This window comes from Oncorhynchus gorbuscha, linkage group LG26, assembly GCF_021184085.1.
Source record: "Oncorhynchus gorbuscha isolate QuinsamMale2020 ecotype Even-year linkage group LG26, OgorEven_v1.0, whole genome shotgun sequence".
NCBI lineage: Eukaryota > Metazoa > Chordata > Actinopteri > Salmoniformes > Salmonidae > Oncorhynchus > Oncorhynchus gorbuscha.
In genome coordinates this window covers 18358057-18430145 of record NC_060198.1, presented here as the reverse complement: position 1 = coordinate 18430145, position 72089 = coordinate 18358057, and the positions used below count along the sequence as shown (strand labels likewise).

The following is a 72089-nucleotide window of genomic DNA, read 5'->3' as shown; positions in this document are numbered from 1 at the left end:
AGAAGAGCAGTCTCAGTTGAATGACTAGTCTTGAAACCTGACTGATTTGGATCAAGAAGGTCATTCTGAGAGAGATAGCGGGAGAGCTGACCAAGGACGGCACGTTCAAGAGTTTTGGAGAGAAAAGAAAGAAGGGATACTGGTCTGTAGTTGTTGACATCGGAGGGATCGAGTGTAGGTTTTTTCAGAAGGGGTGCAACTCTCGCTCTCTTGAAGACGGAAGGGACGTAGCCAGCGGTCAGGGATAAGTTGATGAGCGAGGTGAGGTAAGGGAGAAGGTCTCCGGAAATGGTCTGGAGAAGAGAGGAGGGGATAGGGTCGAGCGGGCAGGTTGTTGGGCGGCCGGCCGTCACAAGACGCGAGATTTCATCTGGAGAGAGAAGGGAGAAAGAGGTCAGAGCACAGGGTAGGGCAGTGTGAGCAGAACCAGCGGTGTCGTTTGACTTAGCAAACGAGGATCGGATGTCGTCGACCTTCTTTTCAAAATGGTTGACGAAGTCATCTGCAGAGAGGAGGAGGGGGAGGGGAGGAGGATTCAGGAGGGAGGAGAAGGTGGCAAAGAGCTTCCTAGGGTTAGAGGCAGATGCTTGGAATTTAGAGTGGTAGAAAGTGGCTTTAGCAGCAGAGACAGAGGAGGAAAATGTAGAGAGGAGGACTCAACACCATGCTATTACAAGATGAGATATTTATCCAGTCACTAGCAGAGGAAGGGTAGATTTAGACTCAACACCATGCTATTACAAGATGACATATTTATCCAGTCACTAGCAGAGGAAGGGTAGATTTAGACTCAACACCATGCTATTACAAGATGAGATATTTATCCAGTCACTAGCAGAGGAAGGGTAGATTTAGACTCAACGCCATGCTATTACAAGATGAGATATGTATCCAGTCACTAGCAGATGGGCTCAACTGAAAGGATTTCCACAGTGTGGGAAACCTCTAAAGCATGTATTACGATGGGCTCTTGTGTATTAGAGGGGAAATAACACAGTGTGGGAACCACTATAACATGTATTATGGCTCTGGTGTATTAGAGGGGAAATAACACAGTGTGGGAACCTCTATAACATGTATTATGGTAGGCTCTGGTGTATTAGAGGGGAAATAACACAGTGTGGGAACCACTATAACATGTATTATGGCTCTGGTGTATTAGAGGGGAAATAACACAGTGTGGGAACCTCTATAACATGTATTATGGTAGGCTCTGGTGTATTAGAGGGGAAATAACACAGTGTGGGAACCTCTATAACATGTATTATGGTAGGCTCTGGTGTATTAGAGGGGAAATAACACAGTGTGGGAGCCTCTATAACATGTATTATGGCTCTGGTGTATTATTGGGAAAATGACATGCAGAAAAAAGAGAGAAGGTCTGAAGCAGTGAAAAGACTAGAAACAGAGATGTGGTCTGGAAAGGGATTTGGACATTTCACAGATCGCACATTTCAAAACTGCCTGCAAATTCACATTTCAGATGCAGGAAATGTAGAACAAAAAGGAAGAATATGCTCTGTTTAGACCTAGAACCAGTTTAATTAGGGAGGTGAGAAGACAGGCAGGCTACTAGCAAGACAACTAAAACTGCACAACACCTGGAACGTAACTCCAGCCATTGAGAAGGACACTAAGATGGTGACCTCCTTTAAAGAGATTGACAGCGTGTTTTAATGTTATTATGAAGATGTATATATATCCTCCTGTTCAGCCCCATATATATGGACACTTCTTTGTCTGGTATAGAATTACCTAGATTATCAGATAGCCAGGTAGAGGACCTGGACTGGACTATAACAGAAGAGGAGGTTAGACGCCATTTTATCTCTGAAAGCAGGGAAATCACCTGGTCTGGGCGGCCTTCCTGTAGAATATTATAAAAGTATATTGACATTCTTGTGCCTGTGTCATGACGGGTCGACAATGGAAGACTGGTTTGCCCAGCAGAGATCACCCTCGTCCCTTGTAGAATCTGTCTGGTCGTAGAACAGATACATTGTACCCTGTCGTTCTCAGGAGATTGTCTGTCCTTTCCTAGGCCACGTACGTTCACAGCTGCAGCTGATAACTCGACGTCTAGGATGTATGTATCACTTCTTCTTCAGTGAATAAGAGTTCAAAGTTCTTACCAAGTTGCCTCAACGCAGCTCGTACTGTATTCTGGCTGTTGTAGTCGAAATTCATCCTTCCAGCTTGGTGATCGTCACCGCCAGGGTTGAAATTAGCCCTTTTAAACGTATGGACACCTCATCTGGAACATGAGGTTGACTTCCATCAATGGGCTTTTGTAGTGGGGGAGAGAAGGACGTGTTTCATATTTCTCAATCAATGTCTGTTCACTTGGGAGTGGCCACTGATTGAGCCCAGTTTACTTATTGAAAACAATTCTCTCATTTAGAAGCTAAAATTACATTTCATATTTAAACATTTAAATTGCACAACTAGTGATAACTAGAATGTATAGACTTTCCAAGCTCATACATCACACTGATAGCCATCTGTTGACTGGAGTGGTTAACGCAGGTGAGTTTATTTTATTTTGACAAAAAGTGAATTTCTATATTTCTTTCATTAAATAATAACATAATAGTCAGACAACTGTAGATTTGTAATAAGTATGAATTTAAAACCTACTTCCACATTCTACAAACCCAACAGTTGTTTCTACTACAGGGAATATTAACCAATGCGGTGGGTCTTTCCACATTCTACCAACCCAACATATGTATCTACTATGAAGAAACGCTTTCAGGTTAATTACATTTTAATTCCCAAATAGCCGATACAGGTTTGGTCATTATCAGGTTTTGGAGTGTTGAAAGACGATGCACAACAATGGTTTCTTCCACGACTCCAATAAACACCATGGTCGAAATAACTGTAAAGTATGTCGCCATCGAAACAACTACCGCTACAATCGACCTGTTCGCAATACATGGGTATTGGGATCTGACCTCATTGATCTGTCAGTAAGCTATGTTTACATGGGTATTGGGATCTGACCTCATTGATCTGTCAGTAAGCTATGTTTACATGGGTATTGGGATCTAACCTCATTGATCTGCCAGTAAGCTATGTTTACATGGGTATTGGGATCTGACCTTATTGATCTGTCAGTAAGCTATGTTTGCATGGGTATTGGGATCTAACCTCATTGATCAGTCAGTAAGCTATGTTTACATGGGTATTGGGATCTGATCTCATTGATCAGTCAGTAAGCTATGGTTACATGGGTATTGGGATCTGACCTTATTGATCTGTCAGTAAGCTATGTTTGCATGGGTATTGGGATCTAACCTCATTGATCAGTCAGTAAGCTGTTTACATGGGTATTGGGATCTAACCTCATTGATCAGTCAGTAAGCTGTTTACATGGGTATTGGGATCTGATCTCATTGATCAGTCAGTAAGCTATGGTTACATGGGTATTGGGATCTCAGCTCTAGTATAATCCAGCAAAGCAGTCCTACCAGCTAGCAGTGTAATGAACCTTGTCTGATAGCCAATCAACCGTGTCCTGAGCCTGTCGCCTGCAGTCCGCGGAGAATATTTGGTATTTTTTTTCTCGTAAAGTTACACTGGGTACATGGGCCACATAAATAATTACCATCCAGCACATTGTCTAGGAAGGTACTGTTCCTAGTGGTGCTAGAATGGATTGTTAGGGCTGACAATCACATTGTTCCTAGGCCAACATTGTAAACAAGAATTTGTTCTGACAATTTAACTGACTTAACAATTTAAATAAAGGAAGAAAAAAATGGAATATGTTCCGTCATCCACTGCGTGTATAATTGAACTACAATGACCATAATGCATTGTGTGTCTACTTGTCTTGTCTGTTTACTTTACACCTGCTATGTAAAAGAGACAGACGAATGCACAATGTTCAATGCCATCTGTGATTCTTGGGACATCTCTACCCTAAACCCTGACCTTAACCCCTACCTTAACCATTTTAAATGTCAACTTCAACGGGCTAGGGATGTCCCAAGGATGTATCTCTACCTGAAAATGCGTGATCTAAGTGATTGATAGTTGGTATTCATCAGTCATAAAGACTTATTTACTTTAGTGAACTACTAAAATAGTGATCTTGTTAGACAGCATAGACAGCAGCTCTAAACGTTGAGTGACAGATTAATTCATCCTCCGATCCCTCCTCAACTTTCTCTCCTCTGAAGACCCAGTGAGTGTGGAGCTCAGTCAGAGAGCTGTTGAGAGACTGGTTAGGAAGAACACTCCTACAGTCAGAGAGGTGAGAGGTCACACTTGGTTTAGATGGTAAATATTTGTCCCCTTAGTTGTTCTTTGTTATTATGAAGGTCATTTGTGTCAAATGTATTTTTCCCCGACTCAAATTCCGAACACAATGCCCATCCTGGCAGATCTAAACCTAATGGAGCACATTGTGAATCACATTGTGATTTTTGTGCATCCAGACCTAATGCAGCTTGGAGTGATCAGATGACAGAAGTCACATTTAGGCGCCAGGTGTAACTGAGGCCATAGATGCTCTATATCCATTACTTTGAGTGTTTTATTTAATATGACTAAATGTGTTTCTTTCTGTGTTGCAGGGGCAGTCAAGAAATGGAACAGCAAGGCCACAGAACACGACATAAGCAGAGCTGTGAGAGACCACTTCAAGCCCCTGGTGGAGCTGGGGCTGGAAAAGTGGAATTGATTGTGTTTCATACTAAGATGGACCAATCTGTTGATTGGTCAGTCATTGGGATAATTTATTTCACAATATGTTCAAATCAAATCAAGCTTTAATTATACAGCACATTTCAGACATGGATGCAACACAATGGCTTCACAGGAAAAAAATATGAAAATAAACAGAAATATTTAGTACACAAACATAAGAGGATAAAAAACAGAACAACAACTGAAAGACTAATGAGCATTCTAAGGAAATGCCATTGATTAAAATATTAACTAACAATTGGATGCAATATCCAACCTAAAACATAAGCTTGTTTTTAAAGGAGGGGTTCTGAAAGACTATGAGGGTGTCCACTGAAAGTTGACTACTAACAACAACTGGGACATAAGACACCCACCATGAGACCCACTAAATCTGCCCAAGAAGAGGCAAACAAAAGAAAAACCCACAACAAACTTAAAGACAGGAAGCAAACCAAAAAGGTGGAGCAACTAAAGGTGTTGACTCTCCATCAGGTTGTACGTGCCTAAAAAAACACATGGAAATGGGAGATATCTTTCACCTCACAGGTTAGAGGAAAACCTGCAGAAGACCGTCAGCTGGAAGGAGAGTTTACAGTCTAACCAGACACCCAGGTATTTGTAGTTGTCCACATATTCTAAGTCAGAACCGTCCAGAGTAGTGATGCTAGTCGGGTGGGTGGGTGGGTGCAGGCAGCGATCTGTTGAAGAGCATGCATTTAGTTTTACTTGCGTTTAAGAGCAGTTGGAGGTCACAGAAGGAGTGTTGTATGGCATTGAAGCTCATTTGGAGGTTTGTTAGTTTGTTAGTTGGTGAAGCAGGTGAGTCAGTCATTTGAGAAACCAAGGCTGTTGAGTCTGCCGATAAGAATACGGTGATTGACAGAGTCGAGAGCCTTGGCCAGGTCGATGAAGACGGCTGCATAGTACTGTCTTTTATCGATGGCTGTTATGATATCATTTAGTACTTTCAGCGTAGTCGAGGTGCACCCGTGACCAGCTCGGAAACCGGATTGCACAGTGGAGAAGGGGTTCGAAATGGTCAGTGATCTGTTTGTTAACTTGTCTTTCGAAGACATTAGTAAGGCAGGGCAGGATGGATATAGGTCTGTAACAGTTTGGGTCTAGAGTGTCACCCCCCTTTGAAGAGGGGGATGACCGCGGCAGCTTTCCAATCTTTAGGAATCTCAGACGATACGAAAGTGAGGGTGAACAGACTAGTAATAGGGGTTGCCACAATGGAGGCAAATAATTTTTGAAAGACAGGGTCCAGATTGTCTAGCCCAGCTGATTTGTACGGGTCCAGCTTTTGCAGCTCTTTCAGAACATCTGTGATCTGCGACCAGCCGTAGAGAAATGCTTCTTGAAATTCTCCATTATCGTGGAGTAGCCTCAGTGTAGTGGGCAGCTGGGATGAGGTGCTCTTATTCTCCATGGACTGTTACGGAACGTTTGGACATCTCGTCAGGTTTTAGTGAAGGCGCTTCGTGACTTTGGAATTGTTTACCAAACGTGCTAACCAAAGTAGCTAATTGGACATAAATAACGGACATTATCGAACAAATCAAGCATTTATTGTGGACCTGGGATTCAGGAGAGTGAATTCTGATGAAGAACATCAAAGGTAAGGGAATATTTATCATGTAATTTCTGGTTTCTGTTGACTCCAACACGGGGGCTAATTTGGCTATTGTTCTGAGCTCAGTCTCAGATTATTGCATTGGTTTGCTTTATCCGTAAAGTTTTTTTGGAAATCTGACACAGCGGTTGCATTAAGGAGAGGTATATCTATAATTCCATGTGTATAAATTGTATTATCATCTACATTTATGATGAGTATTTCTGTTGAAACGATGTGGCTATGCAAAATCACTTGATGTTTTTGGAACTAGTGAATCTGATAAACCAATGTAAACTTTTTATATAAATATGAACTTTATCAAACAAAACATGCATGTATTGTGTAACATGGAAGTCCTATGAGTGTCATCTGATGAAGATAAAATTAATCACTAACCTTGAATTATCTTGATTTCTGCTTTTTGTGAATGCTATATTTCACTGGAAAATGGCTGTGCTTATTGTGGTTTGGTGGAGACCTAACATAATCGTTTGTAGTGCTTTCGCTGAAAAGCCTATTTGAAATCGGACACAAGATTACCTTTAAAATTATATAAGACACGTGTTTGTTTTAGAAATTGTAATTATGATATTTCTGTAGTTTGAATTTGGCGCCCTCAATTTTCACTGGTAGTTGTCATATCGATCCCGGTATTGGGATTGCAGCCATAACAAGGTACGACATTCGTGAAAATCTATATTTACACTGGGAGCAGAAAATTATTTTCTCTTGTGTGTATTCTCTCATGCCTTTTCAGGTTAGTTAACATGGTAAAACTCATTCCACATTGGGAACAGTGATTAGGCTTTTCTCCTGTGTGTAGTCTCTTGTGCCTTTTCAGGTTAGCTAACACAGCAAAACTCTTTCCACACTGGGAGCATTGGAAAGGCTTTTCTCCAGTGTGTGTCCTCTCATGCAGTTTTAGGTTCTCTATCCAGCAAAAACTATTTTCACAGTGGGAGCAGTGGTGTTGTCTCGCTGGTTTGGGCGTCTCTGGGCCTGGTTCCCCTGAAGGACTCTTCCCGCTGTCAGAGTGAGAGTCTGGTTCCTCTCCTTGCAAAGACACACAGAGTATGTCATTAAACCCAGACCTAAATGAAACCTCCACATGATAAAACGGTCTTCCTTTGAGGTTTAATCTAGACTAGATCCCTCAATAAAAGAGCAGAACTGGTCGTCACAGAGTGGCTGTAGTGCTTTGTAGGCTGGGTAAATCCATTTGAATTCAATACATTTTTGACAGCATCCCTTTTGATTTAAAAAAATCTTTCCTTACATGTTTGACTATGGAAGAAGTGGTAAGAAAGTGACTTCATGCAACTGAATGTAAAAACATTCATGAGATATACAGTACCAGTCAAAAGTTGACACACCTACTCATTCCAGGGGTTTTCTTTATCTTTACTATTTTTTACATTGTAGAATAATAGTGAAGACATCAAAACTATGAAATAACACATATGGAATCATGTAGTAACCAAAAAAGTTGTAAACAATTTCAAATATATTTGAGATTTTTCAAAGCAGCCACCCATTGCCTTGAAGACAGCTTTGCACACTCTGGGCATTCTCTCAACCAGCTTCACCTGGAATGCTTTTCCAACAGTCTTGAAGGAGTTCCCACATATGCTGAGCACTTTTTGGCTGCTTTTCCTTCACTCTGTGATCCAACTCATCCCGAACCATCTCAATTGGGTTGAGGTTGGGTGATTGTGAAGGCCAGGTCAGCTGGTGCAGCACTCCATCACTCTCCTTCTTGGTAAAATAGCCCTTACACAGCCTGGAGGTGTGTTGGGTCATTGTCCTGTTGAAAAGCAAATGACAGTCCCACTAGGCAGAAACGAGATGGGATGGCGTATCGCTTCAAAATGCTGTGGTATCCAGACAGGTGTGTGCCTTTCCAAATCATGTCCAATCAAGAAACATGAGAAACATCTCAACGATGATGAATGGAAACAGGATGCACAGCTGAGCTCAAAGTAGAGTCTCATAGCAAAGGGTCTGAATACTAAAATAAGGTATTTCTGTTTTTTTTCTTCTTCTCTAAACCCATTTTCTCTTTGTCATTATGGGGTATTGTGTGTAGATTGATGAGGATTTGTATTTATTTAATCCATTGTAGAATAAGGCTGTAACATAACAAAATGTGGAAAGAAGTGACAGGGTTAAATACTTTAACAAATATATCTCTAGATAAATAAATATTTATATTTGTTATTATATCTCTCAGATAAAGGACAGACACTCAGAACAAACTTCTTTAGATGTTTTGGGGTAAACAATGTTACTATAGTTACTGTTGTTCCATGTTGTGAATGTTATCTAATGTGTTACTATGGTTACTGTTATTCCATGTTGTGAATGTTATCCAATGTGTTACAGCAGTATGGCCAAATCATGTTTTGACATAAATCAACTGTTGAATATTTTTGTTCATACTTCAATGCATCTTACAACTCAAACTCAGAAAGCCAAATGATCCTTGGTATAACCTTAAAACAGTACTATACTGGGGAAGCCCATCATATTAGAGGGTGTTTCTACAGTACTATACTGGGGAAGCCCTTCAAGTTATTTAAACCTTCTTAAAACAATTCCATATAGCTTAGAAGGACCTCCCCCTCAGACAAAGCTTAGACTGTAATGGTTTAAACTATCTGAAACTTACATTACTCTGAGACTAGTTATCCTGGGATCTAACATTACTGAGACTAGTTATCCTGGGATCTAACATTACTGAGACTAGTTATCCTGGGATCTAACATTACTCAGACTAGTTATCCTGGGATCTTACATTACTCAGACTATTTATCCTGGGATCTTACATCTTACATTTCTCAGACTATTTATCCTGGGATCGTACATCTTACATTACTCAGACTAGTTATCCTGGGGAATAGTTTTAATAAATTTGCAAAAAATCTAAACCCGTTTTTCCTTTGGCATTAAGGGGTATTGTGATGTCATTATGGGGTATTGTGTGAAGATTATTATTTTTTAAATCGTCATCAATCTATTTTAGAATAAATCGATGCAGCAATATTACATTTTTGGCCAATATTTTCCTTCTCCCAAAAAACGATACTGATAACCAATATTTAATTTTTTTGCGGCCTTTTAAGCATTCTAGTACAGTTAAAAAGTTAACAAACACACACATGGACGCAGCGGTCTAAGTCACTGCATCTCAGTGAAAGAGGAGTCACTAGAGTCCCTGGTTCCAATCCAGGCTGTATCACATCCGGCCGTGATTGGGAGACCCACAGTAGTTGTCTATTATTGGTGTAGAGAGGACGACAAAGGAGAGGGATCCCACAGCAGCTATCTGGTATTGGTGTAGAGGGGACGACAAAGGAGAGGGATCCCACAGTAGCTGTCTGTTATTGGTGTAGAGAGGAAGACAAAGAAGATGGATCCCACAGTAGCTGTCTGTTATTGGTGTAGAGAGGAAGACGTATGTTTTTTTTTCATTGTTTTATCTAAACCAGATCTATTGTGTGTTATTCTCCTACATTGAATTCACAAGTTCAGAGTGTTTTCTTTCAAATAGTACCAATAATATGCATATCCTTGGTTCTGTGCCTGAGCTACAGGCTGTTACCTGTACCTCATTTCCCTCCTTCAGGGAACATTAGTTATAGTCATAACGTAATTATACTCAAAGTTACAGTTGGGATGTCTGATAGTATTTCTGATTGTCTTAACGCACCACCACTAATGAGTTGGAGCTTCTCAAAGCAATTTTTTCTTCACCTCAAACAGCAAGTAAACAAAATCTAATCAAAATCAATTGCGAATGACAATAGTTCCTCAAAGTATTTTCATAAAATATTTCCAGCTCTCGCCCTTTTGATAACCACTCAGCATAAATGGGAAAAATGTAATGCTCTGATCCAGTGGAAATGTCATAAAATACCTGATTACTTCTTATCCTTTACACAAATAGCCGACAGCGGTCTGTCCCAAACTCACTGGCCGGGAAATTCCGAGGGCCCAGAATATTTTATAAGCTTGCTATCTCGAGTTTTGGGCTAACCCAGTTGATAGTTGATACAATGTTTAAAGTTTGTTGAAGACAGGGCATGTGCAGCCAATGTGATTTATAGGATATGTATTTTTATCAGGATATTTTCTACCTGTAGGCTGCAATGTTTTTATTTGTTGGCTTCATGTCGGTTATTTTTCCATAGTTGGCAATGGCAATAAAAGTTACATTGAGATTTGTATAATTTTCATTTAGATTTATATAGAATGTAGATTAATGTCCCCTGTAACTATTCCCCAGGTCGTTGCTGCAAATGACGTGTTCTCAGTCAACTTACTTGGTAAAATATCGGATAAATAAATCAAGATGAATCACAGACGAAGATTTTGAAGATACTATTATAAATTAAATGAATCTGTTCCACAAAAAATGAGCACATGAAAAGAAATTGTAAGATAAATTGGCACTCCAAATGGAAAAAGTTTGACGACCGCTGGTGTCGTGTATTATTGAAAACTTCAGGAGCATAACTGCAGAATTTACGAAGTCCAGCAGCAGCGGGAGGAGGAGTAGGGAAGAGTTTCTCTCGGTTATATTGATGACCCACGTGGAGTTCCAGGTCTCCGGTAGCCTCTGGAACTGCCGATCTGCGGCCAACAAGGCAGAGTTCATCTCAGCCTATGCCTCCCTCCAGTCCCTCGACTTCTTGGCACTGACAGAAACATGGATCACCACAGATAACACTGCTACTCCTACTGCTCTCTCTTCGTCCGCCCACGTGTTCTCGCACACCCCGAGAGCTTCTGGTCAGCGGGGTGGTGGCATCGGGATCCTTATCTCTCCCAAGTGGTCATTCTCTCTTTCTCCCCTTACCCATCTGTCTATCGCCTCCTTTGAATTTCATGCTGTCACAGTTACCAGCCCTTTCAAGCTTAACATCCTTATCATTTATCGCCCTCCAGGTCCCCTCGGAGAGTTCATCAATGAGCTTGATGCATTTATAAGCTCCTTTCCTGAGGACGGCTCACCTCTCACAGTTCTGGGCGACTTTAACCTCCCCACGTCTACCTTTGACTCATTCCTCTCTGCCTCCTTCTTTCCACTCCTCTCCTCTTTTGACCTCACCCTCTCACCTTCCCCCCCTACTCACAAGGCAGGCAATACGCTCGACCTCATCTTTACTAGATGCTGTTCTTCCACTAACCTCATTGCAACTCCCCTCCAAGTCTCCGACCACTACCTTGTATCCTTTTTCCCTCTCGCTCTCATCCAACACTTCCCACACTGCCCCTACTCGGATGGTATCGCGCCGTCCCAACCTTCGCTCTCTCTCCCCCGCTACTCTCTCCTCTTCCATCCTATCATCTCTTCCCTCTGCTCAAACCTTCTCCAACCTATCTCCTGATTCTGCCTCCTCAACCCTCCTCTCCTCCCTTTCTGCATCCTTTGACTCTCTATGTCCCCTATCTTCCAGGCCGGCTCGGTCCTCCCCTCCCGCTCCGTGGCTTGACGACTCATTGCGAGCTCACAGAACAGGGCTCTGGGCAGCTGAGCGGAAATGGAGGAAAACTCGCCTCCCTGCGGACCTGGCATCCTTTCGCTCCCTCGTCTCTACATTTTCCTCCTCTGTCTCTGCTGCTAAAACCACTTTCTACCACTCTAAATTTCAAGCATCTGCCTCTAACCCTAGGAAGCTCTTTGCCACCTTCTCCTCCCTCCTGAATCCTCCTCCCCCTCCCCCCCCTCCTCCCTCTCTGCAGATGACTTCGTCAACCATTTTGAAAAGAAGGTCGACGACATCCGATCCTTGTTTGCTAAGTCAAACGACACTGCTGGTTCTGCTCACACTGCCCTACCCTGTGCTCTGACCTCTTTCTCCCCTCTCTCTCCAGATGAAATCTCGCGTCTTGTGACGGCCGGCCGCCCAACAACCTGCCCGCTCGACCCTATCCCCTCCTCTCTTCTCCAGACCATTTCCGGAGACCTTCTCCCTTACCTCACCTCGCTCATCAACTTATCCCTGACCGCTGGCTACGTCCCTTCCGTCTTCAAGAGAGCGAGAGTTGCACCCCTTCTGAAAAAACCTACACTCGATCCCTCCGATGTTAACAACTACAGACCAGTATCCCTTCTTTCTTTTCTCTCCAAAACTCTTGAACGTGCCGTCCTTGGTCAGCTCTCCCGCTATCTCTCTCAGAATGACCTTCTTGATCCAAATCAGTCAGGTTTCAAGACTAGTCATTCAACTGAGACTGCTCTTCTCTGTATCACGGAGGCGCTCCGTACCGCTAAAGCTAACTCTCTCTCCTCTGCGCTCATCCTTCTAGACCTATCGGCTGCCTTCGATACTGTGAACCATCAGATCCTCCTCTCCACTCTCTCCGAGTTGGGCATCTCTGGCGCAGCCCACGCTTGGATTGCGTCCTACCTGACAGGTCGCTCCTACCAGGTGGCGTGGCGAGAATCTGTCTCCTCACCACGCGCTCTCACCACTGGTGTCCCCCAGGGCTCTGTTCTAGGCCCTCCTATTCTCGCTATACACCAAGTCACTTGGCTCTGTCATAACCTCACATGGTCTCTCCTATCATTGCTATGCAGACGACACACAATTAATCTTCTCCTTTCCCCGTTCTGATGACCAGGTGGCGAATCGCATCTCTGCATGTCTGGCAGACATATCAGTGTGGATGACTGATCACCACCTCAAGCTGAACTTCGGCAAGACGGAGCTGCTCTTCCTCCCGGGGAAGGACTGCCCGTTCCATGATCTCGCCATCACGGTTGACAACTCCATTGTGTCCTCCTCCCAGAGCGCTAAGAACCTTGGCGTGATCCTGGACAACACCCTGTCGTTCTCAACTAACATCAAGGCGGTGGCCCGTTCCTGTAGGTTCATGCTCTACAACATCCGCAGATTACGACCCTGCCTCACACAGGAAGCGGCGCAGGTCCTAATCCAGGCACTTGTCATCTCCCGTCTGGATTATTGCAACTCGCTGTTGGCTGGGCTCCCTGCCTGTGCCATTAAACCCCTACAACTCATCCAGAACGCCGCAGCCCGTCTAGTGTTCAACCTTCCCAAGTTCTCTCACGTCACCCCGCTCCTCCGCTCTCTCCACTGGCTTCCAGTTGAAGCTCGCATCCGCTACAAGACCATGGTGCTTGCCTACGGAGCTGTGAGGGGAACGGCACCTCAGTACCTCCAGGCTCTGATCAGGCCCTACACCCAAATAAGGGCACTGCGTTCATCCACCTCTGGCCTGCTCGTCTCCCTACCACTGAGGAAGTACAGTTCCCGCTCAGCCCAGTCAAAACTGTTCACTGCTCTGGCTCCCCAATGGTGGAACAAACTCCCTCACGACGCCAGGACAGCGGAGTCAATCACCACCTTCCGGAGACACCTGAAACCCCACCTCTTTAAGGAATACTTAGGATAGGATAAAGTAATCCTTCTCACCCCCCCCCCCCTTAAAATATTTAGATTCACTATTGTAAAGTGGCTGTTCCACTGGATGTCATAAGGTGAATGCACCAATTTGTAAGTCGCTCTGGATAAGAGCGTCTGCTAAATGACTTAAATGTAAATGTAAATGACTGGGTCCCTCGAGTAACTTGTGTATCTGTAATTATTTAATCAAAAAGCATGCTTAAAGCATCAGACAAGTTACGCACATATAGTTGATTTTATTAAAACATGGGGTGATTAGTAGAAAGAACAGATGACTCTTGGTTGACCAAGATATATTTTAGTTGGGGACAACACTAGAACATGATTTTGGGGCTCCCGGGTGGCACAGCGGACACTGCATCTCAGTGCTTGAGGCGTCACTACAGACACCCTGGATCAAATCCAGGCTGTATCACAACCGGCCGTGATTGGGAGTCCCATAAGGCGGCGCACAATTGGCCCAGCGTTGTCCGGGGTAGGCAGGCATTGTAAATAACAATTTGTTCTTAAATTACTTGCCTAGTTAAATAAAGGTTACATTTAAATAAATAAAAATTGTTTTATGACAAACCATTTTCTACAAATCTGTCAAGGCACCAACTTTGAGAAGATTTTAAAACAAAGGTTTCAAACCAATTCATGAATGTCATTGAATCTTGGTATGTTTTGTCTTTAACGTAATGGCATGAAAATAAATTGGCTGAATATTACACAATGACTTAACAGCTGTAACAATTTGACCCCCACAGGAAATCTACACTGGCAATTCTAGAAAATACTACAGTGAGGTAAAAAAGTATTTGATCCCCTGCTGATTTTTCACATTTGCCCACTGACAAGGAAATTATCAGTCTATAATTTTAATGGTAGGTTTATTAGAACAGTGAAAGACAGAATAGCAACACAAAAACTCATGTCAAAAATGTTATAAATTGATTTGCATTTATAAGTATTTGACCCCTCTGCAAAACATTACTTTGTAGTTGGTGGCAAAACCCTTGTTGGCCATCACAGAGGTCAGATGTTTCTTGTAGTTGGCAACACCAGGTTTGCACACATCTCAGGAGGGATTTTGTCCCCCTCCTCTTTGCAGATCTTCTCCAAGTCATGAAGGTTTCGAGACTGACGTTCGGCAACTCGAACCTTCAGCTCCCGCCACAGATTTTCTATGGGATTAAGGTCTGGAGACTGGCTAGGCCACTCCAGGACCTTAATGTGCTTCTTCTTGAGCCACTCCTTTGTTGCCTTGGCCGTGAGTTTTGGGTCATTGTCATGCTGGAATACCCATCCACGACCCATTTTCGATGCCCTGGCTGAGGGAAGGAGGTTCTCACCCAAGATTTGACGGTACATTGCCCCGTCCATTGTCCCTTTGATGCGGTGAAGTTGTCCTGTCCCCTTAGCAGAAATACACCCCCAAAGCATGTTTCCATCTCCATGTTTGACGGTGGGGATGGTGTTATTGGGGTCATAGGCAGCCTTCATCCTCCTACAAACACAGCGAGTTGAGTTGCCAAAAGCTCCATTTTGGTCTCATCTGACCACAACACTTTCACCCAGTTGTCCTCTGAATTATTCAGATGTTCATTGGCAAACTTCAGACGGGCATGTATATGTGCTTTTTTGAGCAGGGGGACCTTGCAGGCGCTGCAGGATTTCAGTCCTTCACGGCGTAGTGTGTTACCAGTTGTTTTCTTGGTGACTATGGTCCCAGCTGCCTTGAGATCATTGACAAGATCCTCCCGTGTAGTTCTGGGCTGATTCCTTGCCGTTCTCATGACTGTGGTTACAACTCCACAAGGTGAGATCTTGCATGGAGCCCCAGGCCGAGGGAGATTGACAGTTTTTTGTTTCTACCATTTGCGAATAATCGCACCAACTGTTGTCACCTTCTCACCAAGCTGCTTGGTGATGGTCTTGTAGCACATTCCAGCCTTGTGTAGGTCTACAATCTTGTCTGACATCCTCTTTGGTCTTGGCCATGGTGGAGAGTATATAGAGGTAACAAACTGAGATTAGGAGCACTGCCTTTAAGAGTGTAAATACTTATTTCCCTCATTAAAATGCAAATCAATTTATAACATTTTTGACATGCGTTTTTCTGGATTGTTTTGTTGTTATTCTGTCTCTCACTGTTCAAATAAACCTACCATTAAAATTATAGACTGATAATTTCTTTGTCAGTGGGCAAACGTACAAAATCAGCAGGGGATCAAATACCTTTCCCTCCTCACTGTATATAGCCTAGAAACCTGGTTAAACTATCATTATGACATCATAGATGAATACTAGAATATACTATATAGCCTAGAAACCTGGTTAAACTATCATTATGACATCATGGATGAATGCTAGAATATACTATATATCCTAGAAACCTGGTTAAACTATCATTATGACATCATGGATGAATGCAAGAATATACTATATATCCTAGAAACCTGGTTAAACTATCATTATGACATCATGGATGAATTCTAGAATATACTATATAGCCTCAATCTGTTTAAAACGATAATTTTGACCTCATGGATGGCCGGTCTTTGTATTCATAGTGTAGTCAATTCAGGGGGTAGCCCTGAGTTGAGCTCAAACCTGGGTCCGGTGCCTGTCAAGCCAACACCTTATAACTGTTAAGCCAAGATGTCTGAACTTCTTGACGAGGTCGCTAGGTGTTGGGTTTCGGTTGCTACAAAAGCTTTCTCTATGAATTTAAGAGTGGTTACATTTCTCCAGCCCCCATCCCTCAGCTGTTTACCAAACCAAGTCTCTGTTTAAAAAACCCACACAACCCAGAAGTCTGCAGTTCAAACAATAACAAATCTGTAATTCCACCACTGTTTTGGTAATAAATCAAATCAAATTTTATTTGTCACATACACATGGTTAGCAGATGTTAATGTGAGTGTAGCGAAATGCTTGTGCTTCTAGTTCCGACAATGCAGTAATAACCAACAAGTAATCTAACTAACAATTCCAAAACTACTGTCTTATACACAGTGTAAGGAGATAAAGAATATGTACATAAGGATATATGAATGAGTGATGGTACAGAGCAGCATAGGCAAGATACAGTAGATGGTATCGAGTACAGTATATACATATGAGATGAGTATGTAAACAAAGTTAAAGTGGCTAGAGATACATGTATTACATAAGGATGCAATCGATGATATAGAGTGCAGTATATACGTATGCATATGAGATTAATAATGTAGGGTAAGTAACATTATATAAGGTAGCATTGTTTAAAGTGGCTAGTGATATATTTACATCATTTCCCAGATGATGGATGGGGATGGAGAAATTAAACTACTCTCAAATTCATAGACAGGCCTATGGATGCAAGGACTGACCATCCATGATATCAACATTATAGTTTTAACCATGTTGAGGCTGTAGTGTTTTTTTACATTGTTTACAGCAGTTGAACTAAGCTTATGAGGCATGTGTTATATTCTTCAAGAATCAATGGCTATAAATAAATGATTTAAAAGTCACAATATGGATGTAGCAATTGCTGATTTCCCAAATTAACATCAAACATCAGATCAGAACTGCAGAGTTTGTGCTTGTGTTTTTAAGACAGTACTTACTAGTGGTAATCAGGAAACAGTTTCTCAAAACCATTTTATGGCTAAATTCAACGTTAGAACCATCGGACACCTTAAGATGCATTTGGGAAACCGGGACCCAGATATCCAGGTTCCTCCTCTTCTTCCCCCTCCTTTTTTCGATGTGAATGTCATCTCCCCTCCTCCTCTTTCAATCCATAAAACTCTTCCTCCTCTTCTTTTACTCTAACATCCTCCTCCTCTTTCACTCTGAACATGTCTTCCTCTTCTTTCACAGTAAGGGCCTCACCCTCTACTTCTTGTTTTACTGTGATTACCCACCTCTCTTCTCTATCAGGAGGAGAGTAGCTTAGTGACCGCATGGTCGGGGATGTTAGCTAGCTAGGCTAATGCTAACTTAACCAGACCGCTAGCTGAATAACAACAACAACAACGTAAATATTAAATTGGATAACTAACTAGAGGACAGAAGTGGGTTTAAAACACAGATGCTAATATTCACAAAAGCGTCTAAAGAGCTTTATTGGTTCGGCTATTTTGTCAAGCAAGCTACCGAGGTGTCTGACTAAGTGTTGCTGCTGCTGTTTAAAGAAGCGTTCCGTCCACTAAATTATACGTCACACCAGCAGCATCGCCATAAAGTCTCACTTCGCCATCTGCTGACTGGAGTGGGTAACGTAGTTCAGTACTTGTTAGAGAAGTGCTCCCGCTGTGGGAACATCAATTAGCGGAAATTTCAAGTGCGCCACGTATAGTTTTTGATAAACCTCAAAACTTTCATTAAAATGCACATACAATGTACTGAATTAAAGCTACACTCGTTGTGAATCTATCCACCAAGTCAGATTTGTAAAATGCTTTTGGGCGAAAGCATGAGAAGCTATTATCTGATAGCATGTATCCCCCAAAATACATCAACGTCATCTAATGACAGATTTTGCGATAGCCGCAAAAATAAAATATAAAACATTCATTACCTTTGACGAGCTTCTTTCTTGGCACTCCTAGATGTCCCATAAACATCATTTTGGGTCTTTTTTCGATTAAATCGGTCCATATATAGCCTAGATATCGATCTATGAACACTGTGTGAACAACGGAAAAAAATTGCGTTTTCTAACGTAACGTCATTTTTTTAAATTAAAAAAGTCGACGATAAACTTTCACAAAACACTTCGAAATACTTTTGTAATGCAACTTTAGGTATTAGTACACGTTAATAAGTGATAAAATTGATCACGAGGCGATGTCAATTCTATAGGTGTCCGTCTGGAAATGCTGTCCGGATAAATCTCAACCAAAATATCCGGTCGGAGACCGGAAGAAATGCGCTGCCTTGCGTCTGTTTGACCAAGAAACAAATAGTAGACAAATGACAAGACTCTAGACAATGTGTGGAAGCTGTAGGTATTGCAACCTCAACCTCATTTAATCCGGTTCACCTTTAACAATCCTTGGAAGTGGCGCATGGATATTTTTTTCCATTTTCAGTGATCAGATTTTCCTGCACTTTTAGATGAAACGCACGTTCTGTTATAGTCACAGCCGTGATTTAACCAGTTTTAGAAACGTCTGAGTGTTTTCTATCCACACATACTAATCATATGCATATACTATATTCCTGGCATGAATAGCAGGGCGCTGAAATGTTACGCGATTTTTAACAAAAAGCTGCAAATTTTCGCAGCTTCCCTAAGAGGTTTTAATTTTCAGACAACAAGTTGAAGTGTAGGAAGCATGAGTTTTGAAAATCATACCTGCTTGCTCCTTTTTGTTTGGTCAACTTTTCGGTAGGATGTTACGTTTGATTCCGGAGCTACGAGGCATGCGTCCAAATCGCTAAGCAGTAAACTTCATGCTACAGTGTGGGATGTGATCTATAATAATGACATAAAGGCTATGCTGCTACGGTGTGGCATGTCATCTATAATAATGACATAAAGGCTATGCTGCTACGTGCTACAGTGTGGGATGTCATCTATAATAATGACATAAAGGCTACGCTGCTACGGTGTGGGATGTCATCTATAATAATGACAAAGGCTATGCTGCTACGGTGTGGGATGTCATCTATAATAATGACATAAAGGACAGTATGTTTTAAATTCTCACTCAAAATATGCACTGCTCTATTTAAACGTCTCAATATAATATTATTATTTAATGAAAGGAATGAAAAATAAACAAACGTATCTTAACTGCGTTACCCACTCCGTCAGCAGACGGCGATATGAGTCTTTCAGGCGTTGCTGCCAGCGTGACGTATAATCTAGTGGACGGAACACTGCAACAACAATGAGTCTGCCACCTTGGTAGCCAACAGCCGAAACATTTAGACTGTTTCTGTGCATATTTGCCTCTGTGTTTTAAATATACTTCTGACATATAGTTAATTGCCCCAATTGAAATGTTACATGTACATTGTTAGTCAACTAGCTGGCTTTATAAGTTAGCCTAGCACTAAACTAGTCGCTCATGCTAACAACTAGCTAGCTAACATCCCCGACTATGAGCTCACTAAGCTACTCTCCTCCTGCTGAAGAAGAGGTGGTCTGCTGGACGGAGAAAGAAGCTCTGGGGCTGAACGTTGTCGTGAAAGAGGAGAAGGAAGAGGAGGTTGTTACAGTAAAACAAGAGGAGGAAGGGAAAGAGGAGGATTTCTCGTTTTTGAAGTGAATGACGAGAAAGAGGGAGAGAGAACTGTCGTATTGACAGAGGAGTCAGGAGATCTGATTACTACCAGTAAGTACTGTCTTAAAAAAGGGCACTAACTCTCCAAAGTTTTTGAACGAATGTAGCAGCATGCTACTGAAATGCTATACTTGAAAATGTTGTTCTGTATTATAGGAATTTATGTTATAATATAATGTTAAAGCTACGTTTAAAAATGGGTGGTTAAAGCCCTGAATGCTGATTGGCTGACAGCCGTGGTATGAGGCCGTATACCATAGGTATGACAAAACATGTATTTTTACTGTAATGATTACGTTGGTAACCAGTTTATAATTGCAATAAGCCACCTCGGGTTTATGATATATGGCCAATATACCACGGCTAAGGGCTGTATCCATGCACTCTGCATTGCGTCGTACAAAGGACAGTCTTTAACCATGCTATATTGGCCATATACCACACTTCCTCGGGCCTTATTGCTTAACTGTAACATGTGTATACCATCAGAGACCCCCCCCCCCCCACACCAAAAATCACAACTTAATTGTCTCACGGAATGGCAAACATATAGTTTAGTTATACAGCCTAAAACATGACATTATCTATTATTATAGAGCTCTGCTCAGCCTATACATGACATGCATGACATTATCTAATATTACCCCCTTTCCCTATTATCGAGCTCTGCTATAAACATGAGAGTAAGATTAGATTTTATGTTCTACATTATTATTATTATGTTTTTTATTAAATTATGGAATGTTCTGAAAACTGACTTCAGGTTTTTGAGGAATCTAGCCTCACAGGAAGACAATTTTGTTTTTATGGAGGTTTAATTCAGTTCTCTGTTTAGTATTTAACTAAATAGTCTGTCTTTGGTAGGAGGGACCCGACTCTCTGACAGCAGGAAGAGTCCTTCAGGGGAACGAGACCCAGAGACGCCCAAACCAGCAAGACAACACCCCTGCTCCCAGTGTGGAAAGAGTTTTAAGGGGTTAAGGAACCTAAATGTACATTAGAGAACACATACAGGAGAAAACCCTTATGATTACTCCCACTGTGGAAAGAGTTTTACCAAGTTAGGGAACCTAAAGGAGCATGAGAGGACACACACACAAGAGAAAAGCGTTTCCAATGTTCCCAGTGTGGAAAGAGGTTTACCCAGTTACGGTACCTGAAACAACATGAAGAAATACACACAGAAGATAGGAAGACCTACCACTGCTCTCAGTGTGAAAATATATTTACTGGGTTAGAGAACCTGAATAATACAGAGGGGACACACTGGGGAGAAGCCTTATCACTGTTCCCACTGTGGAAGGAATTTTAGGTGGTATGCGAGCCTAAAGGCCCATGAGAGAATACACTCAGGAGAAAAGCCTTACCAATGTTCCCGGTGTGAAAAGAGTTCTACCCGGTTAGGGAGCATGAAAAAGCACGAGAGAGAACACACAGGAGAAAAGCCTTTCCAACATACTAAGACACAGGAGGAGAAGACATACCACTGCTCTCATTGTGAAAATACATTTTCCCAGTCAAGAGGACCTGAAATCACACGAGAGAAGAGTGAGGCTGTGTTTTTGATTGAGAAATGGGTTTTTGTTCATGCTACATTAAATCATATTGTACGAATGAAATCATACTGAAAAATAGGTTTACATTTTATTTTCCAGCTCAAAACATGATCATGTCGAAAATCAGATTAAAATAGTGTAAAAACAATATGATGTTTTGATTATGAACTTAAGATTGATTGAATGCAATTTCTTCATTCAGATCGTCATTGTAAATGTGAATTGGTTCTCAATTGACATATCTGATTAAATTAAGGTGAAAAAAAGTAAATGCCATCTTCTTTTTGGGAAGTCTATTTGATTCTAAGTTCGGACATATAAAGTGTGTTTGTGAAAACTATTTTTAAGATGCTGCATAGTGATTTTCCAAACTCACTTCAAAGAGTGAGACTTGAGGATGGGACATGTTTGTGACATCACTGCTATTTTCAATCTGAGTGTCCATTCCATCCTTTCCTCTATCTAGAATCTAATAGTGTCCCATTCCATCCTTTCCTCTATTTAGAATATAATAGTGTTCCTTTCCTCTATTTAGAATCTAAGTGTCCATTCCATCCTTTCCTCTATATAGAATATAATAGTGTTCCTTTCCTCTATTTAGAATCTAATAGTGTCCATTCCATCCTTTCCTCTATTTACAATATGTGTTCCTTTCCTCTATTTAGAATCTAATCATGCTCCATTCCATCCTTTCCTCTATATCAAATCAATCAAATCAAATTTTATTTGTCACATACACATGGTTAGCAGATGTTAATGTGAGTGTAGCGAAATGCTTGTTCTTCTAGTTCCGACAATGCAATAATAACCAACAAGTAATCTAGCTAACAATTCCAAAACTACTACCTTATACACACAAGTGTAAAGGGATAAATAATATGTACATAAAGATATATGAATGAGTGATGGTACAGAGCGGCATAGGCAAGACAACTGATGGGGTACGACAGTTGAACTAAGCTCATGAGGCATTTATAAGTGATCTCTTCAAGAAACAATGGGTACATATCATTAATGTATAAGTCCCAAAATGGATGTAACAACTGCTGATTGACCCTTTAAGACTACATATTGGGCTAAACTAATAAGAGATATTGAGGATTACAGTATTTCAGGCATTAGATGCATTTGATCAATTGTTAACGTTTCGTTGATGGTCCACTCGATGTTCTACATGTTAGTGTAGTTTCAGCCATTCCGACAGAACAACATTAAAGTGTAGAACCCCTTTACTGCATATTGGTTCAACGACTGCAGAGACGGTACTTACTGGTGTTAAACAGATCTCCAACCTCTTCTTCCTTCTCCTCTTTCAATGTAACAGTCATCTCCCCCTCCTCCTCTTTCACTCCAAAAAACTGCATCCTCCTCTTTCTCTTCTTTTACAGTAACATCCTCCTCCTCTTTCACTCTGAACGCGTCTTCCTCTTCTTTCACTGAAACGTAATTTCTCTTCTTCTTTCACAGTAACATACTCACCCTCTACTTGTTTTACTGTAACATCCTCCTCTTCCTTCTCTTTCACAGCAACAATGTTCTGCCACATACCCTCTTTCGCCGTCCAGCAGACACCCTCTTCTTTAACCGGAGGAGAGTAGTTTAGGGAGCTCATGTTCAGGGATGTTAGCTAGCTAGCTATCATTAGCGACTCGTCTAGTGCTAACTTAATCAGCTAGCTACTATAGCTGACTAATACAAAATAACGTAATATTAAATTAAATAGGTTAACAAGTAGATACGACAGAAGTGTGTCTAAAACACAGTAACTAATATTGACCGAAATCGTAAAAATAGCTTGAATCTTTGGGCTATGTTGGCTAGCAAGCCACCGAGGTGGTTGACGAGCTGTTTCTGAAGAACCGTCCACTAGATTATACGTCACGCTGGCAGCATCGCCTGAAAGACGCACATCGCCGTCTGCTGACTGGAGGGGAAACGCAGTTGAGGATCATATTTTATTTTCAGACAAAGATAATTTTTAATGGATTTAATTAAATGATACTATTATATTGAGACATATAAACACCTGAATGTGTTGATTGATTAGTGCGAATAAATAATGTTTACTACAGCACATTTAAGACAGTTTCATTAAGTCAAACTAAATCTAAATAAGTAGCAAGCTACTGTCGGTCTATACTGCTTCTACGTGTAACAATACATCATTACTTGGCTCATCTAATTCTAGCGACTCCTTGTAGCGCCTGCAGGCTGATCTCGGTCGTCAGGTGAACGAACCGTGTTTCGTCCGACACTTTTTATTTTTTTTATTTGTATTAACAACAAATCAATACATAAAGCACATGAGGGAACACAAGCATACATAGATTACAAACAATGGACAATCGAGCTAGGGGGTACAATATCACATTACAATTACACAAGGACCTTAAGGGACATGCATATACTTACAATTCGAACAGCTTTTTTGTTAGTAGAGCATTTAACCGTCTTAAAATACAGTTCAATTTCTTTTTGTAGGATACGAAAATGTGGTTTTCTGTTTATAAATTTACATTTGTGTATATGAAATTTGGCCAAAAGAATAATGAAATTAATTACATAAAAATGATTCCGCTTATTTCTATTGTATGTAAAGAATCCAAACAGTACATCTCTCCACAATAGTGTAAAATCTTCATAAATGTGTTCAATTATAAACCTACTGATGTCTTGCCACAGTTCTTACATGCATACAATGCCAAAAAAGATGCACAACTGTTTCTGGGTGGTCATTACAAAAGGAGCAATTTGAGTTGATGTTTTCCTTAAACTTCTTCATATAGTGGTTGGCAGGATAATATTTATGAATAATTTTAAAGGAAACTTCCGTGTTTCCTCCGACATATTGTTGTGGCTTGCTTCCGGGTTAAGCGGGCTGACGTGAAGAAGCTGGGTATTGCGGGTCATGTTTCAGTGGACGTATGACTTGACTTTCGCCTCCCCCAGAGATGAAACAAGATCGAAATTGGGGAGAAAAAACGGGGGTAAAATTATTACAAATAAAAAAATATTAAAAAGGATGTTAAAAAAAAAGGTTTCATCCCAACGTGGCAACGTGACCGTGTCACAATGAACTTAAAGGTTTTACCATTGGGACGCTTGATGTAATTAAATCAAACGTTTTACCATTGGAACGCTTGATGTAATTAAATCAAACGTTTTACCATTGGAAAGCTTGATGTAATTAAATCAAACGTTTTAACATTGGGACGCTTGATGTAATTAAATCAAACGTTTTACCATTGGGACGCTTGATGTAATTAAATCAAACGTTTTGCCATTGGACTTGATGTAATTAAGTCATTATTATTTTCGGATATAAAGACTACGCTGTATCAACAAAAAACGGATTGCAACTTCCAAAATACCCAGGAAGAAAATTACAGACGGAGGCGCAACAACTTTCAAATTTGTTCGACATTTGAAGCTGCACAAAGAACGGTAAATCGTGGCTAATATAGCTGACAGCTATACAATTAATTGTTTTGCTAGTATAGCATGTAGGCTAACGTAACATTAAATCAATGAGCCTCCACACAGTCAATGCGGGAACGTGAACATTGCACTCAAGATTGAGCTACAACTGGCTTGGCAGTTGGTAGCCTAAATCCTGCCTGATGTTACTGCTGTTCCTAAAACCATTGACATACGTTAGACCCATACTGTAACCACACACAGAGAGGGTGTGTGTGTTAAGGTTGGGTGATTGTGTTCAAGCCTACATCGCTTGATTGCGCCCCATAGCTTGTCTTGACTTGGACCTTGAGTGCTAAGACTTGAGACTTACTTGTGACTTGTAAAACAATGACTTGGTCCCACCTCAGGTATATACTGTATTCTATCCTATTCTACTGTATCGTAGTCTATGTATTACTCATCTCATATGTATATACTGTATTCTATCCTGTTCTACTGTATATCAAATTCTATTTGTCACATACACATGGTTAGCAGATGTTAATGCTAGTGTAGTGAAATGCTTGTGCTTCTAGTTCCGACAATGCAGTAATAACCAATGAGTAATCTAACCTAACAATTCCACAACTACTACCTTATACACACAAGTGTAAAGGGATAAAGAATATGTACATGAAGATAGATGAATGAGTGATGGTACAGAACGGCATGGCAAGATGCAGTGATTGTATTGAGTACAGTATATACATATGAGATGAGTAATGTAGGGTATGTAAACATTATATTAAGTGGCATTGTTTAAACTGGCTAGTGATACATATTTTTACATCAATTTCCATTATTAAAGTGGCTGGAGTTGTCAGTATGTTTTCCAGCAGCCACTGAATGTTAGTGGTGGCTGTTTAACAGTCTGATGGCCTTGAGATAGAAGCTGTTTTTCAGTCTCTCGGTCCCTGCTTTGATGCACCTGTACTGACCTCGCTTTCTGGATGATAGCGGGGTGAACAGGCAGTGGCTCGGGTGGTTGTTGTCCTTGATGATCTTTATGGCCTTCTTGTGACATCAGGTGGTGTAGGTGTCCTGGAGGGCAGGTAGTTTGCCCCCGGTGATCACTACCCTCTGGAGAGCCTTACGGTTGTGGGCGGAGCAGTTGCCGTACCAGGCGGTGATATAGCCCGACAGGATGCTCTTGCTTGTGCATCTGTAGAAGTTTGAGGGCTTTTGGTGACAAGATGAATTTCTTCAGCCTCCTGAGGTTGAAGAGGCGCTGCTGCGCCTTTTTCACAACGCTGTCTGTGTGGGTGGACCAATTCAGTTTGTCCATGATGTGTACGCCAAGGAACTTAGTCTATGCCCCTCTGACATCACTCGTCCAAATATTTATATATTCTTAATTCCATTCCTTCAGATTGTGTGTATTGTTAGATATTACTGGACTGTTGGAGCTAGAAACACAAGCATTTTGCTACACCGGCAATAACATCTGCTAAACAAGTGTATGTGACAAATAAAATGTGATTTGATGTACATAGGTCTGGTGTTGGAGATCATTCTACACTCTGGATCTCCTGCATGTATTTTCTGAAGGTTAATCAGACCACTTGCCACATTGATCACAGCTATAAGGCTTCTCTCTTGTGTGGGTGGCTAAGTTAAAGTTGGGTACTGAGGTACCGTAACCCCTTAGCTGAAAGCCGACGGCCAGTAAAAGTTTTTTGGGGGTAATGATTCTCAGCCATTATTGCTTTTCTTTTCAGTTTTTCCTTTTTTAGAAGAGAGCGGGAGTGGAGATGGCGCAAAATTCTTCAAATAGGTTGGTCCCTGGGATCGGGCTGGCGAATACAGTTCGCTTTGTGTGGAAGGACAAGGAGATTGAGCCATTCGGACGTGAAACATTTGGAAGGACTATCTTGATGTGGATCCTTAAACTGACAGGGAAGGATGTGTTTTGCCTCCAAGGTTACCCGTTGGAGGGAACTTATGATGTGGCTTTACACTCAAAAGAAAAACACGATGAGATCCTGAAAAAGGTGCGAGAAGTGGGAGGTGCGAGGCCGATGTGCCACTACGAGGTAACCAGCTTGGCAAAAAACAATTTCAGGATTGTAACTGTGAACATTTCCAATCCGTACGTCAAGGACAAGGAGGTGAGGGCCTTTCTGGGGAGATACATGGATGACATCTCCTCAGCAAGGCACCTCAAGGACTCCCTGGGTTTTTGGAATGGGAGGAGAGACTTCCAGGCCCTCCTCAGGGAGGACCCAAAGGGACTGGGCGGCTACCTTCATCCTCCAGCTATGTTCTCCCTGGGGGCTGACAGGGGGACATTGTTTTATGCACGTCAGCCCCCGTTTTGTAGGAGTTGTATGGCCTACGGCCACATCCTAGCCTCGTGCAGCACAAGAAAGTGCAGATTTTGTGGATCTGGGGAGCACGAGGCAAAGGACTGTGACGAGCTCAAGGCGTGCCACGGGTGTGGCTCGTCAGCACACCTGTGGCAGGAATGCCCGGCTCGTCAAAGGTCATATGTGTCTGCAGTTGGCGGGGGAGCAGGAGCGGGAGGAAGGGGAGGAGGCCCAGACCAAGAACCGAGAACAGGCCCAGAGAGGATGGCCTCACGGAAGGAGGAGGAGCAAAGAGCGGCAGCAGGAGGAGAGGGGGACAGAGAAGGCACGGGAGCAGCAAAACCGGGAGGAGAGGAGGGAAAAGAGGTGGAAGGAAGCAAGGGAGTGGAGGAGCCAGAGAGAGCAGCAATGGCGGGAGAGGTGGTGGAAAAGGAGTCGGTGGCAGGACCAGTGGAGGAGGAGAGAGTGGGGGGACAGCAAAATGCCGAGTGTCCTCGTGGAAGTGATGGGGGAATGGTGGAGGAACTTGGTGGGGGTGGTGTCTTCCTGTTACCACCATCGCAAAAGAAGAAAGGGAAGAGGAAGGGGCTCTCGACAGACAGCGAGAGGGAAGGGGGCATGGAGGGGGTGGCCAAGCGAGTGATTGGGGCGGGAGAAACTTCTGCGTCCTCGCTGGCTTCCCCAGCCCCTCAACTCCTGGAGTTCCTGTTTGGGGACATGGGCTCCCCCACTCTCTACCCAACCAGATACGGGGCTGGGGAAGTGGAGAAGTTTGGTGGTCAACCCAGGATGCAGGGCACTCAGGAGCCAAACACCATTCCTGCATCCTGGATTGGTGAGATGGAGGAAGACGGGGGGACGTTGGGAGGAGAGACGGCGTCCCTGCCGGTGGAGATGGAGCAGGAGAGCATCGAGTGAGGCTCCTGTTTGTTTTTTGTTTTTTTGGGGGGGTTAGTAGTTGGGTGATGGTTGTTTTTATTTTTTTTAATGGAGCCTACTATAACTTTTGTTAGTTTAAATGTAAGTGTTTAAGGGATTTTGTTAAGAGGTTTTTAGTTATTTAGAGGGTGTGGGTTTTGACTTTTGTTTTTTAAAGGGGGTTCACCTAGGATGTTAATAGATTTAGGAGGGAGTGGGACAAGGGGGATTCGGTTTGGGTTATAGGGGGGGTTGCACTCATCAGGGGTAGGGATTTTGTGTGGGCACAGGGAAGTAAAGGTTTAGGGTTCATTTGTGGTTATGCAGGGGAGGGTTTTGGGGGTGGATGTCACTTTAAGGGATTGCAGATATAGATTAGTGGGGGTGTACGGGCCACAGGTGGCGGCAGACAGAAAGGAGATGGTGGAGATGGTCTGGGAGGGAGTGCAGGCGAGGGGTCTGGACAACAAGCTCAAGGACCTGAATTGGTTGAGCCTCCACAAGTGCTTGCCGGTACATTCCATCATGTACAGGCATAGCATGGCGCGATCCCCCACCTGTCCAAGACCATCTTGTGGCAGGGAGGAGACACCTTTTGGGACTGTGACCTTTGCTGGAGTAGTATGGGCACGGCTGTTGTTTAGTGGGTGAAAGGGAATTCTGTTTTAACTTGGGCTAAGGTAGAGAGAGGTGTATGGAGAGTGAGGGGGACGGTCAGGGACAGGTTTCTGCTCTGACTTCTCATAAGCCTCTTTAAATGGGTGCTGTGGGAAGCCAGGCAGGACATGGTAAAGACCGGGAGAGATTGGGAGGTGGTGGGGATAGTGAGGATGTTGGAGGGAAATTTGAGTGGGAGGATGAAGAGGGAAGAGAGGAAATGGGGGCAGCATATTGCCCGGGAGAGGTGGAAGGGAGGTTTAGGGCTGGGGTTAATTTAGATGATTTAAGGGGATAGTTTAGGGACGGGGAGATGTAGTTTGTTGGGTTTTTGTCTCGTTTAGAATTTTAAAATGCATATATTTGAGTTTGTTTGGAATATTGATGGTTTTGTTTTATATGAATGGCATTGTACATAATAACTTTTACATATATGTGTGTGTGTATATATATATATATATATATATATAAAATCCTTCCACTATGTCAATATAGTGCCTGGTTTGTAAGTTTAGTATCACTTTTCAACCAACCCAGTTAATTTGTTGAAAATGAAAAATGTTGAAATGAACAATACGTCAAAGGATTAAACTACTAAAAACTGAAACGATCAAACGGATCAATTCCACTGGACATTGGGTTTGATTCAGACCCTGCCAACATGGCCAGAGATGTAACTTATAACCACCACAGACCTTTCATGCCTGACAAAAAATACCTAAGTATTAGATTTACTGCCATGGTCTAGTATGTCACCGCCTCAGACACCATTCACAATGCTGGCTGGGGTACGAGTGAATCATATTATTATTTCCTAATTGTAAAAAAATCCCCACTCCTTAATCAACTAGTCTCCCACTGTTTAACCAGAATAACATGAGTTGTGTCCTTCATACTGTTAGTCCAAAAGAATATTCAGCAACTTAGATGTCATGTATTGTCATGTTATGCTCACTATAAGAAATCCTGTATAATGAAACATCACCGAGTGAAATACTAGAATAAATCCTGAATGTATTGAAATGCCTGGAGGGGATGTGTTAATTCATAACCCATCATTTATACCTGTTAATTTATAACCCATCATTTATACCTGTTAATTTATAACCCATCATTTATACCTGTTAATTCATAATCCATCACTTATACCTGTTAATTCATAACCCATCATTTATACCTGTTAATTCATAACCCATCATTTATACCTGTTAATTTATAACCCATCATGTATACCTGTTAATTCATAACCCATCATTTATACATGTTAATTCATTTACATTTACATTTAAGTCATTTAGCAGACGCTCTTATCCAGAGCGACTTACAAATTGGTGCATTCACCTTATGACATCCAGTGGAACAGTCACTTTACAATAGTGCATCTAAATCTTAAAGGGGGTGAGACGGATTACTTATCCTATCTTAGTACATGGGAGACACTATACTGTCTGTCTGCGGGTGTCTATCTGGTCAAAACCACTGATATAGGTGCCCCTCCACCCTCTGGTGGGATGGACCAAGATTCCAATACTTAGATGAGTGTGTATTGGGTATATGTTGTGAAATTGTTAGATATTACTGCACTGTCGAAGCTAGAAACACAAGCATTTTGCTACACCCACAATAACAACTGATAAACAAGTGTATGTGACGAATAAAATGTGATTGGATTTTGATTTGAAATAAACGTCCTCTTTATCAAATGTGCTTTTGGCTGGGTTCAAAATGACCAAAGGATTTGAATGTGTTAAAAGTCCATATTGATACAGAAACACTAAACCATATTTAGATTTATGAATAGCAAGTTGATTGACAAAGTCATGAAAAATTTGGAAGAATTGAATAAACCACATTTTTGGCTATGATAAAAGATATGCCTCTGGGCTCAAAATGTTCCATGTCAGAAGTTTAATTTTTCCTTTATTTAACCAGGCAAGTCAGTTAAGAACAAATTTTTATTTTCAATGACAGCCTAGGTTAACTGTCTGTTCAGGGGCAGAATGACAGATTTGTACCTTGTCAGCTCGGGGGTTTGAACTTGCAGCCTTCCGGTTACTAGTCCAACGCTCTAACCACTAGGCTAACCTGCCGCCCCAGTATGCATTGCAAATGTGTAGTGGGTGTAAGGTTTGTTTTAAATACTCACTCATTAAACACGAATCAATCAACACATGCTTCTCTTTGAACGACTTAATATAATATTAACCTTTTGTGAAATAAATGAAAATTTGGTTCCTCAACTGCATTGCCCACTCCAGTCAGCAGATGGCGATGTGCGTCTTTTAGGTTCCGGCGACGCTGCCAGTGAGGTGCTCATTAGTCTTTCAGTTTAGTCTTATGTTTTTTTAAATCTTATGTTTGTGTACTAAATGTTTCTGTTTTTTTCCATTGGTTTTTGTTTTTTCCCTATGAAGCCTTTGTGTTGCATCCATGTCTGAAATGTACTGTATAAATACAGCTTGATTTGATTTGAACATATTGTAAGACAAATTGTTCCAATGACCAATCGAGACTCATGTCAAACCAATGAACAAATATGTGTAAAAGCAACACGTATCTTGGTCCATCTTAGTATGAAAAACAGATCAATCCCCCCTTTCCAGCCTGCTGAAGGAGAGACCACGACAAAATCAAGCCTCCCAGGAATTATAAACCTTCCGCTGCTTTCTGAAATATCATTCCGCTCTCAATACCACTCCATGATACTCTGATGGGCAGTGAAGTAACGGAACCCCAAGATAACGTTATATTAAAGCTTACTATCCACATGTCAATCATCTGATTAAGCATATTTCTATATGAGGACCTATAGATCTCTGTGAGGACCTATAGATCTCTGTGAGGACCTATAGATCTCTGTGAGGACCTATAGATCTCTGTGAGGACCTATAGATCTCTGTGAGGACCTATAGATCTCTGTGAGGACCTATAGATCTCTGTGAGGACCTATAGATCTCTGTGAGGACCTATAGATCTCTGTGAGGACCTATAGATCTCTGTGAGGAACTACAGATCTATGTTACTATCCAAAATTCTGATTAAGACTCAGTCACAACTCACATATCACAGTCACATCTCTCATACCACAGTCACACAATGCTATTCCCAAACATACCTAATCAATTAGTTGTTTTTTAACAATATTTTTAACCTGCAGAAATATTTTCACATTTCTATGTCATGGTTAGTTCCTATGATAATGCAACTCATACATTTACATATTTTAATACTTCTAAAATGGGGTACTGGTTTAAAACAATTACAGGTGCACCTTTATCTATATCATAAATTGTCTTAACTAGTAAACACAGATTATAGTTCATCCAGTTCACTCAGAGCCTCCTGACTCTGCCTTGTTTACACCTCCAAGATGCCCCCTCAAACAAGAATACACACTCAATACACAATACACAAACAAGAATTTTCTTAAAACTCCACTTGTTTCGCACGCCTCTTTCTTTAAAAAAAAAAAACTAGGTTGGAGATGTGGTATCTGCTCGCTGCCTCTCAGATCAAATGTGGGTCCATCTGCTCTGTTCTCCAGTGTGGTCTCCAAGTTTGAAGATCCCAAGTTAGAGGGATCCCTAGGTGCACCACGGTCACCAAATCAGGATTCACATCCCCATGCCAAATGTGGTGGTTAATTTCTTTAATATCAAATGAGAAACAAACTTATCACACAAGTCAGAGTTCTTAAAATAAATCTTTATTCACTTATTAGTAAGGGAGCAGGTCAATACAACACACACATAAAGTGAATCAATTGAGTGCTCTACGATAATGATGGCTGTCAACAAATCACCAGATGACGTTGAGAGACAAGAAAAAAGTACAAAGGTCTTTTATAGCCAAGATACACCCCTTTCAACCTACATGACCAACAACAGATGTATAGAACGGGTCACAAGGTTAAGATTTGTATGAAAGATACTTATAATTCTCAGCAGACAGTATCTGCTGTAAAAACAGTACTCTGTGTAGAAACCAGGGTCTGGCCCTGGGGTCATCTCTCCCTGGTAACATATAGAACAGAAACATTAACTCATAATCTGGAATACTGTCTCTTTAGGTTTTAATCACCCAAAATACATTGTAAATCTCCTGTCAGTGTTTTCTCCCAGAAGCCCATCCTCAGTAGAACACAGACACAATAGTTCTAAGAACCCTCTATTCTGTTGCATAAAACAACCATTTGATACAATAAAAGTACAATAACATAATCTTGCAGTTTTGCTCAGTGTCCACTGAAAGTTGACAAGTAACAACAACTGGGACCTAAAAGACACCCACCATGAGACCCACTACATCTGCCCAAGAAGAGGCAAACAAAAGAAAAACCCACAACAAACTTAAAAACAGGAAGCAAACCAAAACGTTAGTGGTTAAAATAATTTATTTACAATCAATACCATTCACACTTTACAAAATCATATCTCTCATTCATTCTTAATTACTTATATTTACAAAACCAAATCACCAAACACCAAACAAAAACAAACCTCAGGGGAGCATCGTCCCTCCCCGTCATACCTAACCAATACCTAACCCTTTCCCTATCTCCCCTTCCCTAATCTATCCCCTTAACAAACTCACTCTAACACTCCCAGCCCTAAACCCCCTTTCCACCTCTCCCGTGCCGCATGCTTCCCCCACTTCCTCTCCTCCCTCTTCATCCTCCCCCTCAAATCACCTTCCACCCTTCTCACTATCCCTTCCACCCCCCAATCTCTCCCTGTCTTGACTAAATTCTTCCTGGCTTCCCACAGTCCCTTTTAAAGAGACTCATGAGAAGCCAGAGCAGAAACCTGTCCCTATCCGTTCCCTTTGCTCTCCCTACGCCTCTCTCTAGCCTAGCCCATGTCAAAACAAAATCACTCCTAACCACACCTAGCATCACCCGTGCCCTAGCCCAGACTAGTCCGGCAAAGGCACAGTCCCAGAAGGCATGGCGCACAGTCTCCTCCCTGCCACAAGAGGATCTTGGACAGGTGGGGGATTGCACCAAACTATACCGGTACAAGATGGAAAGTACCGGCAAACGCTTATGAAGGCTCAACCAATTCAGGTCCTTGAGCCCGTTGTCCAGGCCCCGCGCCTGCACTCCCTCCCAGACCACTGACGAGATGCCCGCTACGGGCGCAGGACTCTCTGCCTGCCTGACCTCCTCGTACAGGTGCCTGTGGTCTAAACCTACTCGGGCAACTTCAACCTCGGGGTGCGCACGCAGCCACTTGGCCGCATGACCAAAGTGCCACGGCAGCTGTTCCGCCCGAGGACCGGGCGTTAGACCACACCATTACGCTTCTCGCCTGATACGAGAAGAACACCCGCAGGAGGTAACTGGACGGGTGTATCACTGGCTGAGCAAGCTCCGCTAACAAGAAAGAAACAAAAATTGAGTCCAGCTTGAGGGGGAAATGTGGTACCCCCCCTACCTCCCTCCCCGATGGGACAGATCATGCGTGCCCTGGCGACCCACTCGCACCTGCCACTCCACATAAACTGAAACACAAGCCTCACTAGAGGCCTCCTCAGACAAGCCGGCAATGGGTAGATGTACGCCAAATACAAAAGAGACGGCAACACATCCACCTTTAGGACCAGGACTTTGCCCATAAAAGACAAATACCTAGCCTTCCACATTGCTAGCTTCCTCTGTACCACTGCGATACGCATGTTCCAGTTTAGCGTCGCTGAGCCGGAGGTCTCAAAATGAACCCAGAGAATCCTTAGGGCCCCTTCACAGAGAGATAACCCCCCAGGCACATCCGTTCTACCGCGCCATCTTCCGAAAAACTTGACGGAAGACTTTGCATGGTTCAGAACTGCTCCCGACGCTCGGGTGAAATCCCCAAAGATGGCAAGGGACCTTGTCAGGCACGAGTCCTTGCACAACAGCAAGGAAGTGTCGTCGGCGTACTGAGTCATCTTAACACGCAGCCCACCACTTCCAGGGATCAACAAGCCTTCCACCCCGTGTGTCTGCCCTAATGGCAGCCCCCAGAGGCTCCATGTACAGAACGAAGAGGAGAGCCGAGAGTGGGCATCCCTGCCTGACCCCAGACGAGAGGTCAAAAACGTCACCTAAGTGACTATTTACACTAACTCGACACCCCGCTCCGACATATAAAGTACGGATCCATCCTATAAACTTCTCCCCAAATCCTAATCTACCTAACACCCTGAATAGAAAAGATCTATTCACGCGATCAAAAGCTTTCGCCTGATCTAGCGCTGCTACCATTAAAGGCAGCCCTCTATCTTCAACCCAAGCGATGGAATCCCTGATCAACTGTAGGTTCCATCTTATAGAGCGGCCCTCTACCCCGCACGTCTGATCCTCGTGGACGACGTGGGGAAGGTCTGTGCGCAACTGGTCTGCTAAAACCTTTGCAAGAATCTTGTAATCTACGCACAGCATGGTCAATGGCCGCCAGTTGCCAAGGTCAGTTGCTTCCCCTTCTTATAAAGAAGTGACAGCACACCAACAGCCATTGATCCCCCCGGGACCCCCGTCTCAAGGATGGCCTTCAAGACTTCGAGAACCACTGGTCCAAGTATACCCCAAAACTTGAGGTAAAACTCAGCCGGCAGCCCATCCATCCCAGGCACCTTCCATTTTCCCATCCTCCTAAGAGCGCTCTCAACCTCTTCTAGTGAGATCTGGGCCTCCATCACGTCTCTAATGTCCTCTGGCAACCGCCGGGACAAGTGTTCTAAAAACACGTTTCCCTGCTCTACATCTACTTCCCTTTCCTTAAATAAACCTTGGAAATGATCAGTTGTCACCCTGACCATTTCCTCTGGTTTACTTACTATACTACCATTTCTTCCCTAACTCCATGCATTACCTTCCTACTCTGCCTGGCCCTAACCGACTTAAAGAACATAGCGGAACAAGTCTCATTATGTTCTAGAAAGCCACTATGCGCACGCTCCAGGAAAGCTCGAGCCTTCTGCTCCTGCAGCTCCCTGAGCTGCGCCTTTAGGGCTGCGAATCTCTCCCAGTCAATCGACCCGCCGAGGTTGCCTGCCTCGTACTCGAGTTCAATTAACCTTTGGATACGATCCACCTCCCTCCTTTCCTCCCTTTTTTTCCTTCTACAATATCCTATTATAAAAGCCCTTATCCTCCCCTTAACTAAATCCCACCACTCTAACACCCCCTCGCACATGGACCGGAGGCCGTCAAGCCTCCGAAAGAAACAAAAAAATGCGTCAACGAAAGCCTGCTCCTCCAGTATATCCCGATCTAACTTCCAGTACCCCCTACCGAAGAGGCAGACTGGCAACCCCACCTGCAGGAACACCCCGTCGTGATCCGTGAAGAAAACAGGCAACAGCCGCCCAGACAACTGACCCAAAGACCTGGATACAAAAATGTAGTCGAGCCTCCGAGCAACCCCCCCTGGAGTTGCGTCATGTAGGACCGACCATTGCCGGAGTAGTGTGCAGGCCACCATCAACCAGACCATGGCAAGCCATTAGCCCAGAGATGGCACCTGCACTGCTATCACCGCCTACCCCTAAATCTATATTAAAGTCTCCTCCTATCACCAAGTGCCTGTTTGTAACACACAGGGGCGCCAGACAGTCCACCATCTCCCTCCTGTCTGCCGCCACCTGTGGCCCATACACCCCAAGTAACCTATATCTAGCTTCTCTAAACTTAACATCTATCCCCAAAACTCTACCCTGCATTATTACAAAAGTGTTCTCTATTTTAACCTCTCTATGCCCACACAAAATCCCTACTCCTGTTGAGTGCACCCCTCCTATGCCCCAAAAAGATTCCCCCTTATCCCACTCCCTCTTAAATCTACACACATCCCCACCATCCCTCAGGTGAACCTCCTGTAAAAAACAGAAATCAAACCCCACACCCTCTAAATAACAAAAAACCGCCCTCCTTTTAACATTATTCCTTAACCCCCTAACATTTAGACTAAAAAAAGAAACCGAACTATTCATTTAATTATTAACAACAAATAAAACCCCAAAAACCAAAGAAAAACAGGAGACTCACCCGATGCTCCCTGGTCCATCTCCACCGGCGGGGACGTCCTCTCATCTCCTGACGCCCCCCCGTCCTCTATCCCAACCCATGACCCAGGCAGTGTGTTGGGTCCTCCCTCCCCACCCACCACCCCCCCTCCCTGTTTGCCTCGGGGCTGCATGTAGGGGACCCCATCTCCTCAAACAGGAGTTGGGATCCCTCTAGCAAACAGCCCACCGACCCCTCACTGGAGTCATCCACTAAAATGCAAGGGGCTGAGGCAAACCGGGAGGACAAATTACCCTCCCCCCCCCCGCCACTCTCTTAGCCCCCCTCCACACCCCCTCCCTCTCACTACCTGCCAAGCTCCCCCTCTTCATCCCTTTCTTTTTTGGTGAAGGAGGTAGCGGGGAGACACAACGTCCCATCCCCGCTAAATCCTCCACCAAATCCCTAATTTCGAACTCGAGGAAGCCTGGCAGGCTGTCCCCCACTCCTTTCCCCCATCTTCCCCTCCCATCTCCACACCTCCCTCCGTCCCAGTCACTGTCACCGCTCCCTCTTCCACTCCTTCTCGCACAACTGTCCCACTCTCCCTCTTCTCCGCTCCTTCCCGTTCTTCCGCCTTCTTTTTCTTCTCTCCTTTTTCCTTCATTCCATCTTCACTCCTCTTTCTTCTCGCCTCTTCCTTCTTCCCATCCTCTTCTCTTGCCGTCTTTTCCCGTGCCATCCGTACAATCCACACGCGTCCTTTCTTTCCTGCCCCCATCCCCCGCTCCCCCCCCATCTGCAGACGCGTATGACCTGTGATGAGCCAGGCAATCACGCCACAGGTGTTCTCTGGAGCCACACCCGTGGCAAGCCTTGGGCTCATCACATTCCCTGGCCTCGTGCTCTTCCGACCCACAAAATCGACACCTCTTGGCGCTGCACGAGGCCAGGGTATGGCCGCCATACAACGCCTGCAGAACGGGGGCTGACGTGCATAGTAGAGTGTTCCCCTGTCAGCCCCCAGGGAGAACATCGCCGGAGGATGGAGGTAGCCATCCACACTCTTCGGGGACTCCCTGAGTAACGCCTGGAAACCTCTTTCCGTTCCAGAAACCCAGGGAGTCCCTGAGGTACCTCGCTGAGGAAACATTGTCCATATATCTCCCCAGAAAGGCCCTCACCTCTTCATCCTTCACATGCGGATTGTACATGGTTACGGTGACCACCCTGAAGTTGTTCCTTGCCAGGCTGGTCACCGTGTAATGGCACAGGGGTTTCGCTCCTTTTCCTTCTCTCACCTTCATAACTTCGTCGTGTTTTTCTTCCACTTGTAACGTCACATCATATCCTTTCTCGATGGGATTCCCTTGACGGCATAGTACATCTTTTACTTCCAGCTGTAGGCATCCCATCAGAACATTTCTCCCGAATGTCTCTCTCCCCCAGGGCTCCTTCTCCTTATCTTTCCAAGAGAACCTCACGGTATTTACCAGACCAATCCCAGGTACCCCTATGTGGGGATTTTTCTGTGCCATCTTCACAAAAAAGCTCTCTTTAACACAGAAGCCAATAGAGACAAAAAATGAAAAATCTGATAAAAATCAGATTTTTAAAATGGAAAAACTCTCCCTCCTATCCTACCTTCAACCTGAAATGAAAACATCTTTAATAGGAAACGGTGGAGCAACTGAAGGTGTTGACTCTCCACATCTATCAAGACAACTGGAGCACTGGGCCAGACACTCTTAAATAGAACCTGGACCAGCTCAGGTGAAACACCTTCCCACTAACAAGATGGACAAGCCAGCACAGGTGTAACACATACTGACTAACGAGGTGACACCAATCTGTGCGCCCAACGTGCTAACGAGTTAGACGTGCTAAAGTCCAACCTCAAAACATAAATGGAAAAACCAAAGCCTGCAACACCTTCCCCCTTAAAGACAACAAATATATCCTATATTTTTGTTGAACAAGTTTGCTCACCACCAACAGAAAACAACTTGCTAAAGACAAGAAAAAAACATACTTGTAAATAATCATATACAACATATATTTTTTCTCCTGTTTCATTTTTTAAAATTCCGAAAACTCACTAGCTTCTAGAACTCTCGTCCCCTTGGAACAAGCCCAAACAAAACTAATCTCTAATAGCGAAGCAAATATGAGGAAATTAAATAGGAGGTGATTTGAGTCATGCTTCTTTAGTAGTGGAATAATGACAATTAGCACTTGAATGTTGTCAAGAAATACTGGAGTGATGTAAGATTGTTAATCAAAATGATTATAGACCAATTTATTATACTGCATACATGTGTATAAGCTGCAAGTACATTGAAATTAAGCTGTTTTCAAGTCATTGAAAAAACGACCTGAAAAGACATCTTTTCAACTTTCACTTTCAACTACAACCAACATATATTGGACGTCGGGCATAGTATTATTTTCAACGTCTTTTGAATGACATTTTGCTCGTCAGACCGGGAGAGATTGGGGGGTGGTGGGGATAGTGAGGATGTTGGAGGGAAATTTGAGTGGGAGGATGAAGAGGGAAGAGAGGAAATGGGGGCAGCATATTGCCCGGGAGAGGTGGAAGGGAGGTTTAGGGCTGGGGTTAATTTAGATGATTTAAGGGGATAGTTTAGGGACGGGGAGATGTAGTTTGTTGGGTTTTTGTCTCGTTTAGAATTTTAAAATGCATATATTTGAGTTTGTTTGGAATATTGATGGTTTTGTTTTATATGAATGGCATTGTACATAATAACTTTTACATATATGTGTGTGTGTATATATATATATATAATAATAATAATATATGCCATTTAGCAGACGCTTATATATATATATATATATATATATATATATAAAATCCTTCCACTATGTCAATATAGTGCCTGGTTTGTAAGTTTAGTATCACTTTTCAACCAACCCAGTTAATTTGTTGAAAATGAAAAATGTTGAAATGAACAATACGTCAAAGGATTAAACTACTAAAAACTGAAACGATCAAACGGATCAATTCCACTGGACATTGGGTTTGATTCAGACCCTGCCAACATGGCCAGAGATGTAACTTATAACCACCACAGACCTTTCATGCCTGACAAAAAATACCTAAGTATTAGATTTACTGCCATGGTCTAGTATGTCACCGCCTCAGACACCATTCACAATGCTGGCTGGGGTACGAGTGAATCATATTATTATTTCCTAATTGTAAAAAAAAATCCCCACTCCTTAATCAACTAGTCTCCCACTGTTTAACCAGAATAACATGAGTTGTGTCCTTCATACTGTTAGTCCAAAAGAATATTCAGCAACTTAGATGTCATGTATTGTCATGTTATGCTCACTATAAGAAATCCTGTATAATGAAACATCACCGAGTGAAATACTAGAATAAATCCTGAATGTATTGAAATGCCTGGAGGGGATGTGTTAATTCATAACCCATCATTTATACCTGTTAATTTATAACCCATCATTTATACCTGTTAATTTATAACCCATCATTTATACCTGTTAATTCATAATCCATCACTTATACCTGTTAATTCATAACCCATCATTTATACCTGTTAATTCATAACCCATCATTTATACCTGTTAATTTATAACCCATCATGTATACCTGTTAATTCATAACCCATCATTTATACATGTTAATTCATTTACATTTACATTTAAGTCATTTAGCAGACGCTCTTATCCAGAGCGACTTACAAATTGGTGCATTCACCTTATGACATCCAGTGGAACAGTCACTTTACAATAGTGCATCTAAATCTTAAAGGGGGTGAGAGGGATTACTTATCCTATCTTAGGAGAGTACATGGGAGACACTATACTGTCTGTCTGCGGGTGTCTATCTGGTCAAAACCACTGATATAGGTGCCCCTCCACCCTCTGGTGGGATGGACCAAGATTCCAATACTTAGATGAGTGTGTATTGGGTATATGTTGTGAAATTGTTAGATATTACTGCACTGTCGAAGCTAGAAACACAAGCATTTTGCTACACCCACAATAACAACTGATAAACAAGTGTATGTGACGAATAAAATGTGATTGGATTTTGATTTGAAATAAACGTCCTCTTTATCAAATGTGCTTTTGGCTGGGTTCAAAATGACCAAAGGATTTGAATGTGTTAAAAGTCCATATTGATACAGAAACACTAAACCATATTTAGATTTATGAATAGCAAGTTGATTGACAAAGTCATGAAAAAATTGGAAGAATTGAATAAACCACATTTTTGGCTATGATAAAAGATATGCCTCTGGGCTCAAAATGTTCCATGTCAGAAGTTTAATTTTTCCTTTATTTAACCAGGCAAGTCAGTTAAGAACAAATTTTTATTTTCAATGACAGCCTAGGTTAACTGTCTGTTCAGGGGCAGAATGACAGATTTGTACCTTGTCAGCTCGGGGGTTTGAACTTGCAGCCTTCCGGTTACTAGTCCAACGCTCTAACCACTAGGCTAACCTGCCGCCCCAGTATGCATTGCAAATGTGTAGTGGGTGTAAGGTTTGTTTTAAATACTCACTCATTAAACATGAATCAATCAACACATGCTTCTCTTTGAACGACTTAATATAATATTAACCTTTTGTGAAATAAATGAAAATTTGGTTCCTCAACTGCATTGCCCACTCCAGTCAGCAGATGGCGATGTGCGTCTTTTAGGTTCTGGCGACGCTGCCAGTGAGGTGCTCATTAGTCTTTCAGTTTAGTCTTATGTTTTTTTAAATCTTATGTTTGTGTACTAAATGTTTGTTTTTTTCCATTGGTTTTTGTTTTTTCCCTATGAAGCCTTTGTGTTGCATCCATGTCTGAAATGTACTGTATAAATACAGCTTGATTTGATTTGAACATATTGTAAGACAAATTGTTCCAATGACCAATCGAGACTCATGTCAAACCAATGAACAAATATGTGTAAAAGCAACACGTATCTTGGTCCATCTTAGTATGAAAAACAGATCAATCCCCCTTTTCCAGCCTGCTGAAGGAGAGACCACGACAAAATCAAGCCTCCCAGGAATTATAAACCTTCCGCTGCTTTCTGAAATATCATTCCGCTCTCAATACCACTCCATGATACTCTGATGGGCAGTGAAGTAACGGAACCCCAAGATAACGTTATATTAAAGCTTACTATCCACATGTCAATCATCTGATTAAGCATATTTCTATATGAGGACCTATAGATCTCTGTGAGGACCTATAGATCTCTGAGGACCTAGATCTCTGTGAGGACCTATAGATCTCTGTGAGGACCTATAGATCTCTGTGAGGACCTATAGATCTCTGTGAGGACCTATAGATCTCTGTGAGGACCTATAGATCTCTGTGAGGACCTATAGATCTCTGTGAGGACCTATAGATCTCTGTGAGGACCTATAGATCTCTGTGAGGACCTATAGATCTCTGTGAGGACCTATAGATCTCTGTGAGGACCTATAGATCTCTGTGAGGACCTATAGATCTCTGTGAGGACCTATAGATCTCTGTGAGGAACTACAGATCTATGTTACTATCCAAAATTCTGATTAAGACTCAGTCACAACTCACATATCACAGTCACATCTCTCATACCACAGTCACACAATGCTATTCCCAAACATACCTAATCAATTAGTTGTTTTTTAACAATATTTTAACCTGCAGAAATATTTTCACATTTCTATGTCATGGTTAGTTCCTATGATAATGCAACTCATACATTTACATATTTTAATACTTCTAAAATGGGGTACTGGTTTAAAACAATTACAGGTGCACCTTACTATCTATATCATAAATTGTCTTAACTAGTAAACACAGATTATAGTTCATCCAGTTCACTCAGAGCCTCCTGACTCTGCCTTGTTTACACCTCCAAGATGCCCCCCTCAAACAAGAATACACACTCAATACACAATACACAAACAAGAATACACACTTCTTAAAACTCCACTTGTTTCGCACGCCTCTTTCTTTAAAAAAAAACTAGGTTGGAGATGTGGTATCCACTCGGCTCGCTGCCTCTCAGATCAAATGTGGGTCCATCTGCTCTGTTCCCGAAGTGTGGTCTCCCTAAGATCCCAAGTTAGAGGGATCCCTAGTGCACCACGGTCACCAAATCAGGATTCACATCCCCATCGCCAAATGTGGTGGTTAATTTCTTTAATATCAAATGAGACAAACTTATCACACAAGTCAGAGTTCTTAAAATAAATCTTTATTCACTTAATAGTAAGGGAGCAGGTCAATACAACGTACACATAAAGTCAATCAATTGAGTGCTCTACGATAATGATGGCTGGTCGACCAATCACGCCCAGATGAAAGTACAAAGGTCTTTTACAGCCAAGATACACCCCTTTCAACCTACATGACGACTAACCGATGTATAGAACGGGTCACAAGGTTAAGATTTGTATGAAAGATACTTGTAATTCTCAGCAGACAGTATCTGCTGTAAAAACAGTACTCTGTGTAGAGACCAGAGTCTGGCCCTGGGGTCATCTCTCCCTGGTACCATATAGAACAGAAACATTATCTCATGTTCTGGAATGCGGTCTCTTTAGGGTATCGCCCAAAATACATTGGAAATCTCCTGTCAGTGTTTTCTCCCAAAGGCCAATCCTAAGTAGAACACAGACACAATAGTTCTAAGAACCCTCTATTCTGTTGCATAAAACAACCATTTAATGCAATAAAAGTATTATAACATAATCTTGCAGTTTTGCTCTGTGTCCACTGAAAGTTGACTAGTAACAACAACTGGGACATACAAGACACCTATCATGAGACCCTCTAAATCTGCCCAAGAAGAGGAAAACAAAAGAAAAACCCACACCAAACATACAGACAGGAAGTAAACCAAAAAAGTGGTGGTTGGTTAAAATAATTTATTTACAATCAATACCATTCACACTTTACAAAATAATATCTCTCATTCATTCTTAATTACTTATATTTACAAAACCAAATCACCAAACACCAAACAAAAACAAACCTCAGGGGAGCATCGTCCCTCCCCGTCATACCTAACCAATACCTAACACTTTCCCTATCTCCCCTTCCCTAATCTATCCCCTTAACAAACTCACTCTAACACTCCCAGCCCTAAACCCCCTTTCCACCTCTCCCGTGCCACATGCTTCCCCCACTTCCTCTCCTCCCTCTTCATCCTCCCCCTCAAATCACCTTCCACCCTTCTCACTATCCCTTCCACCCCCCAATCTCTCCCTGTCTTGACTAAATTCTTCCTGGCTTCCCACAGTCCCCTTTTAAAGAGACTCATGAGAAGCCAGAGCAGAAACCTGTCCCTATCCGTTCCCTTTGCTCTCCCTACGCCTCTCTCTAGCCTAGCCCATGTCAAAACAAAATCACTCCTAACCACACCTAGCATCACCCGTGCCCTAGCCCAGACTAGTCCGGCAAAGGCACAGTCCCAGAAGGCATGGCGCACAGTCTCCTCCCTGCCACAAGAGGATCTTGGACAGGTGGGGGATTGCACCAAACTATACCGGTACAAGATGGAAAGTACCGGCAAACGCTTATGAAGGCTCAACCAATTCAGGTCCTTGAGCCCGTTGTCCAGGCCCCGCGCCTGCACTCCCTCCCAGACCACTGACGAGATGCCCGCTACGGGCGCAGGACTCTCTGCCTGCCTGACCTCCTCGTACAGGTGCCTGTGGTCTAAACCTACTCGGGCAACTTCAACCTCGGGTGCGCACGCAGCCACTTGGCCGCATGACCAAAGTGCCACGGCAGCTGTTCCGCCCGAGGACCCGCGTTAGACCACACCATTACGCTTCTCGCCTGATACGAGAAGAACACCCGCAGGAGGTAACCGGACGGGTGTATCACTGGCTGAGCAAGCTCCGCTAACAAGAAAGAAACAAAAATTGAGTCCAGCTTGAGGGGGAAATGTGGTACCCCCCTACCTCCCTCCCCGATGGGACAGATCATGCGTGCCCTGGCGACCCACTCGCACCTGCCACTCCACATAAACTGAAACACAAGCCTCACTAGAGGCCTCCTCAGACAAGCCGGCAATGGGTAGATGTACGCCAAATACAAAAGAGACGGCAACACATCCACCTTTAGGACCAGGACTTTGCCCATAAAAGACAAATACCTAGCCTTCCACATTGCTAGCTTCCTCTGTACCACTGCGATACGCATGTTCCAGTTTAGCGTCGCTGAGCCGGAGGTCTCAAAATGAACCCAGAGAATCCTCAGGGCCCCTTCACAGAGAGATAACCCCCCAGGCACATCCGTTCTACCGCGCCATCTTCCGAAAAACTTGACGGAAGACTTTGCATGGTTCAGAACTGCTCCCGACGCTCGGGTGAAATCCCCAAAGATGGCAAGGGACCTTGTCAGGCACGAGTCCTTGCACAACAGCAAGGAAGTGTCGTCGGCGTACTGCGTCATCTTAACACGCAGCCCACCACTTCCAGGGATCAACAAGCCTTCCACCCCCGTGTCTGCCCTAATGGCAGCCCCCAGAGGCTCCATGTACAGAACGAAGAGGAGAGCCGAGAGTGGGCATCCCTGCCTGACCCCAGACGAGAGGTCAAAAACGTCACCTAAGTGACTATTTACACTAACTCGACACCCCGCTCCGACATATAAAGTACGGATCCATCCTATAAACTTCTCCCCAAATCCTAATCTACCTAACACCCTGAATAGAAAAGATCTATTCACGCGATCAAAAGCTTTCGCCTGATCTAGCGCTGCTACCATTAAAGGCAGCCCTCTATCTTCAACCCAAGCGATGGAATCCCTGATCAACTGTAGGTTCCATCTTATAGAGCGGCCCTCTACCCCGCACGTCTGATCCTCGTGGACGACGTGGGGAAGGTCTGTGCGCAACTGGTCTGCTAAAACCTTTGCAAGAATCTTGTAATCTACGCACAGCATGGTCAATGGCCGCCAGTTGCCAAGGTCAGTTGCTTCCCCCTTCTTATAAAGAAGTGACAGCACACCAACAGCCATTGATCCCCCCGGGACCCCGTCTCAAGGATGGCCTTCAAGACTTCGAGAACCACTGGTCCAAGTATACCCCAAAACTTGAGGTAAAACTCAGCCGGCAGCCCATCCATCCCAGGCACCTTCCCTTTTCCCATCCTCCTAAGAGCGCTCTCAACCTCTTCTAGTGAGATCTGGGCCTCCATCACGTCTCTAATGTCCTCTGGCAACCGCCGGGACAAGTGTTCTAAAAACACGTTTCCCTGCTCTACATCTATTTCCCTTTCCTTAAATAAACCTTGGAAATGATCAGTTGTCACCCTGACCATTTCCTCTGGTTTACTTACTATACTACCATTTTCTTCCCTAACTCCATGCATTACCTTCCTACTCTGCCTGGCCCTAACCGACTTAAAGAACATAGCGGAACAAGTCTCATTATGTTCTAGAAAGCCACTATGCGCACGCTCCAGGAAAGCTCGAGCCTTCTGCTCCTGCAGCTCCCTGAGCTGCGCCTTTAGGGCTGCGAATCTCTCCCAGTCAATCGACCCGCCGAGGTTGCCTGCCTCGTACTCGAGTTCAATTAACCTTTGGATACGATCCACCTCCCTCCTTTCCTCCCTTTTTTTCCTTCTACAATATCCTATTATAAAAGCCCTTATCCTCCCCTTAACTAAATCCCACCACTCTAACACCCCTCGCACATGGACCGGAGGCCGTCAAGCCTCCGAAAGAAACAAAAAAATGCGTCAACGAAAGCCTGCTCCTCCAGTATATCCCGATCTAACTTCCAGTACCCCCTACCGAAGAGGCAGACTGGCAACCCCACCTGCAGGAACACCCCGTCGTGATCCGTGAAGAAAACAGGCAACAGCCGCCCAGACAACTGACCCAAAGACCTGGATACAAAAATGTAGTCGAGCCTCCGCGCAACCCCTGGAGTTGCGCCATGTAGGACCGACCATTGCCGGAGTAGTGTGCAGGCCACCATCAACCAGACCATGGCAAGCCATTAGCCCAGAGATGGCACCTGCACTGCTATCACCGCCTACCCCTAAATCTATATTAAAGTCTCCTCCTATCACCAAGTGCCTGTTTGTAACACACAGGGGCGCCAGACAGTCCACCATCTCCCTCCTGTCTGCCGCCACCTGTGGCCCATACACCCCAATTAACCTATATCTAGCTTCTCTAAACTTAACATCTATCCCCAAAACTCTACCCTGCATTATTACAAAAGTGTTCTCTATTTTAACCTCTCTATGCCCACACAAAATCCCTACTCCTGTTGAGTGCACCCCTCCTATGCCCCAAAAAGATTCCCCCTTATCCCACTCCTCTTAAATCTACACACATCCCCACCATCCCTCAGGTGAACCTCCTGTAAAAAACAGAAATCAAACCCCACACCCTCTAAATAACAAAAAACCGCCCTCCTTTTAACATTATTCCTTAACCCCCTAACATTTAGACTAAAAAAAGAAACAGAACTATTCATTTAATTATTAACAACAAATAAAACCCCAAAAACCAAAGAAAAAACAGGAGACTCACCCGATGCTCCCCTGGTCCATCTCCACCGGCGGGGACGTCCCTCTCATCTCCTGACGCCCCCCCGTCCTCCATCCCAACCCATGACCCAGGCAGTGTGTTGGGTCCTCCCTCCCCACCCACCACCCCCTCCCTGTTTGCCTCGGGGCTGCATGTAGGGGACCCCATCTCCTCAAACAGGAGTTGGGATCCCTCTAGCAAACAGCCCACCGACCCCTCACTGGAGTCATCCACTAAAATGCAAGGGGCTGAGGCAAACCGGGAGGACAAATTACCCTCCCCTCCCCCCGCCACTCTCTTAGCCCCCCTCCACACCCCCCTCCCTCTCACTTCCTGCCAAGCTCCCCCTCTTCATCCCTTTCTTCTTTGGTGGAGGAGGTAGCGGGGAGACAACGTCCCATCCCCGCTAAATCCTCCACCAAATCCCTAATTTCGACCTCGAGGAAGCCTGGCAGGCTGTCCCCCACTCCTTTCCCCCCCATCTTCCCCCCCATCCCCCTCCCCTCCCATCTCCACACCTCCCTCCGTCCCAGTCACTGTCACCGCTCCCTCTTCCACTCCTTCTCGCACCACTGTCCCACTCTCCCTCTTCTCCGCTCCTTCCCGTTCTTCCGCCTTCTTTTTCTTTCTCTCCTTTTTCCTTCTTTCCATCTTCACTCCTCTTTCTTTCGCCTCTTCCTTCTTCCCTTAGTCCTTCTCCGTCTTTTCCCTGTGCCATCCGTACAATCCGCACGCGTCCTTTCTTTCCTCCCCCATCCCCCGCTCCTCCCCCAGCTGCAGACGCGTATGACCTGTGATGAGCCAGGCAATCACGCCACAGGTGTTCTCTGGAGCCACACCCGTGGCAAGCCTTGGGCTCATCACATTCCCTGGCCTCGTGCTCTTCCGACCCACAAAATCGACACCTCTTGTTGCTGCACGAGGCCAGGGTATGGCCTAGGCCATACAACGCCTGCAGAACGGGGGCTGACGTGCATAGTAGAGTGTTCCCCTGTCAGCCCCCAGGGAGAACATCGCCGGAGGATGGAGGTAGCCATCCACACTCTTCGGGGACTCCCTGAGTAACGCCTGGAAACCTCTTTCCATTCCAGAAACCCAGGGAGTCCCTGAGGTACCTCGCTGAGGAGACATTGTCCATATATCTCCCCAGAAAGGCCCTCACCTCTTCATCCTTCACATGCGGATTGTACATGGTTACGGTGACCACCCTGAAGTTGTTCTTGCCAGGCTGGTCACCGTGTAATGGCACAGGGGTTTCTTTCCTTTCCTTCTCCATCTTCATAATCTCATTGTGTTTTTCTTCCAAATGTAGGGTCACATCAAATCCTTCTCCATGGGTTCCCTTGAAGGCAGAGAACATCTTAACCTTCAGCTTTAGGCATCCCATCAGGATTTCCTCCCGAATGTCTCTCTCCCCAGGGCTCCATCTCCTTATCTTTCCAAGAGAACCTCACGGTATTTACCAGACCAATCCCAGGTACCCCTATGTGGGGATTTTTCTGTGCCATCTTCACATCCAGAGCGACTTACTCTTTAACACAGAAGCCAATAGAGACGCAAATGACAAATCTGATAAAAATCAGATTTTTTAAAATGGAAAAACTCTCCCTCTAACCTTCAACCTGAAATGAAAACATCTTTAATAGGAAACGGTGGAGCAACTGAAGGTGTTGACTCTCCACATCTATCAAGACAACTGGAGCACTGGGCCAGACACTCTTAAATAGAACCTGGACCAGCTCAGGTGAAAACCTTCCCACTAACAAGATGGACAAGCCAGCACAGGTGTAACACATACTGACTAACGAGGTGACACCAATCTGTGCGCCCAACGTGCTAACAAGTTAGACGTGCTAAAGTCCAACCTCAAAACATAAATGGAAAAACCAAAGCCTGCAACACCTTCCCCTTAAAGACAACAAATATATCCTATATTTTTGTTGAACAAGTTTGCTCACCACCAACAGAAAACAACTTCCAATTAAAGACATTATAAAAAACATACTTGTAAATAATCATATACAACATATATTTTTTCTCCTGTTTCATTTTTTAAAATTCCATGGAAAACTCACTAGCTTCTAGAACATTTTTGACTCCCCTTGGAACAAGCCCAAACAAAACTAATCTCTAATAGCAAGCAAATATGAGGAAATTAAATCAGGAGGTGATTTGAGTCAATTTCTTTAGTAGTGGAATAATGACAATTAGCACTTGAATGTTGTCAAGAAATACTGGAGTGATGTAAGATTGTTAATCAAAATGATTATAGACCAATTTATTATACTGCATACATGTGTATAAGCTGCAAGTACATTGAAATTAAGCTGTTTTCAAGTCATTGAAAAAACGACCTGAAAAGACATCTTTTCAACTTTCACTTTCAACTACAACCAACATATATTGGACGTCGGGCATAGTATTATTTTCAACGTCTTTTGAATGACATTTTGCTAAATGGGAATAGCGCAATGTCAAAACACAGTTTTACCATGTCCAAATCAATAACCAATATGCGGAAACCGTTTGGGATATATTGAAAACCTTAACATTTCGAAGTGTTGCATTTTGATTCAAGTGGGTCACCAACATGTTAAATGTAACAGAACTCTTTTTTTGTTAGTCACTTTTTAATAACTCTCATAGATAATACTCTTTCATTTCAGAGACTGGATTTTTTCCTCGAGGCTAATATCAATTTAACAAATGTTTAGGGTTCTACATTCTGACATCATTAAAATAGTCCTACTACAATGTTAAGACATTCTACACTGTGACATTAATTAATTGATATCATGAAACAGCTCCTTCATGTATTTTCTGATGTTTAATCAGAAATCTTTTATCAGAGTATCTCTTCCCACATTGATTACAGCTATGAGGTTTCTCTCCTGTGTGTATTCTCTGGTGTGATTTCAGGGTTTGTAGCTGAATATAACTCTCCCCACAGTGATCACAGCCATAAGATATATCTCCTGTGTGTATTCTCTGGTGTATAGTTAGATAGCTAGATGTAGTAAAACTATTCCCACAGCTATAAGGTTTATGTCCTGTATGTCCCCGCCTGTGTACTATCAGGCTGCTTAGCTGAGTAAAACTCTTCCCACATTGATCACAGATTAAAGGTTTCTCTCCAGTGTGTGTTCTATGGTGTGATTTCAGGGAGCTTGACTGAGTAAAACTCTTCACACATTGAGCTATAAGGTTTCTCTCCTGTGTGTACTCGCTGGTGTATTTTAAGTTCTGATGAAGATTTGCAACGTTTCCCACAGTCAGAGCAGTAATGAGATGTCTTCTCTGTGTGTCTCTGCTGGTGTTTCTTGAGCAGTTCTGATGTGGAGAGACTCTTCTCTGTCTCGTCATCATCAGGATGTTGTTGAGGCTCCCCAGAGGACCCGCGATAGTCCCGTCTCTCTCCTGTGTGAATGACAACGTCAGACAGATGGTTAAAGTCCCACAACAGCAGAAATCCACTGTTAATTTGAGGTAAAAGGTGATGCCCAGAGCATACCCATGAAGTTGTACAACAATTTACGTCTGTTAAATTATATGACAATTGTCTTGTTTTCTCGTTTTCACAGTAGTAACATCTGTGATTGTGGGCTAGAAATAAGTTATTAAAACGTTAAATCCTAAGCAGTGTGCCAGACGACCTTTGGTCTCCAATATAGGCCCCTTTCTGTGTTTAATAAAATTGTGTCAGGAGGGCGATGCACACACAATTTGGTTGCAGAAAATCCTCCCTGCTAATGCAGACCTGAATATTACAGCGCACTATCAGAGCAAGATCAATAATGGTGAGCAAAGATTTTAGTTTCACAATGTATTCTGAATATTACAGTGCAAGATCTGGAGTGCTACTCAAGGTAACTCACATTAAGCTCTGTGTCTATTCATTAATTCACCACCATGGGGGAAAACTCTGGGGTGTTCTCATAGTCTGACAGCAATAATAGCCTCCATTTCCAGGTTGCTTATGAGTGCATTTCACATAACTTTTGGAATATAATTGTAAGGTTCATTTGAATCTCCTGCTTAATATGTGTGTTATTGCCGCAAATCAATTGCTTTATACTTAAACACTTCAACCAGTAAAATGCTATTTGGCTAGCTTTGCCATCAGCCTGACAATGAGGGTTTATACACAGCATAATCTTAAATTCCCAGACCGCCCTCTGCTGACTGGAGTGGGAAACGCAGTAAAAATTGTATTTTATTTTCAGACAAGTTAAAGGGTAGGAATCAGACGCCTGAATTTTTACTCAACAGTGCAATGCAGTTGGCCAAAGGTTTTGAGAATTACACAAATATTATTAGCAGGAACAGTATAGACCTAGGGCCTGTTGCACAAAAGTAGAATTAAGACATCCGGGATAAATGACTCAGCTGAGCTCAATGAAGCCAAAACATGTGCGTCCAGGCTTAATTGGTTGCACAAAGACCAAGCCAGGATGAGCAGACACGGATTCATTAAGCCAGGTGAAACCAATCATGGATAGGTTCGCGCTCACGGCTCACTCAAATAGACCCCGCCACAGATCACAGATTAACTGATTTACCATGGCAACTAGAGCCGCGTACTTTTCCCTGTCGGAAGCACAAATCCTCATGGAGGCATACGAGGAGGTAAAAGATATAATTAAGAAGAAAGGCAACACCGCCACAGTGATAAAGCAAAGAGAAAAAGCGTGGCAAAGTATTGCAGACCGCCTGAATGCGTAAGTAGTGCACAATTACACACTCACCGCTCCGCTGAAACATCACAATTACAATTCAAATATTTAATTCACATCTCCAAAAACGCAGTTGTACTGTAATTATGAAACGGTTAAATTTTTAATTGAAATGCACTGCAGATATGAGTGAAATTGTGTAAAGTAAGTCCATCACACTGTATAAAGCTATGATAAATTATTATTAAAGCCTTACATTATTATTTAACGTTACTACGCTCCGTACGGTTTAATCTTAGCCGTTGTACTCTGCTTCTTATGTTGTCCACCGTTTTTTTGTGTTTCTCCTGCTTTCATTAATGTAAAGCTGCTTTGACAGAATGAAACAATTGTGAAAAGTGCTATATAAATAAAATTTAATTGAATAAATAGATGAGCTATAATAATAATCACTTTAATTTATATAGCGCCTTTCAAAGGACCCAAGGTCGGTTGCTCACTGCACTGCAAAAATGTCTTTCTTACTTAGTATTTTTGTCTTGTTTTCAGTAAAAAAAAAATATCTAAAAAACATCTTGAATATTTTGTTGAGCAAAATTACCTAGGAAAATAAGCAAAAAAATCTGCCAGTGAAACGAGAACTTTTCTAAAATTAAGTGTTTATGGAAAAAGTAAACTTATTTCAAGAGAATTTTTATTATATTGACAGATTTTTTATTTGCTTGTTTTAAGCACACATTTACTTAAAGTTTATATTTTTTGTCTAAACTATACTTATTTTGCTAGGTCATTTAGCAAATCAAGAAAATACATCTTTATTTAAGTTTATTTTTTTGATATTTTTACTGAAAACAAGACAAAAATACCAAGTAATTTTTTGCAGTGTGTGTGTGTGTGTGTGTGTGTGTGTGTGTGTGTGTGTGTGTGTGTGTGTGTGTGTGTGTGTGTGTGTGTGTGTGTGTGTGTGTGTGTGTGTGTGTGTGTGTGTGTGTGTGTGTGTGTGTGGATTAAACATGAACGGGCCAAAACGGACATGGCAGCAGGTCAAAATCAAATACAAGAACATTCTGCAGAATGGTATGGTCCCTGACTAATATTTAACAAAGCACAAGCATATATTGTACCCAGAAGGTGCCTGCTCACACATTGTCTGTACTGTTTTAGCAGTGAAAAAGAATACCCACAGACAAGGCACGGGTGGTGGGTCACCAAAGGCTGACCTTACCCCAGCAGAGGACATGGCCTTGGAGCTAAATAAAGGCAGGCCCGTCTTAGAGGGGATCCCTGGGGGGAAAGAGACGAGCATAGGTTCCTCCCAAGATGCCACCCGCTTCATTCAAGGTATGTCCTTCCATCTCTACATGGGATACAACCACATTCATATTGAATCAATTTGGACTGTCTGACTTTGGTTTACCTATTGCCTTGCAGTGTCTGGCAGCACTGTGTTCCTGTTAGAGCCACCAGCACAAGCACCAGACGATGCTGATCCAGTGAGTACTCCATCAAAGGCATACCGTAGGCCTGGCATGTCTTGTCTACTAGCTTCAATATGAATCCGATTAAATGTGATAGGGTGAAGGCCCCAGTGCAGCAGCAACAGCACATGATGGAGACGATGATGATGAGGAGGAGACCATCTCTCTGGATTCCAGAAGGCATGAGGTATCATGGTAAGACTGTGAAAGTACTATTTACTCTACAATGGTGAGGAGTCCTCATCAAAATCAAAAAATCTAATTTCTTTTACAGGACCCAGATGCTATACAGTGGGAAAACCAGCCTGGCAACATAGTGCGTATTAATAAAAGGACACCACATCCTGCCAAATTCCAGCTGCGCTAATTGTATTGTGTTCACAGAGCTCACAAGCTATCAGAAAGTTGTATGGCAACCACCTCCGGCGCCAAATAGAACTGGCAGACATAGACATTCAGTGCAAGAAGAAAAAGATGGAAAATCTTGCACTGGAGTCCGAAATAAAAAATAGGACAATTAGGAAACTGGACCTTGAAATAAAAAAACTTGAGAGGGAGGTGAGATATGCCTTCAATGTACACTGTATGCTAACTGTAACACAAATGTATTAATCATTATTTGTATTTCCTCCCCCAGCTCCAAGAAGATGACACAGCTCAAAATAAAAATTAGGTATATTCTCGTAAAGTCAAGTGAGCCATGACATATGAGCTCTTATTGTGAGCACACAGGACGGTGGCATCTTTCTAAGGTTTTTTTTATTTTCCCAGCAATCAGTACAACCAAGTCATCGTTATAAGGCATCGCCCTCTTTTGCCCACCCCCCCAGCACCAGGTGTGGCCACTAGCCTATATGAAGGCCCAAAATTGTGTGTTCCTTTCTGCTCTGACAATGGCATGCCCATTTGTGCGAGATGTGGTGGATGAAGAAGCACTTGTGCTGAGGAGAGCCTTCAGGCGAGAAAGGGTCTTCAGGGACCGGTTGGACCCACTGGCCTTCCCTGACGACCATCTATATGAAAGATACAGGTTTTCTGCAGATGGCATCAGGTATCTATGCAGACTACTGGGTCCCAGGATTAAGCACCGCACTGCACGGAGCCATGCACTGAGTGTGGAGCAAATGGTTTGTGTGGCCTTGCGCTTTTTTGCTAGTGGAGCCTTCCTGTACTCAGTGGGGGATGCAGAACAGCTGAACAAGGCCACAATTTGCCGCACAATAAGGAGTGTGTGTCTGGCTATCAAAGCATTAGCAGATGTCTTCATCTCCTTCCCTGGCCACAGAAGACTCTGTGACATCAAAGAGGAGTTCTATATGATTGCAGGTAAGAGGATCTACAAATTACAGGACAACTGTTAACACATAGTAGGATACTCATTACTTTGTGTGACAGGTTTCCCCAATGTCATTGGTGCAGTGGACTGTACACACATAAGGATAAAAGCCCCCTCAGGTGCCCATGAGGCCGATTTTGTGAATAGGAAATCCTTTCACAGCATTCATGTTCAGGTGAACATAACTTTTTGATATTGTCCATTGACGAACACTCTGCATTGCCAGTGATGTGCATTGATTGGTGTAATATTCCTCATCTTATGATTTCAGATGGTCTGCAATGCTGACTGTGTGATCAGCAATGTTGTGGCAAAATGGCCTGGCTCTGTCCATGACTCCAGAATCTTTCGGGCCTCTGAAATCTATCAGTGCCTATCACAAGGTAAGCCACACAACCCCTATTTATAACCATCATGGCTGTGTCAAGAATATCACTGTGTTTATGAGGTAGTAATGATGAGATTTTGTGTTGACAGGTGAATTCTCTGGTGTGTTGCTGGGAGACAGGGGGTATGGCTGCCAGCCTTTTCTCCTGACACCTTTCACAGACCCCCAGGAAGCACAGCAGGCCTACAACCATGCCCATGCCAGGACCAGGGCCAGAGTTGAAATGACCTTTGGCCTCCTGAAGGCACGCTTTCACTGCCTTCACAAATTAAGGGTCAGCCCTGTTAGGGCATGTGATATTACTGTGGCTTGTGCTGTCCTCCACAATGTGGCCTGCCTGAGGAAGGAGAGGGCCCCCAGAGTGCCACCAGCCATGGACTGGGACAATCCGGCAATCTTCCCTGATGACGACAGTGGTCGGCTGCTGAGGGACCAATATGTGTTGAATTATTTTAGTTAGTATGTGTGCTTTCAATTTTGGTTAAATATGTCCTGCGGTGGCAGAGGAATTTGGGTTTTTTTGGGTTCGTTTTTTTACGAATTTGGCCTCTTATGATGTTTGTGCGGTATACTGTGTGTAATACAAGGCTGCAGGGAGGCTACTGCATCCATTCATTTGTCTGTTCAGTTGATGTGTATGGATTTGTCCTGCATTTATTTTAGTGTGCAGACATGCAGGGTGTGTTATATACAGACCTTTGAATGTGTATGTATCGTTTTGTATAATATGCTTGGATTCTGTGCTTTCCATCTTGTAGAGTCACTGTGACTTCAGTTTCGAAAGGAGCTGATGGTTTACCTGCTTTGTTTTGTCCTTATTCAATAAAGGAACATAATGTTACACATTGTGTTTTTATATTCATTTGGAATGTGTATTTGTTTATATGACAGAGTACTAGGGCCACACTGAAGAAAAAGGATAAAGTCATAAATTTATGAGGCTGGTTCTTTCTGCAGAAAAGCTACATATTGTTTTTACAGTTTTGATACTTATGACAATGTGACACTTAATATTCTGGCACATCAGCATGTCTTTGTTTATGAAACCATACTGAAGTACAATTTCACGAAATGCCCCGCATCTGTCATTTTAACAACTGTCCTCCTTTAAAACAACTGGTTACAATATTATGACTTGTCTTTTTTTCCCCTCTGTGGCCCTAATATTCTATCATTTTATATATAGTCTATGGGAAACTGTAAATTATCTAATGATAGCAACATCTAAAAATCATTTTTTTTCCAAAATCATTTAAATTAATGATCACAAACGTTTAAATAATGACAGTGGGTCTAGTTATATGTGATAACAATGTATAGTGAGCAGTGAAATAACTATTGGTTTCCATTTGTGGTGACTGCTGACTGACATTAGGGATGAGATTAAGTAGATCCTGGAATTTAGCCTGGTCTGGAGCAGGCTAGCTCCACAGAATAAATCTCCATGGTAATTTATACCATAACATATCCTCCTGCCCCCTATCCATCTTTAGTGCAACCGGATTACGGATCAATTGAGCCAGGATCACCAAGATATCCTGGCTTAATCCCTTATCCTAGTTTTGTGCAACAGGCCCCTAGTCTGTTCATTATATACATCTGCATGATGTATTGTTACACCATGTAGGAGCAGTATAGACCTAGTCTGTTCATTATATAGAGCTACATGATGTATTGTTAGCTACTTATTTAGATTTAGTATGACTTAATGAAACTTCCTTAAATGCGCAGTAATAAACATGTTTTATTCGCACTAATCAATCAACACATTCCTGTCTATGTATGTCTCAATATAATAGTATTATTTAATTAAATCCATTTAAAATGAACTTTGTCTGAAAATAAAATATGATCCTCAACTGCGTTTCCGCTCCAGTCTGCAGACGGCGATGTGCGTCTTTCAGGCGACGCTCCCAGCGTGACGTATAATCTAGTGGACAGTTCTTCATAAACAGCTCGTCAACCACTTCGCTAGCTTGCTAGCCAAAACAGCCGAAATATTCAAGCTATTTACACGCTTTCGGTGTATATTAACTACTGTGTTTTAGACACACTTCTGTTGTATATACTTGTTCATCTATTTAATTTAATATTACGTTATTTTATATTAGTCAGCTATAGTAGCTGGCTGGTTAAGTTAGCACTAGTCTAGTCGCTAATAATTAGCTACCTAGCTAACATCCCCGACCATGAGTTCCCTAAACTACTCCCCTCCTGTTAAAGAAGAGGAGGTTTGCTGGACAGAGAAAGAAGGTCTGGGGCTGAACATTGTCGTGAAAGAGGAGAAGGAAGAGGAGGATGTTACAGTAAAACAAGTAGAGTGTGAGGCTGTTACAGTGAAAGAAGAAGAGAAAGACGTTTCAGTTAAAGAAGAGGAAGACGCGTTCAGAGTGAAAGATAAGGAGGATGTTACAGTAAAAGAAGAGGAAGATGTCGTTTTCGGGGTGAAGAAGGAAGGAGAGATTACTGTCACATTGAAAGATGAAGAGGAGATGGGAGATCTGATTAACACCAGTAAGTTCCGCCTTAAATTTGTTTTTAATTTAGGATATTCGGAGTTGGCTCGTCAATACCTCTTCAACGGAGCCAGTCTTTCACTTTCAGGGCCCTAAGATGATGACTGATATGTCTAGAATCAGACGACGTAGAGAGCAATCTACCCCTTGTTTTCTCCGTTCCGTTTCCAAAAAGTCACTTAACATATATATTTGAGAAGCGTCTATCTGCTGACTGCAGACTAGGGGGCACGGCATGTTGTGAGATTCGTGTAGTGATGTTTTACTACACACCGTGCCCCCCAATAGTGCCATGTGAGAGTTGGGTTGGCCACACCAAAGATTATGGATATACTGACAAGATATACCAATTTGTAAGTCGCTCTGGATAAGAGCGTCTGCTAAATGACTTAAATGTAAATGTAATATCTCCGCCCTAACAAGGGGAGTCGTTGTCCACAAAGCGGCACTGCGGGTTGTCTCGCTCCCGCCTATCCTTTCTTTGGATTGGTGGATACATCTTATTATTGTAATCTATTGTTTATAATCTATGAGGGTTGTTGTGGTCAACCGCCTGTATTCAATGGAGAGAGATGCTAAGCTACAAGCATGAATATGCATAGCGATCTGGAGACAACTCCTATAGTGTTTTTATCAAAGTTGTCGGTATGTCATGTGTCCACATAACAACTTAATCATTACGACACTTCTGTTGGATCAAGCAAACTTCACGTAGCAAATAAGACATTCATTTTGTTGTTGACCAAATTCGACACTTTCCACATTGGGTTGATAATTGTTTCCACTTGGATACAACCTACTGTAGCCTACTGGCATGACCTAGAGAGATACAACCTACTGTAGTCTACTGGCATGACCTAGAGAGATAAAACCTACTGTAGCCTACTGGCATGACCTAGAGAGATGCAACCTACTGTAATAAATCCATTATAGCTCTATAAAATACTCCCTTCAACACAAAAGCAATTACAGTACTTATTCCATGTTCCTTCATTCCCTCTGTGCTACTGACACATCAGTTCTTTGTACCACATTAACGTGTTTCCTGAATAAAAAGCAGAGAAATTCCACAACCCCCATGTTAGAAAATGAACCCAGAGAGATACAACCTACTGTAACCTACTGGTTTGATCTAGAGAGATAAAACCTACTGTAGCCTATTGGCTTGACCTCGAGAGCTAAAGTTGTAAAGACATTTTGTAATAAGGATCATTTGTATCTTCCTATCCACATGTGGGATCCCTCTTTGTCTTCCTCTCTACACCAATAACAGACAACTAATGTGGGTCGCCCAATGACCTAGAGAGAGAGAACCACTTGGATACAACCTACTGGAGCCTACTGGCATGACCTAGAGAGATAAAACCTACTGTAACATACTGACATGACCTAGAGAGATACAACCTACTGTAACCTACTGGCATGACCTAGAGAGATACAACCTACTGTAGCCTACTGGCATGACCTAGAGAGATACAACCTACTGTAACCTACTGGCATGACCTAGAGAGATGTAAGCTACAGTAACATACTGGCATTACCTAGAGAGATAAAACCTACTGTAGCCTACTGGTTTGACCGAGAGAGCTAAAGTTGTAAAATTCCTAAAATGAATATTTTCTAGTAATAAGGATCATTTGTATCTTCCTATCCACATGTGGGATCCCTCTTCTTTGTCTTCCTCTCTACACCAATAACAGACAACTACTGTGGGAACCCTCTCCTTTGTCGTCCTCTCTACACCAATAACAGACTACTGTGGGTCTCCCAATCACGGCCGGATGTGATACAGCCTGGATTGGAACCAGGGACTGTAGTGACGCCTCTTGCACTGAGATGCAGTGACTTAGACCGCTGCGTCCGTGTGTGTGTTTGTTAACTTTTTAACTGTACTAGAATGCTTAAAAGGCCGCAAAAATTTTAAATATCGGTTATCAGTATCGTTTTTTGGGAGAAGGAAAATATTGGCCAAAAATGTAATATTGCTGCATCCATTTATTCTAAAATTGATGAGGATTTAAAAAATAATAATCCATCTTCACACAATACCCCATAATGCCATCACAATACCCCATAATGCCATCACAATACCCAATAATGCCATCACAATACCCAATAATGCCATCACAATACCCCATAATGCCATCACAATACCCAATAATGCCATCACAATACCCTTTTGTGCCAAAGCAAAATCAGGTTTAGATTTTTTGCAAATTTATTAAAACTATTCCCCATGATAACTAGTCTGAGTAATGTACGTTTCAGATAGTTTAACCCATTACAGTCTAAGCCTTGTCTGAGGGGGAAGTTCTTCTAAGCGATGTGGAATTGTTTTAAGAAGGTTTAAATAACATGAAGGGCTTCCCCAGAATAGTACTGTAGAAACACCCTCCAATATGAAGGGCTTCCCCAGTATAGTACTGTAGAAACACCCTCCAACACGAAGGGCTTCCCCAGTGTAGTACTGTAGAAACACCCTCCAACATGAAGGGCTTCCCCAGTATAGTACTGTAGAAACACCCTCCAATATGAAGGGCTTCCCCAGTATAGTACTGTAGAAACACCCTCCAATATGAAGGGCTTCTCCAGTATCGTACTGTAGAAACACCCTCCAATATGAAGGGCTTCCCCAGTGTAGTACTGTAGAAACACCCTCCAATATGAAGGGCTTCTCCAGTATCGTACTGTAGAAACATCCTCCAATATGAAGGGCTTCTCCAGTATCGTACTGTAGAAACACCCTCCAACATGAAGGGCTTCCCCAGTATAGTACTGTAGGAACACCCTCCAATATGAAGGGCTTCTCCAGTATCGTACTGTAGAAACACCCTCCAATATGAAGGGCTTCCCCAGTGTAGTACTGTAGAAACACCCTCCAATATGAAGGGCTTCTCCAGTATAGTACTGTAGAAACATCCTCCAATATGAAGGGCTTCTCCAGTATCGTACTGTAGAAACACCCTCCAACATGAAGGGCTTCTCCAGTATAGTACTGTTTTAAGGTTATACCAAGGACCATTTGGCTTTCTGAGTTTGAGTTGTAAGATGACTTGAAGTATATGAACAAAAAATATTCAACAGTTGATTTATGTCAAAACATGATTTGGCCGTACTGCTGTAACACATTGGATAACATTCACAACATGGAACAACAGTAACCATAGTAACACATTGGATAACATTCATAACATGGAACAACAGTAACCATAGTAACATTGTTTCCCCCAAAACATCTAAAGGAAGTTTGTTCTGAGTGTCTGTCCTTTATCTGAGAGATATAATAACAAATATAAATATTTATTTATCTAGAGATATATTTTTTAAAGTATTTAACCCTGTCACTTCTTTCCACATTTTGTTATGTTACAGCCTTATTCTACAATGGATTAAATAAATACAAATCCTCATCAATCTACACACAATACCCCATAATGACAAAGAGAAAATGGGTTTAGAAAAAAAAAAGAAATACCTTATTTAAGTATTCAGACCCTTTGCTATGAGACTCTACTTTGAGCTCAGCTGTGCATCCTGTTTCCATTGATCATCGTTGAGATGTTTCTACAACTTGATTGGACATGATTTGGAAAGGCACACACCTGTCTGGCTACCACAGCATTTTGAAGCGATACGCCATCCCATCTGGTTTGCGCTTAGTGGGACTATCATTTGTTTTTCAACAGGACAATGACCCAAAACACCTCCAGGCTGTGTAAGGGCTATTTTACCAAGAAGGAGAGTGATGGAGTGCTGCACCAGCTGACCTGGCCTTCACAATCACCCGACCTCAACCCAATTGAGATGGTTCGGGGTGAGTTGGACCACAGAGTGAAGGAAAAGCAGCCAAAAAGTGCTCAGCATATGTGGGAACTCCTTCAAGACTGTTGGAAAAGCATTCCAGGTGAAGCTGGTTGAGAGAATGCCCAGAGTGTGCAAAGCTGTCTTCAAGGCAATGGGTGGCTGCTTTGAAAAATCTCAAATATATTTGAAATTGTTTACAACTTTTTTGGTTACTACATGATTCCATATGTGTTATTTCATAGTTGTGATGTCTTCACTATTATTCTACAATGTAGAATATAGTAAACATACAAAATAACCCTTGAATGACTAGGTGTGTCAACTTTTGACTGGTACTGTATATCTCATGAATGTTTTTACATTCAGTTACATGAAGTCACTTTCTTACCACTTCTTCCATAGTCAAACATGTAAGGAAATATTTTTTTTTATCAAAAGGGATGCTGTCAAAAATGTATTGAATTCAAATGGATTTACCCAGCCTACAAAGCACTACAGCCACTCTGTAATGACCAGTTCTGCTCTTTTATTGAGGGATCAAGTCAAGATTAAACCTCATAGGAAGACAGTTTTATCATGTGGAGGTTTCATTTAGGTCTGTGTTTAATGCCATACTCTGTGTGTCTTTGCAAGGAGAGGAACCAGACTCTCACTCTGACAGCATGAAGAGTCCTTCAGGGGAACCAGGCCCAGAGATGCCCAAACCAGCGAGACAACACCACTGCTCCCACTGTGAAAATAGTTTTTGCTGGATAGGGAACCTAAAACTGCATGAGAGGACACACACTGGAGAAAAGCCTTTCCAATGCTCCCAGTGTGGAAAGAGTTTTGCTGTGTTAGCTAACCTGAAAAGGCACAAGAGACTACACGCACGAGAAAAGCCTAATCACTGTTCCCAATGTGGAATGAGTTTTAATCAGGATGGGGACCTAAACGTTCACAAGAGGAAACACACAGGAGAAAAGCCTTACCAATGTTCCCAGTGTGGAAAGAGCTTTATTCAGTTGTGGGACCTACAAGCTCATGAGAGGATACACACAGGAGAAAAGCTTTACCAATGTTCCCAGTGTGAAAAGAGTTTTACCATGTTAACTAACCTGAAAAGGCATGAGAGAATACACACAGAGAAAAGCATTTTCTGCTCCCAGTGTAAAAATAGATTTTCACGAATGGCGTACCTTGTTATGGCTGCAATCCCAATACCGGGATCGATATGACAACTACCAGTGAAAATTGAGGGCGTCAAATTCAAAGCACAGAAATATCATAATTACAAACACGTGTCTTATATAATTTTAAAGGTAATCTTGTTGTTATCCCACCAAATGTCCGATTTCAAATAGGCTTTTCAGCGAAAGCACTACAAACGATTGTTAGGTCTCCACCAAACCACAATAGGCACAGCCATTTTCCAGCGAAATATAGCATTCACAAAAAGCAGAAATCAAGATAATTCAAGGTTAGTGATTAATCAGATGACACTCATAGGACTTCATGTTACACAATACATGCATGTTTTGTTTGATAAAGTTTATATTTATATTTAAAAAATCAGTTTACATTGGTTTATTAGATTCACTAGTTCCAAAAACATCAAGTGATTTTGCATAGCCACATCATTTCAACAGAAATACTCATCATAAATGTAGATGATAATACAAGTTATACACATGGAATTATAGATATACCTCTCCTTAATGCAACCGCTGTGTGAGATTTTTTTTTAAATTAGGGAAAAAGCAAACCATGCAATAATCTGAGATGGAGCTCAGAACAATAGCCAAATTAGCCCCCATGTTGGAGTCAACAGAAACCAGATATTACATGATAAATATTCCCTTGCCTTTGATGATCTTCATCAGAATGCACTCCCAGGAATCCCAGGTCCACAATAAATGCTTGATTTGTTCGATAATGTCTGTTATTTATGTCCAACTAGCTACTTTGGTTAGCGCGTTTGGTAAACAATTCCAGTCACGAAGCGCGTTCACTAAACCTGACGAAATGTCCAAATGTTCCGTAACAGTCAGTAGAAACATGTCAAACGATGTATTGAATCAATCTTTAGAATGTTGTTAACATATATCTTGAATAACGTTCCAACCGGAGAATTACATGGACTTCAAATGAGCGGTGGAATGGAGGTCCTCCTCACATGAACGCGCGTGGTCAAAGAATGTTCACCTCATGGCAGTGGTGACTCATTCTACTCTCATTCGGCACCCCTTCACAGTGGAGTCATCAGACAAAGTTCTACAGACTGTTGACATCTAGTGGAAGCCGTGGGAAGTGAATACTCATTCATATCTCGATGTGATTTCAATGGGATCTTGGTTGACACTCTACCATCCTCAGAATTTCCACTTCCTGTTTAGATTTTTTCTTAGGATTTTGCCTGCCATATGAGTTCTGTTATACTCACAGACATAATTTAAACAGTTTTAGAAACGTCAGAGTGTTTTCTATCCAATACGAATAATAGTATGCATATATTAGTAACTGGGACTGAGGAGCAGGCCGTTTACTCTGGGCACCTTTCATCCTAGCTACCCAATTCTGCCCTTGCAGCCATAAGATGTTAAACACGGTTCTCCATTTTGTTTTAGTTTGTTTATCTGTCGGCCCCAGCCTCGAACTCAGGCCCTGTGTGTAGTTAACTGACCCCCTCTGCCCATTCATTGCCATTTTACCTGTTGTTGTCTTAGCTGATTAACTGTTGTCTTACCCGTTGTTGTCTTAGCTAGCTCTCCCAATCAACACATGTGATTGCTTTATGTCTCTCTATTGTCAATATGCCTTGTATACTGTTGTTTAGGGTAGTAGTTTTATTTTACTGCGGATCCCCTAGTCCCACTCAACATGCCTCAGAGAACTCTTTTGTCCCACCTCCCACATATGCGGTGACCTCACCGAGCATAACTGGTGCCTCCAGAGATGCAACCTCTGTTATCGTCACTCAATGCAGAGGTTTACCTCCACTGTACCCGCACCCTACCATACCCCTCTCTGTACATTATGCCTTGAATCTATCCTACCACACCCAGAAATCTGCTCCTTTTATTCTCTGTTCCCAACGCACTAGACAACCAGTTCTGATAGCCTTTAGTCGTACCCTCATCCTACTCCTCTATTCCTCGGGTGATGTAGAGGTTAACCGATGCCCTGCGTGTCCCCAGGTACTCTCATTTGTTGACTGCTGTAATCGATAAAGCCTTGGTTTCATGAATGTTAACATCAGAAGCCTCCTCCCTAAGTTTGTTTTAATTCACTGCTTTAGCACACTCCGCCAACCTTGATGTCCTTGCCATGTCTGAATCCTGGCTTAGGAAGGCCACCAAAAATTCTGAAACTTCCATCCCCAACTACAACATTTTCTGTCAAGCTAGAACTGTCAAAAAGAGAGAGCCTGCAAAAAGTTCTGTCATACTTTCCAGTCCATTCCCAAACAGTTAGAGCTTCTAATTTTAAAAATCAATCTCTCCAGAAATAAGTCTCTCACTGTTGCCGCCTGTTACAGACCCCCCCCCCCCTCAGCTCCCAGCTGTGCCCTGGACACCATATGTGAATTGATTGCTCCCCATCTATCTTCAGAGTTCGTTCTGTTAGGTGACCTAAACTTGGATATGCTTAACACCCCGGCCATCCTACAATCCAAGCTAGATGCCCTCAATCTCACACAAATTATAAAGGAACCCACCAGGTACAGCCCTCATAGATATGATCCTGACCAACTTGCCCTCCAAATACACCTCTGCTGTTTTCAATGAGGATCTCAGCGATCACTGCCTGCATCTGTTATAGTTCCGCGGTCAAACGACCACCCCTCATCACTGTCAAACGCTCCCTAAAACACTTGCAGGCCTTTCTTATCGACCTGGCCCGGGTATCTTGAAAGGATTTTCACCTCATCCCATCAGTAGAGGATGCCTGGTTGTTCTTTAAAATTAATTTCCTCACCACCTTAAATAAGCATGCCCCTTTCAAAAAATGTGTAACTAAGAACAGATATAGCCCTTGGTTCACTCCCGACCTGACTGCCCTCGACCAGCACAAAAACATCCTGTTGCGTACTGCACTAGCACCGAATTGTCCCCATGATATGCAACTTTTCAGAGAAGTCAGGAACCAATACACACAGTCAGTTAGGAAAGCAATGGCTAGCTTTTTCAAACAGAAATTTGCATCCTGTAGCTCAAACTCCAAAAGGTTTTGGGAGACTGTAAAGTCCATGGAGAATAAGAGCACCTCATCCCAGCTGCCTACTACACTGAGGCTAGGAAACACTGACACCACCGATAACTCCACGATAATTGAGAATTCCAATAAGCATTTCTCTACGGCTGGCCACGCTTTCCTCCTGGCTACCCCAACCCCGGCCAACAGCTACGCACCCCTCGCAGCTACCTGCCCAAGCCTCCCCAGCTTCTCCGTCACCCAAAACCAGATGGCTAATGTTCTAAAAGAGCTGCAAAACCTGGACCCGTACAAATCAGCTGGTCTAGACAATCTGGACCTTGTCTTTCAAAAATGATTTGCCTCCATTGTGGCAACCCCTATTACTCGTCTGTTCAACCTCTTTCGTATCGTCCGAGATTCCTAAAGATTGGAAAGCTGCCGCGGTCATCCACCTCTTCAAAGGGGGTGACACTCTAGACCCAAACTGTTACAGACCTATATTCATCCTGCCCTGCCTTGCTAATGTCTTTGAAAGCCAAGTTAACAAACAGATCACTGACCATTTAGAATCCCACTGTACCTTCTCCGCTGTGCAATCCGGTTTCCGAGCTGGTCACGGGTGCACCTCAGCCACGCTCAAAGTACTAAACGATATCATAACAGCCATCGATAAAAGACAGTACTGTGCAGCCGTCTTCATCGACCTGGCCAAGGCTTTCGACTCTGTCAATCACCATACTCTTAACTTCAGAGTGTTTTCTATCCAAATATACTACTGGGACTGAGGAGCAGGTAGTTTACTCTGGGCACCTTATTCATCCAAGCTACTCAATACTGCCCCCAGCCATAAGAAGTTAAATAAAGGTAAAATAAGAATCTTAACTTTATTGACAACACCCAAATGGATACTGTCATCAACGCAGTTCTTCAATAATTACACATAATACTTAATACTGTAGCTGTTTAGTTAGTCACATGTTCATCTATCATCAGCTGATCCAGGAAATCATTTTCTGAATTCCAGTCAAATGACAAACATCACGACATGCAACAACAATCAAAGTGTTTCTTCATTCATTACTCTGGTAAAGACATTTATTCCGTGCTGCATGTTGGATCCAACATCCGTAACAAATTGATGTTTATAATGTGTTATTGTCTGCTTGATTTACTGTAGAGCTTCGTTAGTCTGTTTGCACACAGAGATACTTTGCTCAATGTGTAGAGAACTGTTCCTTGATGGATAGGCTATTGTACAACACACAGAGCTATTTTCCTATATTTTGTTGTTAGGTGAAGGTATGGGCCAATTTCGCAAACAGTGTACAAACCCTCATTGTCAAGCTGATGGAAAAGCTAGCCAAAGAGCATTTTACTGGTTGAAGTGTTTTTTAAGTACAAAGCGGTTGTGATGACACAAACATTATATTAAGCAGGAGCCTTACAATTATAATCCTAAATAGTGTGAAATGCACTCATAAGAAACCTGGAAATGGAGTTTTCCCCCATTCACATTCATAATACATTGTGAAAAACTAAAATCTTTGCTCACCATTTTTGCTCCTGGCTGATATACTACATCCATAACTAGCAGTTTCCTCATTACCAGATATACTACATCCATAACTAGCGGTTTCCTCATTACCAGATATACTACATCCATAACTAGCGGTTTCCTCATTATCAGATACACTACATCCATAACTAGTGGTTTCCTCATTCCCAGATATACTACATCCATATATTTTTTATTTTACCTTTATTTAACTAGGCAAGTCAGTTAACAAATTCTTATTTTCAATGACGGCCTAGGAACAGTGGGTTAACTGCATGTTCAGGGGCAGAACAACAGTTGTACCTTGTCAGCTCAGGGGTTTGAACTTGCAAACTTCCGGTTACTAGTCCAACGCTCTAACCACTAGGCTACCCTGCCGACTCAATGAAAACCATAACTAGTGATTTCCACATTACCAGATATACTAAATTCATAACTAGTGTTTTCCTCATTAGCAGGGAGGTGTTTCTGCAACCAAATTGCTCTCGTTCCGCAATTTTAACACAGAAAGGGGCCTATATTGGAGACCAAAAGTCTTATGCCACACTGCTTAGAGTTTCAACAACATGAATAACTTATTTCTAGTCTACAATCTTAATGTTACTACTAATGTGAAATTTTAGACAAAATGTGACTTGTTGCTCATTTTAAGACAATTGTCAAATAATTTTAACATTCATTACAGACATCAATTGTTGTACAACATTATGGCTATGCTGTTGGCATCACCTTTTACAATGGATTTCCACTGTTGTGGGCCTTTAATCATCTGTCTGACTGCTGTTCACACAGGAGAGATACGGAACTATAGTGGACCCTCCGGGGAGCCTCAACAACCTCATGATGCTGAAGAGGCAGAGAAAAGTCTCTCCAGATCAGAACACCTCAAGAAACACCAGCAGAGACCCACAGGGAAGAGAGTTCACTGCTGCTCTGACTGTGGGAAGAGATTCACCTCATCAGGCATTAAAATTCATCAGAGAACACACACAGGAGAGAGACCTTATAACTGTGTTCAGTGTGGGAAGGGTTTTACTCAGTCAACCAGCCTGATATCACACCAGAGAATACACACAGGAGATAAACCTTATAGCTGTGGTCAATGTGGGAAGAGTTTTAGTCGATCTGGCTCTCTGACTCAACACCAGATAATACACACAGGAGAGAAACCTTATAGCTGTGGTCAATGTGGGAAGAGTTTTGGTCAATCTTGCCATCTGACATTACACCAGAGAATACACACAGGAGAGAGACCTTATAGCTGTGGTCAATGTGGGAAGAGATGTACTACATCTGGCCGGCTGACATTACACCAGAGAACACACACAGGAGAGAAACCTTATAGTTGTGTTCAATGTGGGAAGAGATGTACTACATCTGGCACTCTGACTCTACACCAGAGAATACACACAGGAGAGAAACCTTATAGCTGTGGTCAATGTGGGAAGAGTTTTGGTCAATCTGGCCACCTGAAAATGCACCAGAGAATACACACAGGAGAGAAACCTTACAGCTGTGGTCAATGTGGGAAGAGTTTTGGTCGATCTGGCCAGCTGACATCACACCAGAGAATACACACAGGAGAGAGACCTTATAGCTGTGGTCAATGTGGGAAGAGTTTTACTACATCTGGCTCTCTGACTCTACACCAGAGAACACACACAGGAGAGAAACCTTATAGCTGTGGTCAATGTGGGAGGAGTTTTGGTCAATCTGGCCAGCTGACAATACACCAGAGAACACACACAGGAGAGAATCCTTACAGCTGCGAACAATGTGGGAAGAGATGTACTACATCTGGCTCTCTGACTCTACACCAGAGAACACACACAGGATTGAAACCTTATAGCTGTGGTCAATGTGGGAAGAGTTTTGGTCGATCTTGCTCTCTGACTCTTCACCAGAGAATACACACAGGAGAGAAACCTTATAGCTGTGGTCAATGTGGGAAGAGTTTTGGTCGATCTGGCCATCTGACATCACACCAGAGAACACACACAGGAGAGAAACCTTATAGCTGTGATCAATGTTACAAGAGATACTCTGATAAAAGATCTCTGATCAAACATCAGAAAATACATACATGAAGGAGTTATTTCGTGATATCAGTGATTTTTATGTCACAAAGGAATTTCACAATGTAGAACCCTAAACGTTTGCCCCATTCAATTGATTTCAGCGTGATATGGATATTTGTCTTGGGAAAAATCCAGGCTCTGAATTAAAAGAGTACTTTTTATGTGATTTAACAAAAAGTGACTAACACAATAAGAGTTGTGTTACACTTACCATGTTGGTGACCCACTTGAATCAAAATGCAACAGTTCACAATTTGGCCAGCTGTTTTCTACAAATTGTCCTCTAACTAGTGATGTTAACATTAGTCCCAGATGTTGTGGGTTTTGAGCTTTTTGTTTTAATAGAATGTGCAACCTCATCTCCATCCTGTCACACAATTGATTTCAACATGATATCGATGAGTGATGACAAATAAGTGTCGCGTTCCTTTGTTTAGCGACCCCTACATTTAAATGCATCACTCCAAAATGTAGCTGACTGTCTTCTGCAGATTGTCCTCTAACCAGTGAGGTAAAATATATCTCCCATTTCCATGTGTTTTTTTAGTTGTGTTAGTTTCAACAGCAAGTACAACCTGATTTCCCCCCTAATCGATATCAGTGATTTATGCCTACTTGTCAATAACAACAGCGTTTTTTGGTTCTTCTGCAGTTTACAAGGTGCTTGGTTGTTTTTTTAAATACGATTATTGTGGCAGATGTTTGTGTGTATAGTACATTTTATGTTTTCAATTTATCACAAACTGCTTTTGCATTTGGACTATTGATTTGGACACGTTAAGACTGTGACATTGGGGCTATCCCACCTAGCAAAATGTTATTGAAAATAAGACTATGCCCGATCTACAATAGGAGTTTGGTTTTAGTCGAAAGTGAAAGTTGAAAAGAAGACAATTTAATTTCAATGTACTTGCAGCCTATACACATGAACGCAGTATAATAAATCTATAATCAGTTTTAGGGACAGGGGTCCCGGTAGTCATGGTAATATGGATCCGCTAGAGGGACAACTTCCTGTTGGAATATATCATCATAAATATTATGGATTTTAACAAGCTTAAATTCTTGTTAATCTAACTGCACTGTCAGATTTACAGTAGCTATTACATCGAAAACATGCCATGCGATTGATTGAGGACGGTGCCCGACATCAAAAGGAATCCTAAAATCTACACCTAAACTTTGTTTCAACAAGTCAAAATGCGAATCCTATTTACTCCTCAGATACCGTAAAATGTCATCAAACTATAATATTTATTTCGGAAAGAAGTATGTTCAATAGGAAACCGATTTTAGCAGGTGCGTAATGTCTTCATAGCGCGCAAACAAGAATTTCCAAGACTGTGTCCCTCTACTAAAACTGATATTTCTTATTCATTTTTGAAGTTGCAGGCCTGAAACCTTGAATATAGACTGCTGACACCCGGTGGAAGCCATAGGAATTGCATGCAGGGAGCTAATTTTCAATATGACCTTTCTCTTGCGATTCTAAGAGGATGGTCTCTGGTTGGTTTTTCTTTGGCTTTTCTCCATTCCTCTACATTATTTTAGCATCTCTACAAACCTCAAAGTGTTTTATTTCTAATGGTACCAATTATATGCATATCATGGCTTCAGGGCCTGAGCTACAGGCAGTTTACTTTGGGCACAAAATAATGTATGAGACTATAACACAATTGATATGGCAGGTGAAAATCCAAAGAAAAACCAACGGGAATTGTTTGTTGTTCTATGTAATTCCAGCTCCCAGATAGCAATTCCTATAGCTTCCACTAGATGTCACCAGTCTTTGTTCATTGTTTCAGGCTTGTTTCTTCAAAAACTAGCAAGAATTTGATTTTTTATTTAGAATTGAGAATTTTTTTAGATTTCTTTTTTACAATATCAGTCTGTTTGGCGCACTATGAAGAGGACACCGCGTGCGCTTGCTAATTTTACTTTTCTATTGAACATACTTCTTTCCGTAATTAAATTTTATAGTTTATTTAGATTTTAGGATACCTGAGAATTAAATAGAGACATAGTTTGACTTGTTTATACAAAGTTCGGCGGTAGCTTTTTGGACTCCTTTGTCTGCATGTTGAATGAGTGGATTACTGAAATCGATGGCACCAACTGAACTGACTTTTTGGGATACAAGAATTTTATCGAACAAAACGACCATTCATGTTGTAGTTGGGACCCTTGTGATTGCAAACAGAGGAAGATTTTCAAATATAAGTGATTTATTTAATTGCTATTTGTGATTTTTATGAAGCCTGTGCTGGTTGGAAAATATGTTGTGCTGTCCTCAAACAATCGCATGGTTTCGCATGGTAAAGCCCATTGTAAATCGGACAATGCAGTTAGATTAACAAGAATTTAAGATGCTTGTATGTAAGTTCAAACCCCTGAGCTGACAAGGTACAAATCTGTCGTTCTGCCCCTGAACAAGGCATTTAACCCACTGTTTCTAGGCCATCATTGAAAATAAGAATTTGTTCTTAACTGACTTGCCTAGTTAAATAAAGGTAAAATAAATGTTCATAAATGTTTAATATTATGATAATTTATTTGAATTGCGCGCCCTCCAATTTCACCGGATGTTGTTGGCAGGTGACCAGCGAGCGGGAGGCCTAGCCTTACTAAGGGGGAAGGTGTTACAGGCTTTGGTTTTTCCATTT

The 72089-nt window shown here is 42.5% G+C and overlaps 3 protein-coding genes across 6 annotated transcripts; all 3 read left to right on the top strand.

Moving 5' to 3' along the window:
- Window positions 1–24605: 24605 nt before the first annotated feature.
- LOC124016475 lies at window positions 24606–28254 on the top strand. The gene is made up of 2 exons (XM_046332050.1): window positions 24606–25015; window positions 26749–28254. Exon 2 carries the CDS (start codon window positions 26782–26784, stop codon window positions 28252–28254), a length of 1473 nt encoding a protein of 490 aa, XP_046188006.1. The 5' UTR covers window positions 24606–25015; window positions 26749–26781.
- Window positions 28255–51967: 23713 nt separating this feature from the next.
- LOC124015820 lies at window positions 51968–56159 on the top strand. 3 transcript variants are annotated; one of them, XM_046331309.1, is made up of 11 exons: window positions 51968–52140; window positions 53102–53172; window positions 53260–53436; window positions 53527–53588; window positions 53671–53760; window positions 53848–53889; window positions 53958–54131; window positions 54211–54246; window positions 54345–54899; window positions 55181–55292; window positions 55387–56159. In XM_046331309.1, the coding sequence occupies exons 1-8, from the start codon at window positions 51983–51985 to the stop codon at window positions 54244–54246; spliced, it is 810 nt and encodes a 269-aa protein (XP_046187265.1). In that variant the 5' UTR covers window positions 51968–51982; the 3' UTR covers window positions 54345–54899; window positions 55181–55292; window positions 55387–56159. The 3 variants fall into 3 exon arrangements, with proteins under 3 accessions (XP_046187265.1, XP_046187264.1, XP_046187263.1); XM_046331308.1 differs by having other exon boundaries at window positions 53958–54246; XM_046331307.1 differs by having other exon boundaries at window positions 53958–54899.
- A 1086-nt stretch (window positions 56160–57245) lies between these two features.
- Window positions 57246–71880, top strand: LOC124015780 (zinc finger protein 2 homolog). 2 transcript variants are annotated; one of them, XM_046331243.1, is made up of 2 exons: window positions 57246–57811; window positions 68141–71880. In XM_046331243.1, exons 1-2 carry the CDS (start codon window positions 57487–57489, stop codon window positions 69433–69435), a joined length of 1620 nt encoding a protein of 539 aa, XP_046187199.1. In that variant the 5' UTR covers window positions 57246–57486; the 3' UTR covers window positions 69436–71880. The 2 variants fall into 2 exon arrangements, with proteins under 2 accessions (XP_046187199.1, XP_046187200.1); XM_046331244.1 differs by lacking the exon at window positions 68141–71880 and adding an exon at window positions 61500–61550.
- Window positions 71881–72089: the final 209 nt, after the last annotated feature.

Excerpts from the sequence above, each read along its gene's own strand:
- LOC124016475 (XM_046332050.1), top strand. The coding sequence starts at position 26,782 with ATGGCGCAAAATTCTTCAAATAGGTTGGTCCCTGGGATCGGGCTGGCG.
- LOC124015780 (XM_046331243.1), top strand. The coding sequence starts at position 57,487 with ATGAGTTCCCTAAACTACTCCCCTCCTGTTAAAGAAGAGGAGGTTTGC. Across the intron at positions 57,812-68,140 it reads GGGAGATCTGATTAACACCA|GAGAGATACGGAACTATAGT; the intron begins GTAAGTTCCGCC and ends CTGTTCACACAG.
- LOC124015820 (XM_046331308.1), top strand. The coding sequence starts at position 51,983 with ATGGCAACTAGAGCCGCGTACTTTTCCCTGTCGGAAGCACAAATCCTC. Across the intron at positions 52,141-53,101 it reads ATTGCAGACCGCCTGAATGC|ATTAAACATGAACGGGCCAA; the intron begins GTAAGTAGTGCA and ends GTGTGTGTGTGG. Across the intron at positions 53,437-53,526 it reads TGCCACCCGCTTCATTCAAG|TGTCTGGCAGCACTGTGTTC; the intron begins GTATGTCCTTCC and ends ATTGCCTTGCAG.